The following is a 65,097-nucleotide window of genomic DNA, read 5'->3' as shown; positions in this document are numbered from 1 at the left end:
CCCAGTTGCCCCCTTGAGAAGGTGGGAGTGAGCTGCCTTCTAAAACCACTGCATTCGACTGGCCGTGGGTTGACCCACCATGTCCCCCGGGATGGAATTCCAGGGTTTTAACTCGGCAACGGTGAAGGAATGGCCATATCTATCCAAGTCAGGATGGTGAGTGGCTTGGGGGGGATTCGCAGAGGGTGGTGTTCCCATGAACTACTGTCCTTGCCCTTGTAGATGGAAGTGGTGAGTTTGGAAGATGTTGCCCGAGGATCTTTGGCGAATTTCTGCGGCGTGTCTTGTAGATGGTACACACTGCTGCTACTGAGCGTCGGTGGTGGAGGGAGTGGATATGGTGCTCATGATGCGGGCCAGGGTGGTATCAGGCTTCTTGAGTGCTGTATCACACTCCTGACTTGGGCCTTGTAGATGGTGGACAGGCTTAGTGGAGAGTCAGGAGGTGAGCTATTTACTGCAGTATTCCTATTCTCTGACCTGCTCTTGAAGCCGCTGTGGTCACCTGATGTTGTTTGTCCCACAATACCATGGGAGGGAGGTGGAGATCAGGTTAATAAAACAGAATATAATGTTACAGCAACAGAGAAGGTGCAGGGAAAGATCAGAGAGGACCATTCACAAATCTGATAACAGCAGAGAAGAATCTGTTCAACACTGAATGTTTTCACGAAGGAGTTACAGCTAAAAACCCTACAGCACAGCGAGAGGACATTGAGTCAGCATCAGCCCTCCGGCCCAGACCGACACCCTATCCCCACATTTACCACGGCTAACCCACCCAGCCTGCACATTGCAGGGCAATTCAACATGGCCAATCCACCCTAACCTGCACACCTTTGGACTGTGAGAGGAAAGCGGAGCACCCTGAGGAAACCCACGCAGGCATGAGTAGATCGTGCAAACTCCACACAGCCGCCCACAGAGGACGGAATTAAACTCGGGTTGTTGTGCTGTGAGGCAGCAGGGCTAACTGCTGAGCCGTCAAATTTCCCAGGGACTGCTCCCGCTGCAATAGTTTGGTCCACCTCTGCTTACGACTGCTAACACTGTTTCACTTCCCATGCAATTGCTTAAGACGTAGCACTTGACCTTTTGCTTCCTCTTTCTTCACTGTCCACAATATCAGAAGAAATAGAAACAAGAGTAGGCTGTTTGGCTTCTGGAATCTGCTACCCTATTCAATCGGATCACGGCTGATCCGACACTCCTGAAGTTTCTTGCCTTTTCCCCGCAAAGTTTGATTCCCCTAACTATCTATCTATCCAGCTGTTTCTTGCTCCATAAAAGACTTGAAAATTGAAAAAAAAACCGAACCTTTATATTCTCTCGTCGTTGCTGAACCTTTTCAGCCTAGGCTACGTCCTGGTGAATCTCCTCTGCACCCTCGCTCTCGTACAATCATATTCTTCTTTCTACTCCTACTTGACTTAACTGATACTATATGCAGCAGAATCTCCTTGCTGTTGTATTCAATACCTTGTGCAATGAAGCTAAATGCCTTCTTAAGCACCTTACCCTTCCGTCCTGCAAGAATCTATGGGCTTGGTCACCAAAGTCCTGTTGACCCTCTGTACTCCCTAGGATCATACACCCCGTTGGCTTGTTCGTTCTGCCAAAATGCATCATGTCACATTTTTCAGGAAGAAATTTCACTTACCACTGTTCAGTCTCTATGACTAGTCCATCCGTATTGTCCTGTAGACTGACAAATTTTGTCTTGGCGGCTTGGCTGATATATGTCATCCCTTCCTCCAGGCGGCGCTGTGACCGATATAGTGCTTATCTCCTCCTCGAAATGGCGCTGTGACTGGCCTCATTACCTCCCTTGGAACGGGCTGCAATTGGTCATGCCTTCCTCTAGATGACGCTGCAACTTACCTCCTCCCCTCCTCTCGACGGCGCTGTGACTGATATGTTCCTCTTCCCCCCCCCCCATCCCAGACGGCACTGTGACCTGTATGTACCTCATCCCCTCCTCTGGAAGACGCTGTAAGTGGTATATATCTCATTCCCGCCTTCAAATGGCGCTGTGACTTACCTCATCCCCTCCTCTAGATGGCGCAGTGTCCATGCCCCCATGCTGCCAGAAGGCAATGCCACCAAAGGAGCGTCACTTGCTCGGTCTTGTGGTCCTCCCATCCTGCTGGTGGCGCTGAGAAATAGAATTGACTGGCGGACCCAACCTGCAGCAGTACACTGGAATGGGCATCATGGGCAAATTTTAACTTTATGAAACAAAAATTAAAAATTAGATTCTGCAACATATTTGAAGAACATTTTTACACTGTAAGTGTGTAAAGAAATTACAGTTGACAGTTTTGAATGGATTATAAAATGTCAAGCCTAAAGGTTGGTTCCCATCCCAGGAGAATTTCATTCACAACTTCATGTTACACCAAGGCTTTCCTGGCCAATACAGTGCAACGTTCCCTCAGCGCAGACCCTCCAACATTGCAGTGCACCTTCAGCACTGACTCTCTGACAGGGTAGCACACCTTCAGCACTGGCCCTCCAACATTGCAGTGCACCTTCAGCACTGACCCTCTGACAGGGTAGCATACCTTCAGCACTGGCCCTCCAATAGTGACTGCACCCTCAGCACGGACTCACCAACAGTGCAGCGCTCTGACTGTGGCACTCCCTGAGCACTAACCCTCCGACAGTGCAGCTCTCCGTCAGTGCCAATCCTCTGGCAGTGTGGCACTCCCTTAGCACTAATCCTCCGACAGTGCAGCGCTCCCTCAGTGCTGATCGTCCGACAGTGTGGCACTCCCTTAGCACTAACCCACCAACAGTGCAGCGCTCCCTTAGTGCTAATCCTCTGACAGTGTGGCACTCCCTTAGCACTAACCCTCCGACAGTGCAGCGCTCCGTCAGTGCTGATCCTCTGACAGTGTGGCACTCCCTTAGCACTAAACCTCCGACAGTGCAGCGCTACCTCAGTGCTGATCCTCCGACAGTGTGGCACTCCCTTAGCACTACCCTCCGACAGTGCAGCGCTCCTTCAGTGCTGATCCTCTGACAGTGTGGCACTCCCTTAGCACTAAACCTCCGACAGTGCAGCGCTACCTCAGTGCTGATCCTTCCGACAGTGTGGCACTCCCTTAGCACTACCCCTTCGACAGTGCAGCTCTCCCTCAGTGCTGATCCTCTGACAGTGTGGCACTCCCTTAGCACTAACCCTCCGACAGTGCAGCACTCTGTCATCACTGACCCTCTGATAGTGTGGTGCTCTCTTAGTGCTGACCCTCCAAAAGTGCAGCGCTCCCTCAGCACTGACCCTCTGATAGTGTGGTGCTCCCTCAATGCTGACTCTCTGACAATGTGGCGCACCTTCAATGCTGATCCTCTGACAGTGCGGCACTCCCTCAGTGCTGATCCTCTGACAGTGCGGCACTCCCTCAGTGCTGATCCTCTGACAGTGCAGCACTCCCTCAGTGCTGACCCTCTGACAGTGCGGCACTCCCTCAGTACTGACCCTCTGACAGTGCAGCACCCCCTCAGTACTGATCCTCTGACAGTGCGGCACTCCCTCAGTGCTGATCCTCTGACAGTGCGGCACTCCCTCAGTGCTGACCCTCTGACAGTGCGGCACTCCCTTAGTGCTGACCCTCTGACAGTGCAGCACCCCCTCAGTACTGATCCTCTGACAGTGCGGCACTCCCTCAGTGCTGATCCTCTGACAGTGCGGCACTCCCTCAGTGCTGACCCTCTGACAGTGCGGCACTCCCTCAGTGCTGACCCTCCGACAGTGCAGCACCCCCTCAGTACTGATCCTCCGACAGTGCGGCACTCCCTCAGTACTGATCCTCTGACAGTGCGGCACTCCCTCAGTGCTGACCCTCCGACAGTGCGGCACTCCCTCAGTGCTGACCCTCTGACAGTGCGGCACTCCCTCAGTGCTGACCCTCTGACAGTGCGGCACTCCCTCAGTGCTGACCCTCTGACAGTGCGGCACTCCCTCAGTGCTGACCCTCTGACAGTGCAGCACTCCCTCAGTGCTGACCCTCTGACAGTGCGGCACTCCCTCAGTGCTGACCCTCTGACAGTGTGGCACTCCCTTAGCACTAACCCTCCGACAGTGCAGCACTCCCTCAGTGCTGACCCTCTGACAGTGCAGCACTCCCTCAGTGCTGATCCTCTGACAGTGCGGCACTCCCTCAGTGCTGACCCTCCGACAGTGCAGCACTCCCTCAGTACTGACCCTCTGACAGTGCAGCACTCCCTCAGTGCTGATCCTCTGACAGTGCGGCACTCCCTCAGTGCTGACCCTCTGACAGTGTGGCACTCCCTCAGCAGTGACATTCTGATTGTGTGGTGCTCTCTCAGTGCTGATTCTCTGACAGTGCAGCATCCCCTCAGCACTGAATCTCTGATATTGCGGTGCTCCCTCAGTGCTGAACCTCTGACAGTGCAGCCCCCCCCCCCACTCATCACTGACCCTCCGACAGTGCAGCACTCCCTCAGTGCTGATCCTCTGACAGTGTGGCACTCCCTTAGCACTAACCCTCGACAATGCAGCGCTCCCTCAGTGCTGATCCTCTGACAGTGTGGCACTCCCTTAGCACTAACCCTCGACAGTGCAGCGCTCCCTCAGTGCTGATCCTGTGACAGTGTGGCACTCCCTCATCACTGACCCTCCGACAGTGCAGCCCTCCCTCATCACTGACCCTCCCTCTGACAGTGCGGTGCTCCCTCAGTGCTGACGCTCTGACAGTGTGGCGCTCCCTCAGTGTTGACCCTCTGAAAATACAGTGCACACTCAGCACTGGCCCTCTGACAGTCTGACAATCCCTTAGCACTGACCGTCTGATGGAGCAGCACTCCCTCAGCACTGACCCTTCAATAATGCCCGCTCCCTCAGTACTGAATCCCCCCACCCCCCCCCCCGACAAAATAGTGCTTCTTCAGCATGCTTCCTCCACCATTGTGGTGCTTCCTGATCACTGACCCTTTGACAGCACCCGCTTCCTCAGCACCGACCCTCCAACAGTGGCCGCTCCCTCAGCGCTGACCCTGCAACAATGCTGTGCCTGGCATCTGTGTTGTGAGTTAGTGTAGTGACGGGATTCACATAGACACTGGACCTTGTCGGCCTGATGGGTTCCCTTCCAGTAGGACCTATCGACTGTGAAATCTTGACATCATCAAGATTGATCTTTCCAGGGTGAAGGCAAAGAGATCCTGAAAACTAAGTAAGTGATCCATGGCTTAAAATGGCATTTTTACTTCAGGTTCCAGAGGCAGGAGCTGCGAAGGGACCATCCTTTGAAACATGAGCAGTTGATAGGACGGACTGAGGTCTTTGAGGGGCAAGGCGGTGTTACAGGGTGAGGGCACTGACGTCGAGTTATTAAACTGGAAAGGGTATAAAAAACGATTTACAAGGACCTTTCCCAAAACTGGAAGATGAGAGGTTGGGACGATTTTCCCCTGGAATGTAGGAGGCTGAACTTCTACAAATTTAGAGGGAAATTGATAGCCAACGTCTTCTCCCCCGGGGTGGGGGAAATCCAAAACTTGAGGGCATAGGTTTAATATGAGAGGGCGGACATATTAATGGGACCTGAGGGGCAATGTTTATGCACAGTGGGTGGTGCATGTGTGGAACGAGCTGTCGGAGGAACTGGAGGCTGGTACAAACATATTTAAAAGGCATTTGGACAGGTACATGGATAGGAAAGGGTTTTAGAGGGTAATGGGCCAAATGCAGGCATATGGTACTCGTTCAGTTTAGGAAACCTGGTCGGCATGGACGGGTTGGGCTGAAGGGCCTGTTTCGGTGCTCTATGTTTCTATGACTGACCAATTAAGGGGCAGTGTTACAAAGATTGTGCACTCTTAAAGGGTCAGGGTGATGATGGCACTGTCTCTTTAAGGGGCAGGGAAATGTGAGGGCAGTGTTTGTTTAAGGGGTGCTAACAACATTCCAAAGTGATGGTCCTTTTGCTTTAAGGGGCATGAACAAATGAGGGCAGTGTCCCTCTAAGGGATGCTAACAGCATTCCAAAGTGATGATACTGTCTCTTTAAGGGACAGGTGCATGTGAATGCAGTGTCCCTTTAAGAGGTGCTAACAGCATTCCAAAATAGTAGTCCTGTCACTTTAAGAGACAGGAAAGTGTGAGGGCAGTGTCCCTTTAAGGTGGGCATTGTGTTTCAAAGTGATGGTACTGTCTCTTTAAGGGACAGGTGCATGTGAAGGCAGTGTCCCTTTAAGGTGGGCATAGTGTTCCAAAGTGATGGTCCTGTCACTTTAAGGGACAGGAATGTGTGAGGGCAGTGCCCCTTTAAGGTGGGTATAGTGTTCCAAAATAATGGCCCTGTTTCTAAGGGGCATAAATGTGTCACAGAGTGTGGACCGTGTCCCTTTAAGGTTGGTAGTATGTTCGAATGCGATGGTACTGTCTCTTTAAGGGACAGGAATGTGTGAGGGCAGTGTCCCTTTAAGAGAATGCTAACAGCATTCCAAAGTAATGGTCCTGTCTCTAAGGGGCATAAATGTTTAACAGAGCGAGGGCAGTGTCTCTTTAAGGGATACTAAGTGTTCTAAAGTGATGGGCCTGTTTCTTTAAGGGGCAGGGAAGTGCGAAAGCAGTGTTTCTGTAAGGTGGGCTATAGTGTTCCAAAGTGAAAGATCCTCTTGCTTTAAGGGGCAAGAAAGTGCCAGGACAGCATCCCTTTAAGGGTTTTTGTCACAGCGTGCACAGACTTTCTATGAAGTTGGGGGCAATGATGTAGGGCAGGGACATTGCGAGTTTAAATGGTGCTTTCCAGGCAATTGGCTGATCCTGCAGAACACAAGGGGCCCCCTGTCTTTTCCATCGCAGCCAACCAGCCCAGCTCCCAATGGGCGGGGATTGACTCCAGTTTCACAATCACAGGAAAGGAAGCAGAGAGGGAAGACAGTGGGCTGTTCGCTCATCTTTGACTGTCTGTCTGTCTATTTGTTTCACACACACACGCACACTCTGTCAACAAACATCATGAACAGTTCGAACAGCCAGGGACTAAGCAGTCTGGACTAAACCAGACTCTCACACCCAAAAAAAATCGGTGAGTACTCTGCTTCCCCAACTCCTTTTGAAAACAGAAAGCTGTCAGGATAAGTTTCCTGAGTTTTGAGCTGAACAGTTCTGCGACCCTGCCTTTTCTCTGGCACACCTCAGTGTTTCCTTTCTTCTGAAGACAGTTCACTGGTTTTGCTTGTAAGGCAACGTTGGTGAGCGACCCGACAAAGCAGGCTTTCAGCGGTTTGAAAACAAATTAGTTCAATGTTTTGAATCGTGGAATCCCTGCAGTGTGGAAACAGGCCCTTCGGCCCAACAGGTCCACACCGACCCTCAGAGCATCCCACCCAGACCCATCCCCCTGTAACCCACTTTAGCACGGCCCACCAACCCTAACCTGCACACCTTTAGACTGTGGGTGGAAACCAGAGCATCTGCACGCCGACAGAGGGAGAATGTGCAAACTCCACACGGACAGCCACCCCAGGGTGGAAGTCGGGTTCCTGGAGCTGTGAGCCACCGTGCTGCCCTGAATGTTTTGGTTTGGAAATGTTTAGTCCTGCAAGAGGGGTAAACTGCCTAGTGTCTGGATGAGGCTGGTGGGCGTGGTAAGGGCCAGGGGGTGTACGGGGGCATGGGTTATACAAACCAGAAGATCAGAGGGACCAACTTAGTTAGGGGCCCCAGACTCGAACCGTTTTCATTGACCCGGTTTCTGAATGGGGGGGGCAACGCTGATTGTGAAGTCTTTTCTCGTTGGAGGTGTTGGGGGCTAGGGTTTGAATTCAGGGAAGTTGACACCACAACAGATGGGCTGAAGGGCTGTCTCTGTGTTTTCAGACGCCAGCCGGTTTTTTTCCCTGGGTGAGTGCGGAAAGGGGCTCAGATTCATTTGTTCATTGGGTTGGGCCCACAATAGTCCCTCGTTCCACCCTAGACAATGTGGGTCAACTGTCTTCGTGAACCGCCACGGTCCCTGAATGTATGGAGAGTGCTGCTGGTGGCGGGGGGCGGTGGGGGAGGGTGGGGGGGTGGAGTTCCAGAGTTTAGACAATGAGGAACGGCCTGTGTATTTCCAAGTCTGTGAGTGGCTTGCAGGGGTGTGGTGTTTGCACGTACCCGCTGCCCTTGTCCTTCTAGATGCAAGGGGTTTGGAAGGTGCTGGCTCAGGAGATCCCCGGTGGTATGTTTTATAGATGGCACACCCGACTGCGACTGAATGTTGGTGGCGGAGGGAGCAGGACATGATGCCAATCAAGCGGGGTCTGCTTTGTCCTGGATGGTGTCGAGCTTCTCGAGTGTTGTCGGAGCTGCCCCCAACCAGGGCAAGTAGGGGGTGGGGGGGGGGCGGTATTCCATCCCATTCCTGGCCTGCGAGGAGGAAGACAGAATTTGGCTGAGAGTTAAACTGCACAGAAGCAGACCCTTTGGCCCAACTCATCTGTGCTGACCAGATATCCTAAAGTCCCATTTGCCCGCATTTGGTCCATATCTCTCTCTGAGCTCTTATAAAGGATTGAGGAGCAAAGAAATCAGAAGCCCTGATGATCCAAGTTGTGAAATCTCACTGACGGATTTTATTCGGAGTCCTACCCTGTAAGGAATTTTAATTTTATGGAGAAACCAGGTGAAAGGCCTGCTGGATGTAGTTCTACATCAGAGCTACATAAATAGAAGCAGGAACAGGCCACTTGGCCTCTCATACCTGCTCTGCTCTTTGATACTATCACGGCCGATCGCCCAGTTTGGCCCCCCCCGTTCCCTTCTTTCTCCCCTTCAGAACCGCATCAGGAAGGACATACTAGCCCTGGAGCGTGACCAGCGGAGATTCACACGGATGATCCCTGGAATGGTAGATTTAACGCATGATGAACAGCTAAGGATCCTGGGATTGTACTCATTAGCGTTTAGAAGGTTGAGGGGAGATCTAATAGAAACTTACAAGATAATGTATGGCTTAGAAAGGATGGACGGTGGGAAGTTGTTTCCATTAGACGGGGAGACTAGGACCCCTGGGCACAGCCTTAAAATTAGAGGGGATAAATTTAAAATGGAAATGAGATGACATTTCTTCAGCCAGAGATTGGTGGGCTTGTGGAATTCATTGCCGTAGAGTGCAGTGGAGGCCGGGACGTTGGATGCCTTCGAGGCAGAGATCGACAAATTCTTGATCTCACAAGGAATCAAGGGTGACAGGGAGAGTGCAGGGAAGTGGAATTGAAATGCCCATCGGCCATGATTTAAATGGCGGAGTGGACTCGATGGGCCAAATGGCCTTGCTTCCAAACTTATGTCTTATGGTCTCATGGTATCCGACTCCTTCCTGAAACCATCTGACGTTCCAGCCCCGACCACTTCCTGTGGCGGAGAATTCCACAGGGCTCCCTGCTCTCCTCATCTTAGTCCCACCCTTTAGACAGGGACTCCCATCGGGAACATCCTTCCTGCCTTAATCCTTGTCCAGTTCTGTTAGAAATTTGTAGATTTCTGTGAGATTCTCCCCTAAACTCCAGTGAATCTACACAGGGTCTCTTTGTACGTCAATCCTGTCATACCAGGAATCAGTCTGGCAAACCTTTGCTACCCCCTCCCCCCACCTTAGTAGCCTGAAGCCTCTTGGGGTAGTTTGCCAAATGGAAGGGGTAACATGTCCCGGGAATGTTCTGAATGGAATTTCTGTGTGGTCTATATAGTTGTTGGCCAAAGGAACTCTGGAGTGTGCCTCCTGCTGGTGGTAACTGACTGGGCGATGGAGCTGAGGAGGAGAAGGTTGCATGGCAACCGGGCTGATCTCCGTTGACCCCCACCCCCCTGATCCGGCTAAGCCCCAGTCCCTGGGAAGTGCGGCATCTCGCCCAGGAAGAGGATGTTGTCGGTGAAATTGCCGCAGCTTTTAAGCAATCACCAAGTCCCCAGGGTAAGTCCGATCTCTCTGAAATCCTCAGAGCTAAGGGATTCCAGTGGAAAACTCTCAGCAGCGCTGGCGGGATCCGCAGAGAGCGAGCGTGTGAGAGGAAGAGTTGACGTTTCCAGTTTCCAGCTCTGTATGACTCTTCAAGAGTTCAGTCAAAGTGGTGCGGCCACTGTGTGGATTAAAGAAAGCCCCAGCGTTGGGTAGCTTGTATGTCTGTGCACATATACCCCTAAGGGCTTGTTAAGTGCGTTAAGTGGCTATGACAACATTTCCCATTAGGCTTTGCTGGTGAAATGTCACAGTGTAGTTCCAGACGGTGGCCACTGGGGGGGCGGGATAGGTGTAGAGCAGGCTGCTCACTCCAGGTAGAGAGATGCTGGAGAATCCGAGATAACAAGGTGGAGAGCTGGATGAACACAGCAGGCCAAGCAGCATCTTAGGAGCAGGAAGGCTGACGTTTCGGGCCTAGACCCTTCATTTTCCTGATGAAGGGTCTAGGCCCGAAACGTCAGCCTTCCTGCTCCTCTGATGCTGCTTGGCCTGCTGTGTTCATCAAGCTCTGCACCTTGTTAACTCTGCTCACTAGGTAGATGGACAAGGCCCTAGGATTACTGTTGGCATAAGAGAAGGTTTTGGGCATGTGCCAGGGAGCTTCGTTGGAGGAGGAAGGAGTTCACTCCAACACGGTGCCAATTTTTATCCCTCGACCAGCGTGTGGCACTCTGGGTCGGTCTGCTGCAATCCGTGGGATCTTGCTGGGGGCCAGGCGGCTCCCACGATTCTCGCAGTGGGACGTCGACCAGGGCCATTGGTCACTGAGGGCTTCGGGAAGCTTTGAGGTGGCTTGGAAGGTGCTACCAAAATGCACGTTCACCGTCGCTCCGTTCCTGGCCTGTGCAGGTATTCCGGGAAGATGGGATTATCTCCGGCTACCGCCACCCGAGGAGCTCGGCCCTGGACTGCCTTCTCAGCAGCTTTCAGATGACAAATGAGACCGTGAACATTTGGACGCATTTTCTCCCAACATGGTAAGCTGCGATCTGCCTGGGCTGGGTGGCAAGGGAGCTGGGGTCCAGAGGGTGCTAGGACACCATTATTACAGTCAATTCCTTATAACGGTATCAACTGCAAGAAAGAGACCATTTGCAACCCCTCTGCTCTAGACTGGTATTTCTGCTGTACACCAGCCTCCTCCATTTCCCCTGCCCTGCCTCTGTCTCTGCTCCCCCCCCAGTGTCCGTCTGTCTCTCTCTCTCTCTCTCTCTCTCTGTCTCTGCCCCGACCCTCCTTCTGTCTCTGCTCCTCTCTGTCTCTCTCACTGTCTGCCCCCTGCTCTGTGAGTCTGTCTCTCTCTCTCTCTCTCCACCTGTCTCTGTCTCTCTCCCGCTCTCTACCCCTCTCTGTGTCTCTGTCTCTTTCTCTCTGCCCTGCTCTGTGTCTCTGTCTCTGTCTCTGTCTCTCTCTGCTTCTGTGCCCCTCTGTGTCTCTGACTCGCTGTCTTCCCCTCTGTGTCTCTGTCTCTCTCTCTCTCTCTCTGCCACTCTCTGTGTCTCTGTCTCTCTCTCTGTGCCCCGTTCTGTGACTCTGTCTCTGTCTCTGTCTCTCTCTCTCTGCCCCTAGTCTCCTCTCTCTCTCTGCCACCCTGGTGTCTCTCTCTCTCTCTCTGTGTGCGCCTCTGTCTCTTCTCTCTCTCTCTGCCCCCCTCGTCTCTCTCTCTCTCTCTCTGCCCTGTTCTGTGTCTCTGTCTCTCTCTCTCTGCCCCGTTCTGTGTCTCTGTCTCTCTCTCTCTCTCTCTCTCTCTCTGCCCCCGGTGTCTCTCTCTCTCTCTCTCTGTGCACCTCTGTCTCTTCTCTCTCTGTGCCCCCCTCATCTCTCTCTCTCTCTCTCTGCCCCCCCTCTGTGTCTCTGTCTTTCTCTCTCTCTCTGTGCCCCTCTGTCTCTTCTCTCCCTGCCCCCCTCTCCTGTATTGATTCAAAGCTTCTCTGCTTTATACCCCATGGCCACTCTCTCCGCAGAAGGACTTACATGTAGTTCTGAAGGGGAGAAAGCAGGGAACAGGGTCCTGAGTACGATGATCAGCTTTGAGAGAATTGAAAGACAGTTTAGGCTCAAAAGGGCCGAATGGCAAACTCCTGCTTTTTGCCGTGTTCCTATTGTCTCACTCACCTACTCTAGGGAAAGAAATAAATAAGTTTAATTTGGGAGGATGGGCCCTGGAAAAACAAATAAAGGCAAGATTTTATACAATGAAAAGTAGGGCCTTGGGTAGTGCTGTAGAACAGAGAGACCTAGGGATTCAGGTACATAATTCTTTGAATCTTGCCTGACTGGTAGACAGATGGGTTAAGACGATGTTTGGCACACTAGCCTTCATTGCTCAGACCTTTTGAGTGTATGAGTTATTATGTTAAGGTTGTACAGGGATGTTGTTGAGGCCTCTCCTGGAGTGCCGTGTGCAGTTCTTGTCTCCCAGTTATGGGAAGGATATTATTGAACTGGAGAGGGTTCGGCAAAAATTTACCAGGACGTTGCCGGAATGGAGGGTTTGAGTTATAAGGAGCGGCCGGATAGGCTGGGACACTTTTCCCTGGAGTGTAGGAGGTTGAGAGGTTTATAAAATAATGAGGGGTGTAAATAAGGTGAATGGCAGGCATCTTCTTTCCCTAGGGTGGGGTATTTTAAGACTAGGGGCATGTTTTTCAGGTGAGAGGTGAAAGATTTAAAAATGGTAGGAGCAGACCCACCTTCCCTTTCAAATCTTTCCCTTCTCACCTTAAACCTGTGCCCTCTATCTCCTACATTTGGAAAAGGACCTTGGCCATTCACTTTTTCTATGCCGTTCAGGATTTTATAACTTTCTATGAAGTTACCCCTCGGTCTCCGATACACCAGGGAAAAGATTCCTAGCCTCCCCTTACGGGGTTAAACCCTCCAATCTCGGTAACACCTTCGTAAATTCTTTGTTGTACCCTTTCCAGTTTAATAAAATCTATCCTTCAGTAGGGCGACCAGAATTGTATTCTGTGACTTGTGCCTGTTTTCACTTGAGTTTATCATAGAATCCCTACAGTGTGGAAACAGGCCCTTCGGACCAACAGGTCCACACTGACCTTTGGAACATCCCATCCAGACCCATCCCCCTATAACCCACACATCCCTGAACACTATGGACAATTTAGCATGGCCAATCCACCTCGCCTGCACATCTTTGGACTGTGGGAGGACACCGGAGCACCCGGAGGAAACCCACGCAGACACGGGGAGAATGTGCAAACTCCACACAGACAGTCACCCGAGGTTGGAATCGCCGCCCCATTTAGGGAGAATGAGGGTGGAGAGCTCATAGAAGCCTATAAAATCCTAGTGGGACTAGACAGGGTTAAAGGCAGGAAGGATATTCCTGATGATTGGGGTGGAAATGGGAGGAAAGAGTCCAGATCCGGGAACGGGGGGAGGTCACGGTTTAAAGGAGACAGGGTTGGACTGAGATGAAGAGAAATGTCTCAGAGTGGGGAGGTGGCCTGTGGAATTCTCTGCCATGGAAAGCGGTCGGGGCCGGAACATTGAATGTTTTCAAGAAGGAGTGAGATGTAGTTCTAAAAGGCTCACAGACCTCTGCTATTCACCCCATCCATGACCCCGTAATGTGATAAACCTCTATAAGATTCACTCTCCCAGGGAAGAATATGCTCCAGGCTCTCCTTATAACTCAAACCCTCCAGTTTCGGTAACATCCTCAAAAATCCTTCGTTGCACCCTTTCCAGTTTAATAACACCCTTCTTACAGCAGAACTGTACGCGGTATTCCAAATGAGCCTGTGGCAATGTCCTGTACAGAGCGCGCATCCCGACTCCCACACTCGAAGACGGAAACAAAGTCGTTGGAAAAGCCCAGCAGTTCTCAAAGCGTTGACCGACAACTACAAGTGCGTAAAATGCTTTCCTCACCTTTCAAGGAGCTGTGTAGAACAAGAGAGGGGAGTTTGTGGTAGGGCTGTGTATAACATTAGTTCAGGCTACTGTTGGACTGTTGAGTGCAGCTCCACACTGTAGGAAGACCGTGATCGCTCTGCAGGGAGGGTGCAGACGGGATTTCCCCAAGGCAGCATCTGTGAAGAAAAGACTAAAATCAGAGTTAATGTTTCAAGCCCGGTGATCCTTCCTTGGAACAGTTCTGGGTGTGAGAGGACCTGACAGAGGTGTACAGCCCCTCTGTGGGGCAGAGATAGAGAAAATCCCTTCCTCGGTCTGTAAATGGGGTGGGGGGGGGGCACTGGAGGAGCAGGAGACTTAGAGGGGACATTAGTGGGATGAGGACGTCGCTGGCTGGACAGCATTTATTGCCCATCTGTAATTGCCCAGAGGGCAGTTCCGAGTCAACCACATTGCTGTGAGTCTGGAGTCACATATAGACCAGACCAGGCAAAGGACATTCCCTGTAGGACATAAGTGAACTAGCTGGGTTTTTTTCCTGACAATTAACAATGGATTCATGGTCAGCATTAGACTCTTAATTCCAGATATTTTATTGAATTCAAATTCCATCATGTGCCGTGGCAGGATTCGAACCCAGGTCCCCAGAATGTTATCTGGGTTTCCTGGATTAACAGCTCAGCGATAATAACATTAGGCCATTATCATCAAGAGGTTGGTGGGAATCTGAACTACATTAGGAAAAAAAATTGAGCTGAGCACTTGAACCAAAAAAAAATTACAGCATACTGGGCTGTGAGCTGATGGGGGGATGGGATAGCATGGAGAGCTGCTTTGATCACTGGAGCGGATGTAGCGGGCCGAACGGCCTCTTTCCGTGCTGCGGGACCCTATGACACTAAACGTGATGAACTGGGGCCTTCTGTTAGGAGTCAGCCCCGGGTTGGGCCTGGAGTCACGTGTGGGTTCGGACCGGGTACGGATGGGTGTGTTTCCCTAATCCCTCAACCCATGCACGTTGTCACGAAAACCGGTGACTCCTCATCTCCAATCCCTGGATTTGGCCAATTTAGTGCGTTTGGATTGCGCTGGAATGCAGTTATATCTTGATTGTCACGTAACGGGGTGCATGGTGGGCTTTGAACCCAGTGCTTGTCGGGTTGGGACTATTGGTGGTGGGTTTCTGGATTACTGGCCCAGCAACGTTCCCTCGGCTTGAGGTTTAATGCTGTTGCTGCTTCCTTTCTGCCCCTAAGCTGAGGTACTGGTGATGTTGACTGTGCATAGTGCCTTTGGGAGATTAATGACAGTGGAAAGGATTGCTGTGTATCTGGCCCTCATGGTTGTCTTCCTGCCTTGCTGCAGGTATTTTCTATGGAGGTTCCTGGTCCTGTCGCACTCTATGGACTTCTATAACGAGGCTTACGCCTGGCCGCTGTTGGTCTACATGTTGGTCATCTGCCTGTACCCCTTCATTTCCAGCTGCGCCCACACCTTCAGCACCATGTCGGCTCACGTCCGACACATCTGCTACTTCCTTGACTACGGTGCCCTCAGCCTCTACAGCCTGGGTACGGTTGCTCTCCCTCGCCCCTGCTGTCGACCCAGCGTATCCCGGCCTCGGTGCGTGCCCGGACTCATCGTGGGGAGAACACTTGTCACTCAGTTTGGCGCTTCTGGCGTGTCGGGGGTGCTGTGACGGCTGGGGGGGGGGGGGGGGGGGGGGTGGAGCGGGGTGTGTGTTGTGCGCACATGGAGATAGACCACATGGAGATGCGCCAACCATAATCCCAAACTAAACTAGTCCCAGCTGCCTGCTCCTGGCCAATATCCCTCCAAACCTTTCCTACTCATGTACTCATCCAAAAGTCTTTTAAACGTTGTAACTGCACCCTTCCACCACTTCCTCTCGAAGTTCGTTCAACACACTTTGTGATTTTGTTTTCAAAAAGTTGTCTCCGATGTCCTTTTTAAATCTCTCTCCTCTCGTCTTAAAAGTATGCCCCCTGGTCTTGAAACGCCTCAACGCTAGGGAAAAGACACCCTGTCCATTTAAACCTGTATAAGGTCGCTGCTCAACATCCTACGCTGTAGCGAGAAAAGCCCCAGCCTCTCCATTTCCTGGCAATATCCTGCAAAATCTCTGCTGAACCCTCTCCAGTTTGGGAATGACCTCATGTAATGGGGCGGTGAGAACATTGCACAGTGCTCCAGGAGAGGCCCGACCGAGGTCCTCTCCAACCTCCACGGGACAATGAGAGAGAAACTCCTGCTTGTTTCCCTCTGTCCCCCCCCCCCAGCATCTCCCTCCCTTCTTCACCTTCTACTTTCCTTCCCCGTCTTCCCCCCCCGCCCCCCCGTTTTCTCCTCCCTCTCCCACTGCCTCCCTCTGATTCCATCTGTATCTGGCTTCCCTCTTGTTTACCGTCTGGTGGACAATGGGAGAAAAAGATGGAAGGGAGAGACAGATGGATGAGGAGGCTGGTTAGAGGAAGGATATTATGAAGCTAGGGAGGGTCCAGGATGTTGCCAGGATTGGAGGGGTTGAGTTATAAGGGGAGGTGGGATAGACTGGGACTTCTTTCACTGCAGTGTAGGAAGTTGAGAGGTGAGCTTATAGAGGTTTATAAAATCCTGAGGGGTATAGATAAGGTGAATGGCTGGTGTCTTTTTCCTAGAGTGGGGCAATTTCAAGACTGAGGGCATATTTTTAGGTGACAGGAGATAGATTGTCAAAAAGACATGAGGGACAATTTTGTTTTATGCAGAGAGTAGGTTGTGTGTGGAATGAACTTCCAGAGGAAGTCTTGTGGGTACAAAGTTGAGATGACATTCGGATGAGCTTGTGATTGGGAAGGGTTTGGAGGGTTCCGGGCCAGGAAGGTGGCAGGTGGAGCTAGGCTAGTTTTAGATTAAGGTCGGCACGAGGGTCGGTTTCCGTGCTGTACGACTCTGAGAGGGAGAGGGGGAGGCAGACAAAAGCGGGAAGAGAGAGAGATGGAGGGAGATGTGGACAGAGGGAGGAGGGTGAGATGGAAGGAGAGGGAAGAGCGAGATAGAGGAATAGAAGGTCAGGGAGGGGAGAGGGGACAGGAAGGCGTAGAATGTGCGATTGGGAGTGGGAGAGAGGCAGCCGGGTGTAAGTGGAGAGAGAGAGAGAGACAAAGAGGAGAAGAAGGAGGGGTGGAGATAAGGAGGCAGAGGTATAGAGAGCTCAGTGCTTGGGGCAGCAAAGCTGACAATGGTGGAGCGATGAAAAACCCAAGAGGGCTCAGTGAGAGGAGAGCAGAGAGCTCCTCCCCAAGATGCCTAGAGCCCGGAATGTGGCCTACGCGCTCGCGCTCTCTCTCTCTCTCTCTCTCTCTCTCTCTCTCTCTCTCTCTGTCTCCTATCCCACACCTCCCCAGTCCACTCGAGGTTTGCAAATGAGTGGTACCAGCCCGAGATCTAATGCTGTTGGGAGCTGTCAGGTCCCTTATGGTGCTGGGCAGGGTATGCCAGCTGGCCCTGTGTGGCTTTAAGTCAAATAAGCCTGACTGAGAGAGAGAGAGAGAGACAGAGGCATTGTATGTGGGGATAAAGAACTGATTCACCATTTTGTTATTGCGTGCAGAATTAATTTTCCAGTGGGCAAACTGCTCCCTTTGTCTTTATCCACAATGTAACCTTGCCAGCAAGCCTCTGGAAGAAGGAAGTGTGCGTTTAGCCTGTTTAAACAGAGGAACCATTGCTTATTTCGCTGGTGACTTGTGGAGGACGGAGAGCGGAATTTATCCCCGTGCCCTGTGGGAAGCCAGGCTGAGGAGACTAATGCTGTGGTGCCGGGTTGGAGGCCCAGAGCGCGGAAAGGCCCAGGCTTCGCTTCCGGCCTGTGCCGGGCCGCAGTTTAAAACCTTTCCGGGAAGTTGGGGGGTTGGGCGCGGTGGGGTGGTTTCGTCTGGATCCTGGGGAATTGTCCCAACACTGATCCCGGTTTCTCTGCTGCAGGGTGTGCCGTCTCATACAGGGCCTACGTCATGCCTGACCAGTGGATTAACACCACCCTCCACTGCTACTTCACCCATGTGGCTGTCTTCAACTCCTTGGTCTGCACCACACTCTCTTGTTACTCCAGGTAGGTATGACATGGGTGTGATGAGGCTCCAACCGGGCCCTAGGTGACGTGTCCCGACCAGGCCCCAGGCCAGGAGAGACAATCTCAAACCAGGCCTCGATAAACATTTTGGGACTAGGCCCCCAGTACCTCAGTGACAAGAGCTTAAAAAGGCCACGGATAACACATCGAACACCGGACCCCGGGAGAAACACACCCAGATGAGGCCCCAGGCCCTGGGAGACTCGACTGAACCAGGTCCCGTGATCTGAAAGGCACTTGCTGCCAGTCTTCAGGACTTGGGAGATGCACCAGGAACAGACCTCAGGGCCTGAGTGACACTCCCAGACTGGGCCTGGTCTTGTATAGGACATTGAAGCCCCTTCAGGAGGAGTGTGTGCTGCTCTGGTCGCCCTGTTATCGGAAGAATGTTACTAAACAGGAGAAGGTTCAGAAGAGGTTTACCAGGATGTGACATTTTTCACTGGAGTGTAGGAGATTATGGGCTGGCCTTATTGAGGATCATGAGGGGTGCAGATAGGCTGAATGGCAGGAGTGTTTTTCCTCAGCTGAGAGAGTTCAAAACTAGGGGACATATTTTTAAGGTGAGAGGAGAAAGATTTTAAAAAGGACATGTCTCGACACAGAGAGTTGTTCGTGTATGGAATGAACTTTCAGAGAAAGTGGTGGATGTAGGTACAGTAAAGGCATTTAAAAGACTCTAGCAATAAGTATGTGAATGGGAATGGTTTGGAGGAATTTGGGCCAAGCACAGGCAAGTGGGACTAGTTTAGTTTGGGATTGTGGTTGGTGTGGACTGAAGACTCTATTTCCATGCTGTCTGACTCTACGACAGTGACAGGCCCCAGGACCTGGGAGATGTGTCCAGACCAGGCCCCGTGATCTGAAGGACACTCCCCTATCGGGCTTTACGATCCAGGAGATGCACCAGGCCTCAGGGCCTGAGGGACACTCCCTGACGAGGGCCTGGATTTCGGGCCCCAGGAGAGCTCTAGGACCGGGCCCCACAGTTTGAAAGACAATCTCTCACCAGGCCTTAGGAGCCAGGAGAGGCTCTGGGATGAGGACCAGGCCCTGAGTGACACATGCCCAAACCAGACTTCAGGGCCTGAGTAAACGGACCTGGGTGACACAGGCCCCATGTCCTGAAAGAGGCCCCCTACTAGGCTCTAGGACCCAGGAGATGCACCTGGACCAGGTGTGCCTCTCAGACCGGGCTCTGGGATCAATGCCTGGAACAGGCCTCAAGGGCCCAGTGAGAGGCATCAGGACCCTCCAGGGCTTGGAGGAAGTAGATCCAGGGGCCACTCCGAGTGAACCGTGCAGTACCGCTTCGAGTAGGATTACAGTCTGGAGAGAGAGCTGTTTGGAAATCTACAGCCTCCAACGTCTTTCTGGTTGGGTGTTTTTGTATGCTTCCAGGTTCCTGGAGATCGAACAGCCTAAACTGAGCAAAGCACTGCGGATAACAGCATTTAGCTACCCGTTTCTGTTTGACAATATCCCACTATTCTACAGGGTAAGGAAACAGCTAACTAACTGGATGGGACTTAGAGGAATAAAGTATTCTTGTCCGAAAATAAAAATAAAGTATTCTTTTCCGAAAGCTTACAGCCCCCATCTTTGTGCGCGTGTGTTTAAGCATGTCTGACAGCCAATGTCAACGCCTGTTAAATGAAAGGCAGGCAGAAGTGGCTAGGAAGTCTCAACGACACACGCTGGGAGTCACAACTGTGCCTCTGCTGGCTGGGAGGGTGTAACTGCAGCGTGACATGTTTACATAAGATTTTCTATGTGGTTACACGGGGAATGGGGGAGGAGGGATAAATCCAGAGGGGAGCGGTTTTGCATGCAGGAAGGAGAGACCAGGGGTGGCGGTGGAAGAGGGGTGGCAGGGGAGGAATAGAGGGGCAGGGTGTGGGATGGATAGGGATGGGGAAAAAGAGGGTGCTGGGGGAGGGAGGGTAGGGGAGAGAGGTAGGGGTGGAGCAGGGTATGGAGGAGGGAGGAGCATGAGGGGGAGGGTCTAGACAGAGAGAGACGAGGAGTGTGAGAGGGGACAGAATGGAGGTGGGAGAGGGGAGGGACAGTGGGAGAGAGAGGGTAGGGGTGGAGTGGATGGGGGTATTTGAAACAGAAGGTTTGCCTTCACAAGGAAGTAAGAGAGAATGATGGAGATTTGCTAATTAATCCTGCTTCTCTCCCTCCCTGTCTCTCCATCTCCCCCACAGATCCTACTTTGTTGGGGTGAGGATTGTAGTCATAATGACGCTGTACCCACACATTACCATCACCTGGTCTTTGCCTTCCTCACATGCTTCCTGTTTGCTTCCCACCTCCCAGAGCGCCTGGCTCCTGGCTGCTTTGACTACATCGGTGAGTCTCGGGATAGTGTGGGGGCATGTCAGTGTGGGGGCATGCGTGTGTATGTGAGCATTTGTCAGGGAACACGTGTGTGTGTGGGGGGGGGGTTGTGTGTTGTGGGGGGTTGCAGGGAGGTGTGTTGCGGGGGGCACTTGTGTAGGGCTGGGTTGACAGGAAGAATGGCGCCCATGTGTGGAACTGGCCACTCTGCCAAGACTCTGTCCAAGCCAGGCCAGCAACTGATGACCTCTTTCTCTTTCTCCTCTCTCTCTCTCTCCCTCTCTCCCTTCTTTTTCTCTCTTCTTTCTTCTTTCTCTCTCTCTCTCTCACTCTCTCTTTCTGGTTCTGTCTCTCTGTATCTATCTCTTGCTCTGTCTTTCTCTTTCTTTCTCAATCTCTCTTTCCCTCTTGCTCCAACTCTTTCTCTCTTTCTCTCTCTGCCTGTCTCTCTTTCTCTCTCTCTCTCTTGCTTTCTTTCTCTCCCCCTCTCTCTCTTTCTCTCTCTCTCTTTCTGTCTCTCTCTTTCTTTCTCTCTCTCGCCCCCTTTCTTTCTCTCTCCCTCTGCCCCTTTCTTTCTCTCTCTCTCCTCTCTTCGCTCTCTTTCTCTTTCTCCCTCTCTCTTTCTCTCTCCTCTCTCTCCCTTCTTTCTCTCTCTTCTTTCTTCTTTATCTCTCTCTCTCACTCTTTCTCTGTCTTTCTCTTTCTCTTTCTCTCTCTTTCTTTCTCAATCTCTCTTTCTCAATCTCTTTCCTTCTCTCTCTCCTTCCCTCTTGCTCCAACTCATTCTCTCTTTCTCTCTCTGCCTGTCTCTCTCTCTCGCTTTCTTTCTCTCCCCACCTCTCTCTCTCTCTCTCTCTCTCTTGCTTTCTCTCCCCCTTTCTTTCTTTCTCTCTCTCTCTCTCTCTCATGCTTCCTTTCTATCGCCCCCCCCTCTCTCTCTTTCGCACACCTGCCTCATGGCTGTCTTTGTCTCTCTTCCTCCCCAGGTCACAGCCACCAGCTGTTCCACATCTGTGCCATCATGGGTACCCACTTCCAGCTGGAGGCTATTGTCCTGGATATGTCGTGCCGTCATGCCTGGCTGCTCGCTCACACACCCCTGCCGTCCCTGGGGGGCACCCTGGGGGTAGTGCTGGTCTCCGTGGTTCTGAACTGCCTGGTCATCGGGATCTTCGTCCTGCTGTTGCTCTGGGCCCCGCGTTCCTCCCCGTTTCTGCAGAGTCACGTTCCCGATCGATGCAAGCAGAAGCGGGAGTGACCCACCCACGACCCCATTGCACATGCCCCTCCCACCCTGCCGTCAGATGGGCAATGGCGGTTGAGTCCAAACAAGATGCCAGTCTCGCCCGTGCAAGAAACGGGGGACGGTGGGGGAAGACCTGACTCCCATTTGCGATCCCTTCTGACCCACCTTGCCCTTACCCCCTTCCCATCACGTACCACCCTCCCCTTGCATCCACCAGCTCAACCCCATCCGACATTCCTCTACTGCCATTGGTTGGTTCTGATCCCCGTCTGCTCGAGCTCATGCAGCCCCGTCCCTCCTTCCGCTGAACCTTGCCCTCCACTGGCGCTGCCCTCCCTCCTCCTACCCGATTACACTCCCGCACTCTTAGTCACGCAGCTACGTTGGCAAGAGTGGAACGCTTTCATGCCCTGGGTGAGGGCCTGTGGGCTGCACGGTGTGATGGAAGGGCCGGCATGGGTTTAAAGGGCTGAGTGGCCTCCACATTTGCCACTCCCTGGCCATTTATAGCTCCCTCTCCTGCCACAACCTTTAGCTGGTTTTAAAGCCCAGTTTCTCACTAACACGTTGAGACCATTGTCTGCCCTGTTTAACGTTACCAGGCTCCCCTCAGCAAGGTGTGCCACACAGGGATGGTATGCTTGGCATGTAATGTCACGTGGTGAGTGCCCATTGGTGTGTGTGAACAGAGGCACCCATATACCTTTTCTATCTGGGGTGCTCCCACTTAATAACACACAAATGCTGCCTCTGTATGTCTTTGGCATTAATGTGTTTAAACTGTGTGTCTAAAGATTTTACCTGAGCGTCTAAACTCGCTCGCTTTTGAAAGCGATGTTTGTATGGATTGCCTGACCAAGAGTCCCTCTGTTGTATTTGGTCTTTAGCCCTGCATTGTGCCAATCTACACATTGAGGGCTGACCGAACCAGGCATTATAGAATGACTGGGATGACACTGTGAAGAGGCAACGCTTCTATTCAGCACTTGGACTGCCTTCTCATACTCACCCACAAGAGCAGAGCGAGGCTACTGCTATCGATAGCCCCCTGTCGAAGAGGCTGGTTAGAGTACAGATTGAATCCAGGTGTCCACCAGAGGACGAGAAGTTGTAGTTTTAATGCAGTGAGTCACTGTGATCTGTGACTGTGTTTGCTGGAAAGGGAGCAGGCCGAACAGGAGCTTTCGAGACTGGGGAAGGTTCAGAGTGACACTTGCTCCTAGCCTAGAATGCATCTGGACCCTGTGTTAGGAGTCTGGTGTCAGTACCACTGCTCTCTCCCTGATTGTAATGATCGAACCTTTCCCGAGCCCCGGATCAGATGCAATCCGGATTTAATTATTCTACCTCCAGGATTCTCTGAGCGTCCAGTCACAGGTGTGCAGGTTTTCTTTCCCTCCAGATCTTTCATCGATGATCCTCCCTCCTTAAAATTTGCAGATGATTACACAGTGTTCAGCATCTGTCTCCATTCTGTGTCACATAGCATTGAAACAGACCGTTCGGTCCATGCTGAACATAATCCCAAACTGAACCAGTCCCAGCTGCCTGCCCCTGGCCCATATCCCTCTAAACCTTTCCTATTCACATACTCATCTGAGTGTCTCTTCAATGTAACTGTACCCACATCTGCCACTTCCTCTGGAAGTTCATTCCACACGAGATCCACCCTCTGTAATAAAATTGGCCTCTCCATGCCTCCTTAGATACTGTAGGCTTACATACCAGTGCACATAAAGGATCGGCTGGCCCAGAAACCAAGTGTTAGCTTTTATTAATAGAGGGATCGAGTTCCGGAACCAAGAGGTTATGCTGCAGCTGTACAAAACTCTGGTGCGGCCGCACTTGGAGTATTGTGTACAGTTCTGGTCACTGCATTATAAGAAGGATGTGGAAGCTTTGGAAAGGGTGCAGAGGAGATTTACTAGGATGTTGCCTGGTATGGAGGGAAGGTCTTACGAGGAAAGGCTGAGGGACTTGACGCTGTTTTCATTAGAGAGAAGAAGGTTGAGAGGTGACTTAATTGAAACATATAAAATAATCAGAGGGTTAGATAGGGTGGATAGGGAGAGCCTTTTTCCTAGGATGGTGACGGCGAGCATGAGGAGGCATAGCTTTAAATTGAGGGGTGAAAGATATAGGACAGATGTCAGAGGTAGTTTCTTTACTCAGAGAGTAGTAAGGGAATGGAACGCTTTGCCTGCAACGGTAGTAGATTCGCCAACTTTAGGTACATTTAAGTCGTCATTGGATAAGCATATGGACGTACATGGAATAGTGTAGGTTAGATGGGCTTCAGATCGGTATGACAGGTCGGCACAACATTGAGGGCCGAAGGGCCTGTACTGTGCTGTAATGTTCTATGTTCTATGTTCTAAGACGTGAATGGTCCACTTTCTCATGAGCAGGAGGTGTGTGTCACAGCCTTTGAACTTGTTATAATGTCTAGACCCATGGTAGGTATTTGCTGACTACACAAGGGAGCTAAAAGCAATGCAGACAGGTTCATCGAGTGGGTGAAAGTGTGGTAATTGGAGTGTCATGGCGGGGGCGGGACATGTTTTTCTTTTCCCCCCCACACAAAAGAAAGAAACTTCTTGAAATGATGAGAGGTTGCAGAGTTCCGAGCTGCAGAAGGGCAGCGCAGTGGTTAGCCCTGCAGCCTCACAGCGCCAGGGACCCGGGTTCGATTCCACCCTCGGGCGACCGTCTGTGTAGAGTTTGCACATTCTCCCCGTGTCTGCGTGGGTTTCCTCCGGGTGCTCCGGTTTCCTCCCGCAGTCCAAAGATGTGCAGGCTGGGTGGATCGGCCATGCTAAATTGCCCGTAGTGTTCAGGGGTGTGTGGGTTGGGTGGGTTATAGGGGGATGGATCTGGGTGGCATGCTCTGAGGTTCAGTGTGGACAATTTAGGGGGTCTATATCTTAAAAAAAGGATCTGCGTTTCCAAGTGAATGACATGCAGAATGTTAGCACACAGGTACAGGACATAATCAGGGAAGCTCATAAAATGTTGTGTTTTATTGTGAGGGGAATTCAATGTAAAAGTAATGAGGTTATGCTTCAGGTTATACAGAGCTTTGGTGAGACCCCATCTGGGGTACTGTGCACAGTAGTGGTCTTTTAATTTGAGAAAGTACGTAAATGTATTGAAGGCAGTTTGGGGAAGGTTCTCCTGGAAGAGGCAGGTTGTCTTATGAGGAGAGGTTAGATTAGATTCCATTCCCTACAGTGTGGAAACAGGCCCTTCGGCCCAACAAGTCCACACGGTCACTTGGAGCATCCCACCCAAACGCATCCCCCTATAACCCACACACCCCTGAACGCTACGGGCAATTTAGCATGGCCGATCCACCTAGCCTGCACATCTTTGGACTGTGGGAGGAAAGCGGAGAAACCCACACAGACACGGGGAGAATGTGCAAACTCCACACAGACAGTTGCCCGAGGCTGGAATCGAACCCGGGTCCCTGGCGCTGTGAGGCTGCAGTGCTAATCACTGAGCCACTGTGCCGCCCTAGATTCGATAAACTGGGCTTCTATCCTCTGAGGTTTCACCCTGTTACTGGAAGGATATTATTAATCTGGAGAGGGTCCAGAAAAGATTTTCCATGATGTTTCTGGGAGGAATGGAGGATCTGGGATGTAAAAATAGGCCAGGACATATTTTCACTGGAGCATAGGATGTTGAGGGATGACCTGAGGGAAGTTTATAAAATCGTGAGGGTGGAGAAGTTCAAAACTAGGGGGGCATATTTTTAAGAACAGAGGAGAAAGTTTTAAAAGGGACATGAGGGGCAACGTTTTTGAAATATAGAGAACGGTTTGTGTGCCGTATGAACTGTCAGAGGAAGTAGTGGATGTGGGTATGGTTGCAATGTTTAAAAGATTTGTGAATAGGAAGGGTTTGGAGGGATATGGGCCAAATGCAGGCAGGTGGGACTAGTTTAGCTTGATAAAATAGTTGACATGGACTGGTTGGACCGAAGGGTCTGTTTCTGCTCTGTATGACTGTGGCTGCTTGAGTTTAGCAGAGTTGGAGGCAACTTGAGGGAAATGTATAAGATCTTGAGGTGTCTTGACTGGGTTCAGATGAGCAGCATGTTACTGGTCGTGGGAGGGTGTAGATTTAGCGGGGGCCACTGTTTAAAAATCAGGCCTGCCACTAATTTGTAGGTTAGTGCATCCATACGCAGCATGATCTGGACAAGATCCAGGCTTGTGCTGACAGGTGAGGAGTAACATCTGTCCCACACAGTCCCCCCCACCCCCAACATCTACAACAAGAGAGAAACTAACCATAATCTCTTCAGTGGTATCACTGCCCAATTGTCAACATCCTGAGGCTAGTTGTCGACCAGAATAGACAGCTCACGTAAATACAGGGGCTACAAGAGCAGGTCAGATGCTGGGAATCCAGCATCGAGTGACTCACTTCCTGACTCTTCCTGAAACCTGTCCCACCATCGACAAGGCACAAGGCAGGAGTGGGATGGAATACTCCCCACTCGCTCTGGTTGGGGGCAGCTCCAACAACACCTGAGAAGCTCGATGTGACCAAGGACGAAGCAGCCCCTGCTTGATTGCCTCCGCATCCACGCCATGTGCCACCAACACTCGGTCGCAGCTGTGTGTACTGTCTAAAAGATGCGCTGTAGCGACTCATCAAGGATCCTTAGACGACACCTTCCAAACCCATGACCTTTACCGTCTAGAAGGACAAGGGCAGCAAATCTGTGGGAACACCATCCCCCTGCAAGTTCCCCTCCGAGCTACTCACTGTCCTGACTTGGAATGATCTCCGACAATCAATTTAAAATGATGGTCTTCACTCAAATAGAGTGGGATCAACTTATGAGTATTTCAAAACTTCTTCACCTCAATGCAGGAAGTCACTTGGGTTTTCTATGATGACTGGTCAGCTGTGCTCCCATCTGTGATTTTTCTGATTGGGCAACAGGTCCCAGATGCTTGTTTCGGCAATGAGGATTGGTCAAGGTGATAAAGCGGTCATCTGAATGGATGGCAAGCCATCCAATGATAACTGTCTCCTTTTCTCAGCAGCAATGAAGAATGTACTGATGTGTGGAATTAAACTTGTAACCCTGAGGAATGGTCTCTTTGTTTCTTTTGTAGTCGGTACCGCAAACTCTCCTTATAGTCCCATTTTCCTGACCTGGCAACATCCTTGTAAATTCCCTCTCTTGCAACGAGGGCACCAGTACTGCCTACAGTGTTCATGTTGTGCCTTAAATAATGGCAAGGAGCAAAAAAAAACAGCACAGGAACAGGCCCTTCAGCCCTCCAAGCCTGCACTGACCCATTGTGATGTAGACAGTCCCAACATAGACTCTCTGCTTTTATGCTTCACACCTAATTGATTTGACCTGCTCATCTCTATACTCTTGCTTCAATGTCCCTCACCTTCCAAATGACTCTGTGATCTTCCCTTACTTTGTACTTCCCTCTACCTGTTTGGCATTATCTGCATTGAATTCAGTTTGCCAGTTCATGCACATATGACACAAAAAGGTCCGTGAGCTCATGCTAAGCCCAGTACAGCCTCACTGCAAACTGCCTTCTGCGCCCCAAAACATCTGTTGGCCATTACAATTTCAAACACAAAATGAAATAGCTGGAGAAACTCGGTGGGTCTGGCAGCATCCATGGAGAGTGTTAACAATTTGGGTCCGGTGTCCTTTCAGAATTCATTGAAGCTCGGAAAGGGTAGGTGTATTTATGTTGGAGATTGGGTAGGGAAAGGGGAGAGGAGTAAATGGTGGGTGGAGAGGCAGCCCAGAGAGAGAGAGAGAGAAACAATTGGGCAGATAGTGGCTCAGTGGTTAGCACTGCAGCCTCACAGCACTGGGGACACGGGTTCGGTTCCAGCATCGGGCGACTGTCTGTGCGGAGTTTGCACATTCTCCCCGTGTCTGCGTGGGTTTCCTCTGGGTGCCCCAGTTTCCTTCCCACAGTCTAAAGATGTGCAGGCTAGGTGGATTGGCCATGCTAAATTGCCCATAGTGTTTTAGGGAGGTGTAGATTAGGGGGATGGGTCTGGGTGGGATGTTCTGAGGTTCGGTGTGGACTTGTTGGGCCAAAGGGCCTGTTTCCACACTGTAGGGATTCTAATTCTAATTCTAGTAAGGGGATTGGTAAAGAGCAGGCTGGGACAGTCGATAAGCTGCTAATAGAGTCCATTAGTGGATGACAATAGGTTGTTTGTAGTAGCAACCCATGTGATGACAAGGCTTGGTGAGTGTGTGGGGGGCGGGGTGCGTGGGTGCGATAATGGGAACTGCAGATGCTGGAGAATCCGAGGTAACAAAGTGTGGAGCTGGATGAACACAGCAGGCCCAGCAGCATCTGCTTCTAAGATGCTGCTTGGCCTGCTGTGTTCATTCTGCACCACACTTTGTTATCTTGGTGTGTTGGGGTAAAGATCGAAGAGAAGGTGCTCAAGACCTGCAACTTTTGAACTTGACATCGAGTCTCAGAAAGCTGCAGGGTGAACCGAGTGGAAAATGAGGTGCTATTCTTCCAGCTTGCGTTAAGCTTCACCGGAGCACTGCAGCAGGCCTGAGTCACTAATGTTGAAGTCTCAGCTAACAGGAAGTTCAGGCTCATTTTTGTGGGCAGAACGTAGGTGTTCTGCAAAGTGATTGCTGCACTTCGATGGGTCAAGATGTAGAGGCTACAGTGCCTGAGGAAGGCTGACAAGGAAGGTGAGGGGAGCATGTGTCTGGCGCTGACATCCCATTACAATTACACTATTACCAATGCAAATAGTTCCCAGCGTCTGAGCCATTGGCTGCGCAGTGCTTGGACTTTGCAAATGAAATTGCAAATCTGCTAACTCTTTTAGTGAAATTCACAAGTGTGGCCTGCAAGCGTTTCTTTTATTTATAAGGTGAAAGAAGATTTGTTAGAAAAATGTAATTTTTTTAAAAAAGTGTCAACGGTTGAGACAATTTACTGACGCGGGTGACGCCCATTCCAGTGGAATAGCATCTGAAAAGGCGCTGTTGCAGCGCCACCAGCAGGCGAAACGGCGAGCTGCAGTTCGGCCCGACACCGCCAGCTAGTGGCGAAGATGAGGATGTACGTTAGTCACTGCGCCACTCAGCGGCGAATTGAGGTCGTCGGTCTGAGAGATTGTGTGTCAGTGGAAGTGTGTAAGAGGGACCCTGAATGAGAGTGTGTGAGTAAGAGACAGTGTGGAAGAGAGAACCGGAGACAGTATGAGTGTGAGTTGGTGAGGGAGAGAGCGAGAGTGTGTGTATACAAAGGATGTGTCTGTGTGGCAAAGTATGTGTGAGTGAGATGAGAGAGATGGTTGTGTGCATGAGAAAGTGGGCGAGTGTGCACGAAAGTGTATCTATGAGTGAAGGAATGTATGACCGAGAACTGTGTGTACGAGGAACAGTGTGAAAATGTGTAAAAGTATGTTTGTGTGCGTGCGTGCAGGTTAATGTGTCCCAGAGTGAGAGTGATGATCATAGTCATTTACGATGGAAACAGAACATTCAGGCCAACCAGACCATGCCGTCCATAATCCCAAACTAAACCAGTCCCTCCTGTCTGCACTTGTCCCACATCCCTCCAAACATTTCTTATTCATGTAATTATCCATCTGTCTTTTAAACGCTATAACTGTAACCACTTTCTCTGGAAGTCCATTCTCGACAAAAAAAACTGTTTAAAAAAAGTCTCTCCATCTTTTTAAAATCTTTCGACCATCACTTTAAATATATGCCCCGTAGCCTTGAAATCCCCCGCCCAAGGGAACCGGCCATTCACCTTATCTATATCCCTCATGATTTTATAAAACTCTATAAGGTCACCCGTCAGCCTTCTCCACTCCAGCGAAAAAGCATCTCAGCCTATCTAGCATCTCGCTATAACTCAAACCCTCCATTCCCAGCAACGTCCTGGTAAATCTCTTCTGAACCCTTTCCAGCTTAATACTATCTTTCTTATAACATGGTGACCAGAAGCAGACACTGTACTCCAGAACAGGACTCACCAACAACAGCAGCAAAAACAGAAGCTGCTGGAAAAGCTCAGCAGGTCTGGCAGTGTCCATGATTAAAAAAAGAAATCAGAGTTAATGTTTCAAGTCCAGTGACCCTTCCTCAGAACCCCAGGACTCACCAACATCCTGAGCAACCGCAACATAATGCCCCAACTCCTGTACTCAAAACCCTTGAAAGCCTTCTTAATCAACATGTCTATATGTGACACAAATGTCAACGAATTATATCCCTGAGCCCAGAGGTCTCTGTTCTACAACACTACCCAAGGCCTTATTTTTAATCGTATAAATCTCGCCCTTGTTTGTTTTATCAAACTACAATATCTGACATTTTTCCAAATTAAAACTCTAGTTAGGCCCCATTTAAAATACTGTGTCCAATTTTGGGCCCCACACCTCAGGAAGGACGTACAGGCCCTGGAGCGTGTCCAGCAGAGATTCACACGGATGACCCCTGGGATGGTAGGTCTAATGTACGATGAACGGCTGAGGATCCTGGGATTGTACTCATTAGAGTTTAGAAGGTTGAGGGGAGATCTAATAGAAACTTACAAGATAAAGTATGGCTGAGAAAGGGTGGACGCTGGGAGGTTGTTTCCGTTAGGCGGGGAGACTAGAACCCATGGGCACAGCCTTAAAATTAGAGGGGGTAAATTTAAAACGGAAATGAGGAGACATTTCTTCAGCCAGAGAGGGGTGGGCCTGTGGAATTCATTGCCACGGAGTGCAGTGGAGGCCGGGACGTTAAATGTCTTCAAGGTAGAGATTGATAAGTTCTTGATCTTGCAAGGAATTAAGGGCTATGGGGAGAGTGCAGGGAAGTGGTGTTGAAATGCCCATCGGCCATGATTAAATGGTGGAGAGGACTCGATGGTCTGAATGGCCTTACTTCCACTCCTATGTCTTATGGTCTTATGGGCTAAACTCTGTCCACCACTCCTCAGCCCATTGACTTAATTACAATCTTGGATGACCTTCTTCACTGTCCACTATACCACCAATCTTGGTGTCATCTGCAAACTTACCAACCATGCCTTCGCTATTCTTACTTACATCAGTTATATAAATGACAAACAAAAGTGGACCCAATACTGATCCTGGTGGAACATCGCCGGTCACAGGCCTCCAACCCAAATAAAAACAAGCCTCAACTCCCACCCTCTGTCCCCTGCCATCAAGCCAATTTTGGATCCAATTGGCAAGCTCGACCAAATCCCATGTGGTCGAAATTTTACTAATTAGTCTAACACTAGAACCTTGTCAAAAACCTGACCAAAGTCCAGATTCCCCCCCGCAATGGTCGAGAACCCCCTCGACTGTGTCTCCCGCATTTCCCGCCTCTCATCTCTCACACCCCGCCCCCGCCACAACCGCCCAAAGAGGATCCCCCTCGTCCTCACATACCACCCTACCAACCTCCAGATACAATGCATCATCCTCCGACACTTCCACCATCTACAATCCGACCCCAACACTAAAAACATTTTCCCATCCCTACCCTTGTCTGCCTTCCGGAGAGACCACTCTCTCTGCAACTCCCTTGTCCGGTCCACATTCCCCTCCAACCCCACCACACCCGGCACCTTCCCCTGCAACCGCAGGAAGTGCTACACTTGCCCCCACACCTCTTCCCTCACCCCCATCCCAGGCCCCAAGATGACTTTCCACATCAAGCAGATGTTCACCTGCACATCTGCCAATGTGGTATACTGCATCCGCTGTACACGGTGTGGCTTCCTCTACATTGGGGAAACCAAGTGGAGGCTTGGGGACTGCTTTGCAGAACACCTCCGCTCGGTTTGCAGTAAACAACTGCACCTCCCAGTCGCGAACCATTTCAACTCTCCCTCCCATTCCTTAGACAACATGTCCATCCTGGGCCTCCTGCAGTGCCGCAATGATGCCACCCGAAGGTTGCAGGAACAGCAACTCATATTCCGCTTGGGAACCCTGCAGCCAAATGGTATCAATGTGGATTTCACCAGCTTCAAAATCTACCCCCCCCCCACTGCATCCCAAAACCAGCCCAGCTTGTCCCCGCCTCCCTAACCTGTTGTTCCTCTCACCGATTCCCTCCTCTCCCCTCAAGCTACACCTCCATTTCCTACCTACTAACCTCATCCCGCCCCCTTGACTTGTCCATCCTCCCCAGACTGACCTATCCCCTCCCTAGCTCCCCATCCATACTCTCCTCTCCACCTATCTTCTCCTCTATCCATCTTCAGTCCACCTCCCCTCTCTCCCTTTTTATTTCAGAACCCTCTCCCCCTCCCCTTTTCTGATGAAGGGTCTAGGCCCGAAACGTCAGCTTTTGTGCTCCTAAGATGCTGCTTGGCCTGCTGTGTTCATCCAGCTTCACACCTTGTTCTCAAAGTCCAAATAAACAATGTCTACTGCTCTATCTTCTTGTTTACTTGCTAAAGTTTGTGAGATATGATTTCCCTTGCACATAACCATGCTGACTATCCTTAATCGGTCCTTGCCTCTCCAAAAGCAAATAAATCCTATTCTTCAGAATCACTTCCAACAGTTTACCCCCCACCGAATTCAGAAACACTGGTCTTATTTTTTAAAAAATGCTCATTTTATTTTCAGCTTTTTACAGATCTTCGAAACAATTTTGCCATATATTACACGTTTATAATTCTTTTTAGAAGTATACAAAATGACCTCAAACTTTATCAAAGCCTTTGCCAGTTTACTTATAGAAATCAAGCCTTTGTGCGGATACTGCTGTTCTTTGATGGAAGCCGTGAGGCGCTGTCCTCCCTCTTAAAAAAAAAATCCCTCAGGCTATTTTCCCCATTCGGCCTGTTGCAGTAGTGACTGTCCGCCAGGAGAGGGTGGCATTGTACCACTTTAATCAAGGCAGATAATCAGGCAGCAAGGCTTGGGCGATAGTGGGAACTGCAGATGCTGGAGAATCCAAGATAATAAAATGTGAGGCTGGATGAACACAGCAGGCCCAGCAGCATCTCAGGAGCACAAAAGCTTGAATCAGAGTTAAAGTTTTGAGTCGAGTACAACCCAGGGCTGGAATCCCACCGTGTCAGATGTGAATTCAATTTAAAAAAAAATCTCTGGGCTCAACAAAAAATTCACTGGTTGTCTGAAAAGCCCTGCTAATGTCCTTTCGGGATGGAAATCTGCCTACATGTGACTCCAGGCCCACGGGGATTGTTCTTAACAGCCTCCTGGCCTATTGGGGAAGGGCAATTAATACTGACCCAGCTTGCGATGCCCGCATCCCACAAAGGAATTATAAATAAGGGACGAACCTCTGATGCTTCCTTCTTGCCCAAGAATAATTTATTTCATTTACACATGCATTTTGCAAAAGCGACTGCAGTTGCAGGGAAGAAAAAAAAGTGAAGCGGGTTCATTGTAACTCGGGGGAGAAAGTCTTGGTCGGTCCTTAATGTGTGCTTTGAGATTTAAGCCATGGCTATTCCAAGCTCGGATCTCAAAATTTTTTGTGAGAGGCTAGAGAAGGCACAGGGAAGACCTCAATATCTGCTGGGCGTCTTCTGGGCTCCAGACTGATTTCCACAGGGTTGTGGGTTCCATTGCAAATCCTGACTCCTCCTTGAACCCACCTGGATAGAATTCCACCTGGATCTTCACTGGCGTGCCCCCTTCTTTTTGATCCTCTTCTCCAGACCAGCAAATTCCAAGGAGGCATACAGAGGACCACCGGGAGTCTGGGGAAAGGTGTCAAGATGCAAAGCAGTTACAGCTCAGGTCTTATGATGCAGACTTGCAACTGAGTTTCAGGAACTAATAGACGACTCGGCCTATCGTTCCGCGACCAGTTCTGCCCGTGAGTTCACCAACAGTATTCCCTCAGCACTAACCCTCTGGCACTGCAGAGCTCTCTCAGCACTGGTCATTTGACTGTGCCTAGTCCCTCAGTTCTGTTTGACAGTGCCTGCTCCCTTAGCACTGACCCTCCAACAGTGCAGTCATCCTTAGCACTGACCATCCAATAGTGCCCATTCCCTCAGCACTGACCCTTCGGTTGTGTAGCCGTCCCTCAGCAATGCCCCTCCAACAGTGCTTACTTCCTCAGTGCTGACCATCCAACTGGGCCTGCTCCCTTAGCGCTGACTCTCCAGCAGTGTGACACTCCCTCAGCACTGACATTCCGCCAGTGTGGTGTTCCCTCGGTACTCCCTGACAGTGCCCGCTCCCTCAGTTCTGACTATCCGTCAGTGCCCATTCCCTCAGCACTGACCCTCTGACAATGTGGCACTGTGAGGAATGGAGGGGGAGGGGGAGTTCCAGTACAGACCCTCAGGCATAGCCCTGTGTAACTGCTGGAATCTGAATCCTCATTATAATCTCACTATTAACCAAATGTTTGATGGGGGAGTTTGGAAGTGAGAATGCTGTGTGTTTAGTATCAGTGCACAGTTAAAAAGGTGAAAGAGCAGCATTAAACGAGAGATGTGACAGAGAGACACAGGCATTTGGAAATACACCAGTAAAATTTGAGACAGGCATCTTTTCCTAACCATTAACCTTCACACCCCTTGTTTATCAGCTGGGGCTAAGGTTTGTGGCAATGTTTTCATTCCAGTTCTATGGAGCTGTGAGATTTACTCCTCAGAGTTGCTAGTTGCTCTGGATTGATCTGGTGTCATTGGGTGAAATTTCCAACAGATGGCGCCTTGAACTGAAAGTCCGAAATCATTGCAGAGACAGTAGGAACTGCCAATGCTGGGGAATCTGAGACAACAAGGTATGGAGCTGGATGAACACAGCAGGCCAAGCAGCATCAGAGGAGCAGGAAAGCTGACGCTTCGGGTCTAGACCTATCTTCAGAAAAAGACGTGAAACATTAGCTTCAGTGATAATGGGAACTGCAGATGCTGGAGAATCCAAGATAATAAAATGTGAGGCTGGATGGACACAGCAGGCCCAGCAGCATCTCAGGAGCATAAAAGCTGACGTTTCGGGCCTAGACCCTTCATCAGACCGAAACGTCAGCTTTTATGCTCCTGAGACACTGCTGGGCCTGCTGTGTTCATCCAGCCTCACATTTTATTATCTTGAAACATTAGCTTTCCTGCTCCTCTGATGCTGCTTGGCCTGTTGTGTTCATCCAGCTCCACACCATGTTGTCCCAAATCATTACATTCTTGTGAATTATGATGATGTTCTGAATCAACTCACCTGTGCTCCATCTGGATTTGCCCGCTTTGCTTCTGTTTGATGGTTTTTACCTGTGTATCAATGGTTAAGATGTGAAATGTAAATTAATTCTGGTCTGAGAAATGTGGGACTCAACAGAGACAAAGCATGCACCAATGATCTGTCAATGTACCAATACCCCAGTACACCCATGGTGTCTCCATGTCAATGACCTCACCGAATCAGTGGTAATTTCCCAATGTGCTCATAGAGTCATACAGTATGGAAACAGACCTTTTGGTCCAACCAATCCATGCTAACCAAAATCCCAAATTAAACTAGTCCCACCTGCCTGTGCTTGGCCCATATCCCTCTAAACATTTCTTATTTATTGTTCATTTAAGTATCTTTTAAATGGCGTACCAGTACTGTATCCATCACTGCCTCGGGAAGTTAATTCCACACACAAACCACTCTCTCTGTAATAAAAAAAATGCCCCTCATGCCTTTTTAAAATCGTTTTCATCTCACCATAACAATATGCCCCCTAGTCTTGAAATCCCCCACTCTAGGGAAAGGATACCGGCCATTCACCCTACATGATCTTATAAACCTCTACAAGGTCATCTCTCAAGCTCCTACATTCCAGTGAGAAGGCTCCCAGCCTGTCCAATCTCTCCTTATGATTCAGATCCTCCAATCCTGACAACATATCGGTAAGTCTCTTCTGAACCCTCTCCAGCTTAATAGCATCCTTCTTGTGGCAAGGAAACTAGAGCTAGACGCAAGTCCTCCAGAAGAGGCCTCACTTATGTCCTGTACAACCTCAACATGGTGTCTCAACTCCTACACTCAGAAGTCTGAGCCATAAAAGCAAACATGCTAAATGTCTTCTTAACCACCCCGTCCTTATGTGATACAAACTTCAAAGAATTATGCACCTGAACCCCTCTGTCTCCCTGTTCTACAACACAACCCAAGGTCTTACATTTTTGTTTGTTTTAGAAAAATGCAATACCTAGTAACAGCTCAAATTAAACTTCATCTGCGACTCCTCAGCCCATTGACCCAATTGATAAAGAACTCTATGTAATTTTAAATAATCTTCTTCTCTATCCACTAAACCACCAATCTTGCTGCCATCTGCAAACTTACCAACCATGCTTTGTATAGTCTCTTGTAAATCATTTATATAAATGACTAACAAAAATGGACCCAGCACTGATCCCAGTGGAACACCGCTGGTCACAAGCCTCCAGTCCAAAAAACAACTCTCCACCATTACTCTCCGCCTCCTACTGTTGAGCAAATTTTGTATCCAATTGGCAAGCTCACCCTGAATCCCAAGTGGTCTAACTTTACTAATTAGCCTACTGTGAAAGAATAATTGAAGTGTCAAGACTAATTAGATGTAGAATGTAGCTGAAGCTTAGCATCAGAGGTTGGAATGATGGGAAAATAGGTCAAGTAAGAGATATGTAACAAATCCCCCACCTTAAGGAAAAGACACCGGCCATTCACCTTATCATGGTCCTTCATGATTTAATAAAGCTCTACAAGATCATCTCTCAAGCTCTTACATTCCAGTGAGAGGGCTTCCAGCCTATCCAATCTCACCTTATGATTCAGATCCTCCAATCCTGACAACATCCTGGTAAATCTCTTCTGAACCCTCTCTAGCTTAATAACATCCTTCTTATAACAAGGAAACTAGAGCTAGACACAGTACTCCAGAAGAAGCCTCACTTATGTCCTGTACAACCTCAACAAATTGTTGCATATCTGCAGGAAGCTTAGAACCTGTTGTTCAATGTTGGCCCAAAGCTTAAAGATAAACTATGAGCAACCACAAGTTGTGGAACCATGATGTTTGACATGAAATATGACCTGCCTTAAGGGGATGTGATAAACTGTGTACATGCTTATCTGACTGCATCAGTTGTCTCAATCTTTCACAGTGCGTATAAGTATTGGCTTGTTTTTGTACTCATTGAAGACTACAGTCCTGGCCTTTTGTCAGTGTTAGCTCCCCGTGATATCACCTAATAAAGCCTCTTTACCTTGAAGCCTAACGCTCCAGTGTGCGACTATATTAATAGCTTCAACATCTACCATATGGAATCTTGTGAAAGGCTTTACTAAAATCCAAGTAAACAATATCTACTGCTCTGCCCTCATTAGTCTTCTTGGTTGCTTCCTCAAAAAAACTCAATCAAGTTTATCAGACATGATTTCCCTCACCCAAAACTATGGTGACTATCCTTAAATGCATATAACTCCTATTTTTCAGGATCACTTCCAGCAATTTACACACCAGCAAAGTCAGATTCACAGGTCTATATATTCCAGGTTTCTCCTCACATCTCTCCTTAAACAAAGGCACAATGTTACTTACTCTCTAGTCATTTGGCACCCCACCTGTACTTGTAGATGATACAAATATTTCTGCAAGAGTCCCTGAAATTTCATCAATAACTTCCCACAACTTCCTGGGATACTCTTGATCAGGTCCGAAAAATTTATCCACTTTTATATTTTCTAAGATCTCCAACACTTCTCCTGTAATATGAACTTGTTTCAACACATCAATATTTTTCCCCTGAGTTCCCTAGCCTCCACTTCTTGCAAAAACAGACGCGAAGTATTCACTTAATATTGCTTCCATCTTCTGAAGTGCAACAGAAAGATCGCCTCTTTGATCTTCAAGAGACACTACACAATAGAAATATCTCCTCAATACATCAACATCCCCTCAGTACACCAATATTCTCATATTCAGCAATATCCTCTGAATGCGGCGATCTAGTTTCAATGCTCCAACATTCTCTAAACACAGTAATATCTACCCACTACTCCAATATTCTTTCAATGCAGCAATATTCTTTCAACATTTTACTGTTCCCTCTAAACTCCAATATACCCTGAACTCTCAAATATTCCCGCAACACAGCAATGTTCCCGCAATATCCCGATATTCAGTCTATTCACCAACGTTCTCTTAATATTCAAATGGTCCCACATTACAGCAATATCTCCTCTGTACATCAATATTCCCACAATAGTCTAATATTTTATCAATGTAAAATATTCTTTCAATATAACACTTCCCTCAAAACTCCAATGTTCCCTCAGTTCTCCAATACTCCCACGATACCTCAATGTTCCCTCAATATTCTCTCAATACAACAATAATCTCATAAAGCTGTAACATTCCCTCAATACTTCAATGTTTCCTAAATACTCTATTGTTCCACAATATTCCAATATTTCCTCAAATTCAGTTTGCCAATACATGGAAGGGCATGATTTGCCCTTCCCTGAGTGGCTAAGCTCTACCATTCGGGTCTCACTACAAACCCAGGATTCACATATGCAGTGCTAGAGGCAATACTAATCAGATCACTTGGCATTGGGAATTTACAGTTGTCAAATAAACAAATAAATCTATATCATATGACTGTTGATCTTTCTCACTGAATAAGAACTAGGAGCAGGAGGAGGCCATTCAGTCAGTCTTCCAATGCTGCTCTGTCGTTTATGTATAATCATGGCTGATCCCTTCTTGGCCTCAACCCCACTCTCCTGTTTGCTTTCCATAAGCCTTTAAGCAGTTACAAATTAAAAGAAAAATGTTTACTCCTTTCTTAATTTATGCAGTGCCCCAACATGCACCGTATTCTCGGGCAGTGAATTCCACAGATTCACTACCCTTTCAGGGAAATAAATACTCCACATCTCTGTTTTAAATCTGCCACTTCTCAGCCTAAAGCTGTGATGCCTTGTTCCAAATTACACAAGGCTAAACGTCCTCTACACGTCCACTTTGTCCATCATATTTAGCATCTTGTATACCTCAATGAGATCTCCTCTCATACTTCTAACCTCCAGTGACTATAAGCCTAAACTACTCAATATCTCTTCATCTGACAAGTTTTTCATCTCAAGAATTAATTAAATTAGCAATGATTAATAAATATTAATTAAATATTCTTTTATTAATGGTATTACTAGATGAGAATAATGTTACCACTGTTGTTAATACATAAATATATAACATTGCTGCTGGTATTAATCAATAATTATAATGTTACTTATAATATTTACAAACAACTGCAATATTACTATTTGAAATGATAAATATAACACTAATGTTGGTATTTAAAATATATATGACATCACTGCTGGTTTTCACAAACAACTACACTGATACTGTTGGTATTTATAAATAAATATAGGATTGTTTCTTGTATTTATAAAGAAATATAACTTTACTGCTGTTATTAAAAAAATAAGTGCAATGTTACTGCTTCTATTTACTAATACATATTTTATTACTGCTGGTATTTATAATTAAATATAATATTACTATGAATAAACACACCATAACTGCTAGTCTTTATAGATAAAAAGAATATGATGCTGGTGTTTAGAAACAAATATAACATTACAGCTGATATTTATAATTAAACAAAATGTTACTACATATATTTATGAATAAATATGACATTATTGCTGGCATTAATAATTAAATGCAATGTTAATGCATGTACTTAAGAATAAATATAACATTATTGCTTGTACTTATAAGTAGATACAATGTTACTGAATATATTTACGACTAAATATAACATTACTGCTTGTATTTATAATTAAGTGCAATGTTACTGAATGCATTTATAACTAAATATGACATTATTGCTTGTCTGTATAATTAAATGCAATGTTATTGAATATGAATAAATATAACATTACTGCTGGTATTTACAGATACATATGATATTGCTGCTGTTATATATAAATAAACTTAATATTACTGCTTCTATTTATAAATATCACCTTACTGCTGATATACATAAATAAATGGAATGCTTCTTATTATGAATAAATATATTACTGCTGGTGTTTTTTTTATAAGAAAATGCAATATTAGTGTTTGTATTTGTGAATAAACACAATGTCACTGCTGAATGTTTTAAATAATATAAAGCTACTGTTGAGTTTTACAATTAAGTATAAATTTCTGCTGATACTTATGTGAAAACATAATAAAAATAAACACAATGTTACTGATGGAATAAATAATAAATATGTTCCTACAGCTCGCACTTATAAATAAATTTAATGATTTTGCTATAAATAACTATATTTCAGCCGGTACTAATGCGAAAATAGACATAATGCCACTGCTATCGTTAATGGCTAATGATTTAAGGGGCCAACGCATGAGAGACTTCACAAAACAGCCTATCAGTGGGAAATGCACTCCCCATTGAATGTTCAAACGTCCCCAAGATTTCAACTCCACTCACCGGAATGTCGCTGACCCTTTCCTCCGTTTTGCGACATCTCCGTCAGGCGAAAACTGCGAGGGGGGCAAAAACAGGGCAAGATTTATTCATGTAGGTCCGCACTCGGGTAGCGGAAAGAGCCGAACGGGGTCTCAGAGTCAATCTGGGAAGGAACTTGGTGTTGGGGTTTAAGACGCCGACTCTAGGTTGTGAACTTTGCAAATGGATCAGATACTCACTTTTCACGGTGGGATCTCCTGCCTTTTCCTGCAGGAGTAAAGCAAAAAACAAAACTTGGAATTAGTAACGGAGAGCAAGTGGGAAGTGAACAGGTCCCCTATAAGCAGTGGTTCTCACCTGATCTTCGCCTTCTGCAAATCCAAATGATCAAGAGCATCAGCACGAGAGCCACTACAACTGAGGCTGCTGTAACGTAAGGAAACGCCTGGCTGCACCATCCTGAAGGCATAAGAGAACGCTTTAGTCATCAAATCATTGTACTCCCGGAATACTTGAGTCAATCTTGACCCCTTCCGACCCAGGGTGGGGGCGACTGAAGTGGGGACGGGGTCTGCTGAAATGCAGTATAAATCAACCATGTGTAACCAACACAGCGGTGAGATGGGGATTGGGTGAATGACCGTCTTTGTCACTTCAGATCCGGACTTGTCCGTAATTGCAAAACAAGAACAGTTATGAGTAAACAGAATATTAGACGGATGAAGGACGGAATGAGGCCATTCTCCTCGTCGTGCTCCGCTAGCTTCTTGGCAGGGAAACCTCCTCTCACCTCTCCTCCCTCATTCAATTTCTCCTCTTCCCTCTTAATCCTCTCCGCTCTGGGGAGAAAGATCCCAGCTTCTCCTTACCTTTCTTTCTGCCACCCCCCACACTCTCTCTCTCTACATGAACCAAAGTGACTCATAGCCCTCTTCCCATCCCTGGCCTCCTTTTGGAAAATCCCACAACCTATCCTTGCTCCTTCCCGAAAACCAGGACCTCAGAACTCCGCGAGCATTGATCTTAAACATCCAGATAGATGGAGGCACAGGTAGTGTTGAGGGAGGGGGGAGGCTGCTGAAGGATTTGGACAAGCTAGGGGAGTGGGTAAGAAATGGCAAATGGAATATAAAGTGGGAAAGTGTGAGGTTATGCACTTTGATCAGAAGAATAGAGGCATAGGCTTTTTTTTAAATGATGAAAGGCTTTGGAAATCTGAAGCACAAAGAGATGTGGGAGGTCGAGTTCAGGATTTTCTTAAGGTTAACATACAGGTTTAGTTGGTGTTTAGGAAGGCAAGTGCAATTCCAGCTTCCATTTCGAGAGAGCTAGAATGCAAGAGCACAGATGCACTGCTAAGCCTGTGTGGTCAGATCATATTTGGAATACTATGAGCAGTGTTGGGCCCCCTATCTAAGAAAGGGTGAGCTGATGTTGGAAGCAGTCCATGGGAGGTTTGCAAGAATGATCCCAGGGATGAGGAGCTTGTCAAATGACGGGAAGTTGAGGACTCTAGGTCGGTACTCGGCCTTTAGGATAATCCGGTGGGATTGATCTGATTGAAAATTACAGAATACTGAGAAACCTGGATAGAGTGGATCTGGAGAAGATGTCTACGCTAGTAGGAGAAACTAGGAATTGAGCACAGCCCCAGAGTGAAGAGATTCCCCTTTAGAACTGAGATGAAAAGGAATTTCTTCAGTCAGAAGTTGAAGAAACTGTGGAACTCATTGCTGCAGAGGGTTGTGGAGACCAAATTATTGACTGTATTTAACGCAGAGATAGATAGGTTCTTGAGCGATAATGGGACCAAGATATGCTTAAGAAGCATATCAGGCATGATCGAATGACAGAGCAGACCCAATGGGATGAATGCCTAATTTATCTAATTTTATTAGGTCTTGTAGTGTGTGTGTATGTGTGTGCGTGTGTGTGTGTGCGTGCGTGCGTGTGTACTTGTTTCTTTGAATAGGTCATTTTTAATTACTTCCACTAAAGATTTAGAGGACAGTAGAGCCTTAATAGAGCACAAAGAGGCCTCTCAGCCCATTGAGACCAAACTAGTTGCCCACAAGAGCATCTTATACCGTTCCCTAGACTTCTACCATGCACCACTACCATCCCAAACTGCCCATAAAGTCCTACCAACTACCTCCTTTTAGATACTGCCTCGAGAACCCACCAATTGAACATTCAATTGAACAATTGACCTCCATACTCCAGGTGCAGACCCTAACCACTGGCTACAGAAAATGACCCCAATTACTTCTTTTATGAATCATCTTATGTTCCCCTATGAAATCTGGCCTTGTCTTCTCCAGGGAAAGCTGCCTCAGCTTCCCTGGTCTACCCTTGGATTTGAGGTTCCTCATCTCCATGTCCTTCTCTCTCTCTGAAATCTTCACATCCTTTCTCACTGGGAGAACACAGAATTGGGAACAACACCAGTTAGATAAAGCCGGACAAAAGATTCTTGCCAACGGTTGTCTCAGTGCATACTCTCTGCTCTAACACTAGCCCTGACCATAGCCCTAAACTAAGCCTATTCTGAACCCTAATCCTAACCCTAATTTTAACCCTAACCCTATTCATACCCTACCCGAATTTTACTCCTAATCTTAACCCTAAACATAACCCTGATCCTAACCCTGACCCTGACTGTAAATCTAACCTTAGTCCTAACTCTAAACATAATCCTAATCCCAACCTAAATAAACCCCAGTCCCAGTCCTAATCCTATCTTTAACCCTAATCCTAACCCTGCTCCTAGCCTTACACAAATCCTAAACACGGCCCTAAACCTAACTCTACCCTAATCCTAATAATAACCCTAATCCTAATTCTACCCTAGTCTTATACCTAACCCTACCTTAAGACTAATCCTAACATTAACACAAATCCTAATGGCAACTCTAGCCCTTACGCTGAAGCTAACCCTAACCCTAATCCTAACACTAAACCTACCTTTAATTCCAACCCTAAAGCTAACCCTAACCCCAACACTAACTCTAACACTAAACCTACCTTTAAATCAAACCCTAAACCTACCCTAAACCTGAGCCCTAAGGCTACCTCTAACCCCAATCCTAATTTACCCTACCCTAACCTTAATCCTAACGCTAACCCTAATGATAATGCTAACCCCTAACCCTAACCCTAACGTTAATCCCGTTTATACAGATGAAGCCTGTTCCAATCAGCATCTCCTCCAAGCTTCAAATCTCTGGGCACAGAAGAGACCCTCTGAGTTAAGTGATTGTGAAGTGTCACTTTTCTAGCCGTCCATTTTCAGCGAGACTTCAAACTCAGAGGGTTACCTGACACAGGAGATTTAAACTGTGACTCAAAACTAGAACTAACTTCTTCAGGGTATTGCAGACGGAGAAAGGGAGAGTTCAGGAGAATTGTATGAGGGAAGTGACTGGGCTGAACGCATTTAGCTGGCAAGTTCATCCCTCCCAACCATTCCCAAATCGCAGGCAATTTTACTCCTTGGCAGTTTCTTGCTCCCAAGACCTGACAGTGTAAGCCTTTCTAAGATCTTTCAAGGGTGGGAGCTGATTCCAACCCAAGTTATTGCCAAGGGAAATCAAATTGTGAATTAAGGGCTCAGGATTGCAGGGCTGTGGGGAGTGGTCTTCAAAGAGCTGGCACTAATGTGATGGTCTGAATGGCCTCTCTCTCAATACGCATTGGTCTCCGATTCAAAGATGTTATGCAGACATGGTCGATAACCTGAGGAACTATCCACAGGCACAAGTCCCCATCAGCACCAATCAGCAATATTAAATTACCTTAATACTTAAATGGACTGCTCTCACTATTTGATATGCTCACTCACTCCCACTCCCACTAATTCGTTCATATTATCATGCACTCACTCGCCCACTAACTCTCACAGTTTAATTCTCACACACTTGCTAACCCACACTAACTCAAACACAGTCACTAACTCTCACACACTCAGCTCACTATCTCATGCATTCAGTAATTCGCATGCATGCACTATCTCACACTCAACAAACTCTCTCGCATTCACGAGCACACTTACTGACTCACGCATTCAATAACTCGCACACTCCCTATCTCACACATACACACACTTATTATGCAGATATTTATACATATTTACACATATACATGCATATAGAGAAATACATATGTACACTTTTATCCACAGAGACACATAAACACACAAATATTTATATATGCACGTGTATATACACACAAGCACAGAAATATATAAGCAGAAGCATATAAACGCATACAAACGAATATATATGGATTCTATACAGACATAAACACATGGATATACGCATATACTGAAATATAGATACATGCACACACATATATACATAATCAGACAACTAAAACAAACATGCACAGCACAGTTCTGAAGAAGGGTCAAAACAGGCTCGAAGCTTTAACTGTATTTCTTTCTCTACAAATGCTGTCAGACCTGTTGAGTTTCTCTTGCACTTTCTATTTGCTCTGCATACACGGGGGAGGTGATGGCCGAGTGATGTTACTGCTGGACTGTCATTCCAGACACTCAGTCAATCTTCTGGGGATCTGGGTTCGAATTTTACTAGGATAGCTGGTGGAATTTGAATTCAATAAATATCTGGAATTAAGAGTCTAATGATGACTGTGAATCCATTGTCGATTTTTGGAAAAAAACCCGTCTGGTTCACTGATGTCCTTGATGTTAGAAAACTGCCATTCTTACCTAGTCTCACCTAGATGTGACTCCAGATCCACAGCAATGTGTTCGATTCTTAACTGTCCTCTTGGCAATTAGGGACGGGTGGTAAATGCTGCCTGGACAGTGACCCGCTCATCATGAATAAAGAAATTATCCCACACATAACACATATATACGCAGATCCATATACTCAGGCCTGAATATATACTCAAGACAGTGACGCATACACACCCCTAATATACACATTAACGTACTTACAAGCAAATCCATGTACGCTCAAGCATCCATACACTCAGACATAAAAACACAGACATGTCCTCACAGCTATACATTCACGTGTATATGGATAGATCCATATGCCTATAGGTAATGGCATAAACTCAGAGATATCGACAATTGCACACAGCCAATATGGACACAAACACATTTACGTGCAAATACACACACACACACACACACACACACACACACACACACACAGAGTCATATACGCACTGTTTTCCTCAGAGACACGTACTCACACTGATATATGAACATGTTCATTTTCACGCACACTCTAATCCATAAACCCATCTATATTCCTTTGCTTGATGGAAGTATTTCATTGGTGGACTGCCAGTTTTTAGAAACTGGGGGTCTATAACCCCCCCAACAATGTGCGCCTCGATAACTCACCTTCCCTTGATGCTGCCTGTTGGGCAAAGAACACACTCTTTGTCCTGATTTCTTCTCCCAGTTGAACAACACAAGAACAGAGAGCACCGCTCGTCCACTGTTCACTTGTCACTGTGACCTGACTCGTGATGTTCCAGGTGCCGTCTGGCTCCTTCTTCCCCACATCGCTCGCCCCCTCGGTGACCTCACCAGAAATATTCCAGAAAATGACAATCTGGTTGGAAGAGACGCCGCTGACTAGACACACCAAGGGGACGGTGCCATTCTGGGCAGGCACAGACAGCGGGACGAAGACTAAGACAGAGGTCTTCTCGGTGGAACTCTCTGGACAGAGATTGGGACACGGTTAAGGAAAAACGATCGGAAGATGAAAATTTTATGAACGGTTAGGGTTGATTTTGGTGTTTCTCTTACCTCCGACAAGCAGTTTTGGTCCATTTTGGAGTGGAGCATAGCCATCCCTATCAGCACAGTAGTAGGTCCCAGAGTCATCCACCTGGACATTGCGGATTTCCAGTACCAGCAGGCGCTCGCTGCGACCTTTTTTTGAAACAAATTTACAGGCGGGCTCCTCACAGCTGGTGCTGTTGATTGCCACCGGGGCTTCACCGACAGTCTGTTTGTACCAGAAATAGCTAGTAACCAGCTCCACTAGGTAGCTGAGATGGCACTCCAATTCGACCGTCTCTCCGACTTTTGCCGTCTTGGCGAGGGGCCCCTGAGACACAGTGAGCTGGGAATCTGTAACTGAAGAGACAAAAATAGCATTTAAAGCGATTATTGAGAGATGGGATTGGAGACCCTTTGATCGCTGTCCCGAGAGCCGCACAGTCATTGTCTGCAATGACTCCAGTGATCAATTCCCACACTATTGACTACGTTATTCTTATAATTTGGGAGACTTCAGATACGTATCCTCACTGGATATGGTCGAAATTCCTTCTTTATGTAGGGGGGGGGGTTGGGTTTGGGGGTAGGGGAGGAGAGACTCCCACTTTCCGCCCGATTCCGGGCGACGTTTTGAAATTCCACCCCCCCCCCTCCCCGCCTCACACTCACCATGAAGAGCCAACAGTTGGACGAGGAGCATCAGGAAGAGGCTATCCTTGGGCATTTTTCGGGATAATTTTCCCTCCGCTCCCCCCTGCTCTGGTTTGTGTGTGTGTGTGCGCGCAGGCAGGTCAGCATCGCCCCTTCTGCGACCGGTTGAGGCGCGGCTATAGTGGAAAGTGTGACACAGTTGTGGGCGAGCTGCGCCACTCGGCCAGAGCGCGGTCTGTGCGTCACCGAGGTCAGAGAGGCGAATACCTATAAATAAAAGCGTGGCCGCTCGCAGGGCGCCGGTGGCACTGAATGAACTTGGGCATAGAGCAATGCAAGGCTTAGCTCGAACCTGCAAAGGGGTATTGTCACCTCCGAATTGTCTTGTTGAATTGATGCAATCCTTGTAGACGTGTTGGGAACACGCCAAGTGCTGTCGGGGAGAAAAATTCAGTATTACGGGGTTAGGAACATAAAGATACTGTTATGGAATCAGTTTCAACATAGAGATAATAGGAACATACAAGTAATGTTGGAGAGTTTCAGTATTATAGAGATACTAGGAACACTCAAGTACTGTTAGGGAGAGAGTTTCAGTATTTTTGGGATGTTTGGAGGACTCACAGTCCTGTTAGGGAGAGAGTTTCAGTATTTTTGGGATGTTTGGAGGACTCACAGTACTGTTAGGGAGAGAGTTTCAGTATTTTTGGAATGTTTGGGACACTCACAGTCCTGTTAGGGAGAGAGTTTCAGTATTTTTGGGATGTTTGGAGCACTCACAGTCCCGTTAGGGAGAGAGTTTCAGAGATAATGGGAACTGCAGATGCTGGAGAATTCCAAGATAATAAAATGTGAGGCTGGATGAACACAGCAGGCCAAACAGCATCTCAGGAGCACAAAAGCTGACGTTTCGGGCCTAGACCCTTCATCAGAGTTTGGGATGTTTGGAGCACTCACAGTACTGTTAGGGAGAGAGTTTCAGTGTTTTTGGAATGTTTGGAGCACTCACAGTACTGTTAGGGAGAGAGTTTCAGTGTTTTTGGAATGTTTGGAGCACTCACAGTACTGTTAGGGAGAGAGTTTCAGTATTTTTGGAATGTTTGGAGCACTCACAGTACTGTTCGGGAGAGAGTTTCAGCATTTCTGGGATGTTAGGAACACTCAAAGCACTATTAGAGAGTTACTTTCAGTACTGTAGGGAAGTTTGGAACACGCCAAGTGCTCTTAGACAGAGGCGATTTCCAGAGACTGAAACAAAGAAATTGCTGCAGAAACTCAGCGGCTCGGGCAGCGTACCGGGGAGAGAAAGCAGAGTTAACATTTCGGGTCCAGTGAAACTTCCATTTCTGCACGGATGCGAAGCAGACCTGGTTCAGTGAGGATTGTATTCGCCAGAGTTTAGAAAGATGGGGTGGGAATCTCATAGAAACCTCTCAAACTCTGACAGGACTGGAGAGGGTTAAAAGCAGGAAGGATGTTCCCGAATGACTGGTGCAGGGGCATGTTGGAACCCAGGACCGGGGTAGTCGTGGTAAGAGAAAAAGAAATGCCTTGCTTCAGATTCCCAGCATCCGCAGTCTCTGTTTCTCTCTCCCTCTCCTCCTGCCAGAAAGTAGGGAGCGTGTGGAATTCTCTGCCACAGAAAGCGGTCGGGGCCGGAACATTAAATCCTTTTAGGTAGAAGCTAGATATAATTCTCTGGTCTAAAAGGGACAAGATGGATTAGGGAGAGAGAAAGGGCAAGGTGTTGGATTGAGTCGGGTGATCAGCATGGCTGAACGGGCTCGAGGGGCCGAATGGCCGACTTCCGCTCCCGTTTCCAAATCGACCCAACAACACTGGAGGAACGGCCGATATATTTCCAAGTGAGAATGTTGTGGGGAACTTACAGGGGATGGGACCTGCTGGCTTTCTCCTTGTAGGTAGTGGTGAATGCCAGGAGCAGTGTAATACAGTGTGACCATATGTGGCTGCAATTGATTCAATGTAGAGTCTGAATCCTTACGCAACCTACTTAACACAGGGTGGAAAATGATGGCCTAACTGCGTGTGTGGAGGGATATGAGTTTCAGTGATTAACCTGTGATTGTCTGCAATGCCAGAGACGCGGAGAATTCAAACAAGGCTTTGGAGAATTTGTGGAAAGGCCCCTTCTCCACCGTTTAAGCTGCCAAATCAAAGAGCTGGAGATTCTGGAGACCTGAAATTAAGACAAAAAAGCGCTAGAGGAACTCAGCAGATCTGACAGCATCCGTGGGTAGAGAGAGAGAGAGAGACAGAGAGCGAGAGAGACATCTTTTAAAACTGTCTCCTGTTATGACCCGGCATAACACAGTGTGGGACTGGAGGAGTACAGCAGGCCAGGCAGCATCAGAGGGACAGGAAAACTGACGTTTCGGGTCGGGACCCTTCCTTACTGTAAACTCTCGTACATTCTCCCACCCGGCTGAGTCTAGGGTCTTAAACGGGGCTGACGATGCTCTCACTGTGTCTAGAAATGGTGGTTTGGCCCGAGACGGAAAAAAAGTCGTTACAATTAATGGCTCATGCCCCTCTCTTTGTATTTTAACCGAAGTGCGTTGGGTGAAACTGACTGGAAAATTCGCTGCGCAGTTCTGTCTCGTTGGAGAAGATGCACAGCCTCGCTTCATGTTTATAACATTTGCAGCAGCAGAGAACGGTCCACTCAGCCTTTGCTTTCTGTTGTGTTTCTGCTCCCCAAAAACTGCCCCGAAATTCTGCTATCCCCTCTCCTTGTATTCCTCTCTCCCTCCCGTGTTTATCCAGCTTCAAAGCATCTTTTCCGTTTGCCTCCACCGCTCCCTGTGGGAGCGAGTGCCCACTTCACCCCCAATTCCTCGGAGAGCGAATCCCCCATTCTCTCCCCACTCCCTGTGAGAGCAAGTCCCCCATTCTCCCTCAAACCCTGTGAGAACAAGTCCCCCATTCTCCCCCCACTCCCTGTGAGAGCAAGTCCCCCATTCTCCCTCAAACCCTGTGAGAACAAGTCCCCCATTCTCCCCCCACTCCCCTTTGGAGTGAATTTCCCATTCTCCAATCCCCACTCCCTGTGGGAGAGAGCGCCCCATTCTCCACCCATTCTCGGTGGAAGCGTGTCTCACGCACTCCCCTCACTCCTGCGGGAACGAGCCCCCACCCCCTCCCCCACTTTTCCCCAACTCCTAGTGGGAGTGGGTTCCCCATTCTCCTCACTCCTCTAAATGATTGATTAAGTATTGACTGTCTCATATTGATACGCTTGTGATCTTTCCCCCATTCCCTACAGGGAATAGCTCTACACCCACCCGATTGAACCCATTTCAGAGTTCCAAAGACCTCGCTGCCTCCTCAGGTCTTGTATGTGCTGCTGAAAAACAGGCCCGGCTGGTCCATCTTTTCTGGATCTAATTTAATCGTTCAGCGTATCCAAGGTCAATATCTATTGAACATTTCCCAGCTTGCCTCTCATGGCCTGTGTGTCATCGACAATTAGGGAGAGAGGTTCAGTCTTACAGGGAGGTTAGGAACACTCGAAGTAATGTTTGTGAGAGAGTTTCAGTATGGGATGGTGGAGATTTACGAGGATGTTGCCAAGTCTGGGAAAGTGAAGGGATGACGGGACATGGCAGACATCGTAACTGGAAGGGGCTGAGAGGAGACTTTCCGGATGGAGCAGACGTGAATCAGTTTACCTGCTCAGAAAGGTCAGTGACTGAGGGAGTTAAAGCCTTTGGAAGAAGAATGGCGCTACGCGCGGTGGGGGCGGGGTGGGGGGGATATCGAGGGCAAGCTGGGGTGGGAGGAGGAAATGGTGGAGTGAGCAGAAGGGGACATTTCATTTCACTCAGATAGTGGCCCAATGTTTGGAACGCAATGGTTGGAGAGTGGGAGAGGCAGAAACCCTGGAATCATTTATAGGGGACTTGGACTCTTAGTCTCTGAAGCTCGTGGGTCTCCAGGCCATGTGGTTTCTTTCTGTGCCATTAGCGTTCGGTGATTCCAAGCCGGCTGGTGACCAGGTTCCAATATGACTGCCCTTCAGTCATATTCCCTACAAACAACACCTCCCTGTTTGGATTACGCTTGATATTTCCCACAGAAAGTCTGGGTAACTGGGGTAATTGTAACACAAAATTAAGGCGTGGCTTGTTGGGAGGTATGGGTGTTGCTTGACGCTTATTCAGGAGCAGTGGCCCTGACCAAAACTGGCCACGTCTCTCCATGTGTTCAGGGTTGGTGTTCAGGCCCTGTATGGAGATCCACGCTCTGCTGTGGGAGGTAGTTAGCTCACTAGAAGCGGGAGCACATTTTGGCTACTAGGCCTCTCGAGTCTGCTCTGCCATTCAATGTCAGCTCCAATTTCTTGCCTTTCACCCACCCCCCCACTCTTGCACCCCGGAACCTTTTCTAATTAGAGACTTTCCTACCTCAGCCTTGAATGTACTGAATGGTCCAACCTCCACAGCCCCCATGTGGTAAAGAATTCCACAGATTCACTCTGATTTGAGTGAAGAAACTACCCCCCCCCCCTCACCATCTCTGTCTTCAATGGGCGACCACTCATTCTGACATTGTTCCCGCTGATTCTAGTCTCTCCCAGTTTGTAAACAACTGAGGCAGGGCCATCTTTCTGCCCCAGAGGCTGCAGGGGGTGGAGAGAGGGGGCTTGTCTTGGGGCATTTTCCTATAAACCCAAACAGGACTGCTTTCTCTCTGCTTTTTATACCGTCCTCTCCATTCGTTTCAGCGAGGTGCGTTGTTCTGCGGTGACTTCATATAGCGCCACAATAAGGGAGTGTCTCTGATGAGACAATTCGTGAGAGGAATTTTACCCCAGTGTGTTCGTAACACATGTACATTTATGTGTGAATTTACATGTGTTAGTGTGTGTGACAGAGTGAGTGTGAGTGTGTGTCTGTGTATATGTATCTGTGTTTGTTTGTGAGGGAGTGTGTGTCTGTTATTGTGTATATCTGTGTGCGTGTGAGAGAGCGTGTGAGTATCTGTGTGTGAATGTGTGTTTGTGTGTGTATCAGTTTTTGTGTTTGTGTGTGTGTGTATATCTTGGTGTGAGAGACTGTGTAAATGTCTGTGTGTGTTTTGTGCGTGTCTGTGTGTCTGTGTATGTACCTGTGTGCTTGTCTGTGTGTATTTGTGTGTGTGTGTGTGTGTGTGTGTGTGTGTGTGTGTGTGTGTGTGGGTGGGTGGGTGGGTGAGTGTATGTGAGTGTGTGTTTGTGAGAGAGTGTATGTATCTCCGTGTGTGTCTGTGTATGTACCTGTGTGCTTGTCTGTGTGTATTTGTGTGTGTGTGCGTGTGTGTGTGTGTGTGTGTGTGTGTGTGGGTGAGTGTTTGTGAGTGTGTGTTTGTGAGACAGTGTATGTATCTCCGTGTGTGTCTGTGTATGAGTGTATGTGAGCATGTGTGTGTGTCTGTGCATGTGTGTGAGTACGTATGTGTGTGTGTTTGTCCGAATATGTGTTTGTATGTGTCTGAGTTGGGGTTGGGACGCGGATAATACAGATTTCTTTAGCTCCTCAGTGCCAGTGAAGCACTGAGCCTAGCGTAATAACCAGAGCTGACGATGACCCTACATTTGCTGAGCAGCTCTCGCCCTGTCATTCTGGAAATGGTGATTTGACTTGAGAGGCACAGGCAGTTCCAATCAATGGCTCGTGTGTCAATCTCTTCGCGTTGCAACCGAGGCGTGTTAGCCACAAATGACTGGAAAATTCAGTGCGCGGTTCTGTTTCTTGGTAGTAGCTGCATAGCCTCCTCAGTTTATAGATTTTTGCAGCAGCGGTATATAGGCCAGTGGGCTGTGGGCACATGGGCGATGGGCCAAGTGGCCTCTTTCTGGGCCGTTATATAGTCTGTCCATTAACTCTAAATGCGATCTCCTCCCGGATACCAGATACCAACATGACTGAACTTCAATAATAACCCGCGACAAATAACACATCTATATTTGGATCATGTTTAATTTCTCCAGAGAAGGACATGGGTAATTGTAGCAAAAAACAAAGAAGAATTTTATCTCAGTCTGTCCGGAACCCGTGTGGGCGTGCGCGCGCGCATCAGTGTGTGGGTGTCTGTGAGTGTGTGTGAATGTTTTTGTCTGTGAATGTCTGCGTGTGTGTGTACCTCTCAGAATATGTCTGTGCGTGTGTGTGTATCTGTCCCTGTGTTTGAACGTCGTGTGTGTGTCTGTGTATCTCTTTGTGTGTAAGAGAGTATGTGAATGTGTGTGTGTGTATGCGTGTGTGTGTATGAGTGTGAGTATGTGTGTGCGTGAGTGTGTGTGTGTGAGTGCGTGTGTGTGTGTGTGAGAGTGTGTGTGTGTGTGAGAGTGCGTGTATGTGTGAGTGAGTGTGTGAGTGTGTGTGTGTGAGTGTGTGTGTGTGAGAGTGAGTGTGTGCGTGAGAGAGTGTGTGTGCATGTGTGTGTGAGTGTGTGTGTGCGTGAGAGAGAGAGAGAGAGTGTGTGTGTGTGTGTGTGTGTGTGTGTGTGTGTGTATGTGTGTATGTGAGTGTGTGTGTATGTGTGTGTGTGTTTGTTGGTGTTGTGTTGGCGGATAATAAAGGTTCCTTCAGGTCGTCATTGCCAGTGAAGTGCCGGAGGGTTTACTTGTGTTTGGCAGGCCTGCATTCCGATCTCAACCGTAGAACTTCTGCGGGACCTTTGCCCTACGAAGGAGCTCAAGTACGTTTTACCACGGGCTACCCATCAGAGTATTTCAGCTGAAGGTCAGTGAGGGATAATTTTATTAGAATCTGGCGCGAACACACAGCACCAATTACCCTTCCCTTAAAACAAGAGTTTGATAATCTACTTTATTTCTTCCCTGGGACGTTGGCGTTTTTAGCTGGGCACAACATTTATTGCCCGTCGCTAACTGGCCCTTGAGAAGGTGTTGGTGAGCTGCCTTCTTGAACCTCTGCGGCCCCTTTGTGGTGTAGGGAGCACCCCACATAATTCATCCAGGGAGAACGTTCCAGGATTTTGACCCAGCCACTGTGAACGAACGGCTGATACGAGGCTGACTATGGCCCTACAGGTGGTGAGCAGGTCTCATTTTGTCATCCTAGAAACGGTGAGTCGACTTGAGAGGGGCAGGCAGCTCTAACCACTGTCTCGTGTTTCTCTGCGGGCCATTTGCCCCTTCTGCTCCCTGCTGTGTGTTCCTTCTCCATACGAACCGCTTCCAAACTCCTGCGACTTCCTTCTCCTCGTACTCATCTCTCGCTCCTCAGTTCAGCTTTAATGCATCACAGACGATGGTCTTTAATGCACCAGCCACTCCCTATGGGAACGAATCCCTCATTCTGCCCCACTCCCCTTGAGGGCGAGTCCCCCATTCTCCTCCACTCTCCAAGCCAGCAAGTCCACCATTCCTTCCCAACCCCCGTGGCAACTAATCTCCCATTCTCATCAGCTCCTCTTTGGGGAGATGTTTCTTATGAATTTATGATGAGAATTTTGAGTAACTTTTATTGATGACCCCTGCTTCTGGCCCGTAGACCCCTCTCCATCTGTTCGACTGAATCCTTTCAGATTTGTATGGATCTGGGCGGGAATTTGCAGGTGATGTGTATCTATGCACCTGCTCAATCGATGGAAGTGTTCTTGCCTTTCGAAGATGCTGTCTAAGGAGCTGTGATGAGTGGCTGCAGTGCATTTTGTAAACAGTGCAGAGAGGTGCGCGTGTGTGAGGGGGCTGTGAGGGAGACGTATGGGCGACAGATGTTTGTGGGTAGAGGGTGGGGAGGGATGTGTGTGTTGGGGGAGGATAGAGGAGTGGAGAGTGTGGGAGAGAGGACGGGGGAGAGGTGTGTATACAGGGGGAGAGGTATGTGTGGAGAGACATGTGTGCGGGCGGGGGGGGGGGAATGAGGGTGGGGGAGGGATGTGTGAGGGAAAGGCATGTGATTGTAGAGGAAGAGGATGGGGAAAGGTTTTTGTGTTGGTCGGGGAGAGGTTTGTGCTTGGGTGGTGGGACAGGGGAGAGGTGTGGATATGGGGCAGAGAGTAAGGGAGTGGAGTGTGTGTGGAGGAGAGTCTTGCATATATGTGGAAGGGTGTGGGTGAGGTGTGTGTGTGGGGGTGTTGTGGTGGAAAGTACAGGCGTGTATATGGGGAGACGGTGAGGGGAGAGGGTGTGTACGGGTAGACGGTGGGATAGATGTATGTGTGAGAGAGGGAGATGCGTGTGTTGGGAGGGTGTGGGGGATAGGTTTGTGTGTGGGAGAGGAAGTGGGGAGGGACGTGTGTTGTGGAGGGTGGTGTGAGTGGGCTGAGCTGTGGGGGACAAGTTTGTGAGTATGGGGCAGAACATGGGGACAAGGTTTCTGTGTGTGGGGAGGATCTGGGGGAGAGGTTTGTGGGTATAAGGTGGAGGGGTGGGAGAAGGTCCGTTGGAGGGTGGGGTGGGGGCACTTGCATGAGTGTGGGGAGAGAGGTTGGGGACAGGTTTGTGCAGGAGAGAGATTGGTTTGTGAGTGTGTGGCGGGTGGGAGGTGGGGAGCGGTGGTGGTGAAGATGTTGACGGGAGAGCTGTCCGTGTGGGTCGCTTGGGAGGAGCACTGTAAGTGAGGTCATGGAACACCAGCCTCTCCTGTGCCCGAGCTCGATAGGCCGTGGGTGGTCTGTGGTTTTCACACTCCAATGCAGAGCGCGATGTTACACGCTCTCAGCCCAGAGAACAGCAAATGTGCTGCTGGTCACAGCCTCGCTATTTTCCACCTGCGGCCGAAGGAGGACAGAATCTCAGTTCAATGATTCCATCGACACCATCCTCACAAACAGCTCGTCACTCACCTCTCCAACTGTCCGCCCCCTTTCCATCTAAGCTAGCCTCAAACAACGTCGCCAGCACCTCCGCGGTCCCTGCTCACCCCCTCCGGGGAGCACTGTGCTCACTTTAAGGTCAATAAATCAACGCTGCAGGTTATTGGATCAGCTCACTCCTGAACTTATTCATTGCAGCACCCTCGCTTGCTTCCCAACCTCTCCTCTTCCCCCATCCTTCCTCTTCCCACGCCCTCCCAGTCTGTCCCAACCCGGAACCCCTAACTCTCCTCTCCCCTCATCTCTTCCTATGACTCCTTCCATTCTCTACTTAGCTCAGCCCAATCGTTTTAGTTCTCTCCCCACCCCCTCCGGATCTCTCCCCAACCACTGTCATCCTTTTCTCTCCTCATCTCACTTCCGACTCTACACCCCCATCTCCTCCCTATCTCTTCCCAATCAACCCGTTCCCCTTTCCTCCTGTCCTCATCGCAACCCAAATATCTCCCTCTCTCTCCCTAACACCTCCCTCGACGTCCACATCTCTCCCCAACCCCTTTCCCTCTATTCCTCACCCCGTTCCCTACCCTCCCTAAACCCTGGCGGTCACTCCCAATACACATCCCTCCCTTTATCTCCCATCCCCTCGCTCTCATATCTAACCTGAAGTCCCCTCCCTTTCCCTTCCCCATCCCAAGGCTCCTTCTTCCCCCTATGTTCTCATCTGTCCACCCCCCCTGCCATTTCTCTCCCTACCCCCACCCTTCGCTCTCCCTCCCGGCCCCTCAGCAAAGCGGCATAATTTGCTCAATGAGGCAATGAGGTGGAGGGTTAAGAATGGTTTAAGCGAGTTGCCGTTTTAAAGCGATTTTGCCTCGTTTGGGAAAGTGAATCCTAGTCTTTGCATGCCTCTGAAGCCCCCACCCCAGCTCTTCCCCATAATCCAAGATGCTGTCGTTTGTGCATTAGCTCGAAAGCACACCCAACGTATTTTACACGCAGATTTGATGTGTTCTTTGCAAATTCTGAAGTTATCATAGGCTGGTGCTGAGCTTTTGTCATGGGTTAGAGGCAATTGCATGCAGGAGGTCAAAGCCTCCCTGCCAGTTCCTCTTCTTAAAGTTGAACAAAGAATTGTGGATGCTGAAAATCATAAACTACAATGTCTGGCAGCATCTAAAGTGAGAAAGCATAGTTTCCATTTCTGGCCTCGTAAACCTTCTTCAGGTTAGAGTGACGCAATGCTGCCCTCTTCTGGCAAACGTATGCTACTGCAATCGGCCCAGTGAACTGAGAACATACACAACGCAGCGCAGTACGGGCCCTTCGGCCCACGATGTTGTGCCGAACTTTTACCCAAATCCTAAGGTCTGTCTAACCTTCACCTTTACTTAATACTATCACCCATATACCTATCTAATAGCCGCTTAAATGCCTCCAATGAGGCCGACCCCACTACCCTCGCCGGCAATGCATTCCACGCCTCTACTACTCTCTGAGTAAAGAACCTATCTCTCATGTCTCCCTCGTATCTACCTCCACTCACTTTAAAACTATGCCCCTCGTAATAGTTACCTCCATCCTAGGAAAACGTCTCTGGCTGCCCACTCTATTTATACCTCTGATCATTTTGTACACCTCTATCAAGTCACCTCTCATCCTCTGTCGTTTTAAAGAGAAAAGCCCTGGCTCTCTCAATCTTTCCTCGTCAGACCTTCCCTCCATTCCAGGCAACATCCTGGTAAATCTCCTCTGCACCTTTCCCAGCGCTTCCACATTTTTCCTGTAATGAGGGGACCAGAACTGGACACAATACTCCAGATGTGTCCAAACCAGGGTTTTGTCAGCTGGAGCACAACTTCACGGCTCTTGAACTCAATCCCTCTATTAATGAAAACTAACACACCATACGCCTTCTTAACAATTCTATCCACCTGGGTGGCAGATTTCGGGGAACTGAGGATATGAATCCCAAGATACCTCCGCTCCTCCAGACTGCCAAGAATCTTACTGTTAACCCTATACTCTACTTTCAAATTTGTCCTTCCAAAATGAATCACCTCATACTTTTCAGGGTTAAACCCCAGTTGCCACTTCTCAGCCCAGTTCTGCACCCTATCAATGTCCCTTTGTAACCTAGAACAGCCTACTGCACTGTCCACAACTCGACCCACCTTCATTTTGCCCGCGATCTTACGAATCCACGCTTCCACTCCTTCATTCAAATCATTTACAAAAATCACAAATAGAAGAGGACCCAGAACAGATCCTGTGGTACACTACTTGTAACTGAGCACCATGTTGAAAAGTTTCTGACCACTACCACCCTTTGTCTTTTAAGGGTCAGCCAATTCTGAATCCCACTGTCACATTTAACTATATCCCATGCCTCCTTAACTTCTGCATGAGCCTACCATGGGAAACCTTATCAAACACCTTACTTAAATCGATGTATACCACATCCACTGCTCTACCTTCATCCATGTGTTTGATCACCTCTTCAAAGAATTCAATAAGGTTTGTGAGGCATGATCTACCCCTCACAAATTATTGCTGATATTCACAAATCAGACCGTGCCTTTCCAAGTGATCATAAATCCTAACTCTCAGAGCCCTTTCCAATAATTTGCCCACCACTGACATCAGACTAACTGGTCTGTAATTTCCAGGCTTATCCCTATTTCCTTTTTTGAACATTTGACTCTCTCCAAACTTCTGGCACTTTACCCGTGGTCAGCTCAGGATGAAAAGATCATTGCCAAAGGCCTGCAATCTCTTCCCTTGCTTCCCACAAAATCCTTGGATAAATCGCACCAGGCCTGGGGGACCTGTCTATCTTCAAGCTCCTCAAAATTCCTTGTGCATCTTCCTTACTAACATCGACCTCCTCTAGCCTGCCAGCCTGTTTCACACTGTCTTCCTCTACAACTAGGTCCCTCTCAGTCGTGAATACCGAAGAAAAGCATTCATTAAGGGTCTCTCCTATGTCATTAGGTTCTGTGCGCAAACTCCCTTTACAATCCTTGATCAGCCCTACCCTTTCTCTGGTCTTTCTTTAATTCATGTATGTGTAAAAAGCCTTGGAGTTTCCTTGATCCGATCTGGCAAGGTTTTCTCATGCCCCCTTATAGCTCTCCGAAGCCCTTTCTTTCAGCTCTTTCCTCGATAACTTGTATCCTTCTAGAGCCTTTTCTGTTCCTTGTTTCCTAAACATTACGTAAGCGTCCTTCTTCCTCTGATGAACATTCTAAAACTGATGGAGAGAGTGAGAGAGTGAGCATGCGAGAGAGAGAAGGGTGAGACAGAGACAGAGGGTAAGACACATGAGCAAAGACAGAGTGATCGAAGAGCACAATGGGCAATCAAATCCTATATCCCATGCTGGAGGTGATGGCCCAGTGATATTATCGCCAGCCTATCAATGCAGGAATCCAGGTAATGCTCCAGGGATGTGGGTTCAAATTGCACCAGAGCAGATGTGGAATTTGGATTTAACAAAATGTTGGAGTAACGTCTAATGATGACCATGAAACTAGTGCCAATGTTGGAGAGGCAAAAAACCATTTGGGTCACTAAAATCCTTGGGAGAAGGAAATATGCTGCCTTTACCTGGTCTAGACTATGCGTGATTCCTAATTCACAATACCATAGTTGACTCTTAACTGCCCTCTGGCCAATTAGGGAGAGGCCATTAATGTTTGCTTAGCTAGTGGTGCTCACAGTCTGTGAATCAATTTAATAAAATACATAGGTGCCATCTAAACATCATGAGGCACCCGCAGCTCATAAGTGGCTGGAATGTACAGTTTATTGAGGCCTATGGTGCTGATGGAGTTTGCAAGGTCTATATTGCTGGGACAAGTCTCAAGACAGGGAGGGGTATACGGGTGGGAGGAGGTGACAGAGCTGAAGGGTAGGGGCTAGAGGAGATTGCAGAGATAGTGAGCGGTATGGGACGGGAGGAGGTGACAGAGATGGGATGAGGTTAAAGCAGATTGTGGAGGAGGAGACTGGGGCTACATGAGCTGACAGAGATAGGGAGGGCCTGGGACTGGAGGAGGTTAATGAGGGAGGGCTGAGGGATTGGAAGAGGTTACAGAGTTAGGGGAGATTTTTGAAACGGGACATCGGAGAGTGAAAATTGTATGCCTTCATGCTGGTGCGAAGATTTGGGGTCAAACTTGATTCAGATTTTGAAAACAGTCTCAGGTTTCTTTAAATGGCTTCCAGAGAGAAAGGCATACAGTAAGCAATGTTAAACTAAAACAGTAGTTTGCCTGGGAATTGTGCCGTGCTCCCACATTAGGTCTGGTCTCCTGGCAATATTATTGCTGACCTAGGTTTCTCTAGACAGAGTTAGCACACTTTCATTCTGACTAGGGAAAGTGGGAGAAATAGAGGGATAGGGTGTGAAAGACACAAACAGAGAGAGAGAGTGGGAGAAAAAAAGAGAACCAGACATTATGGGCTAGTGAGACCAGAGGACGAAATCCGAATAACCACCAGTCACTTCATTTGAGTAGCCACTTCCTGAAATGAAATGAAAAGTCTTCTACATCCATCTCATCGAAAGTTTGGACATATTTAAACAGATTCCCACAAGGCCTGGGTATGATGGGATTGCTACCATTACTGTCTGCATCACTACATCTACTCTTTACCCAGACATTTAAAATCGACATTGAGCTTTCAGTTCTAACCTCTGAAGTTCAACAACTGTCTTTCTCCCTTTCTTCGCTCTGTTTCTCCTTAACATCTGCTCGGGCCTTCCTCTCTTTCCTTTCCCTCTGCTTTGAACCATAATTCAGACTGTTTCATTTCCTTTTCATGTTCAAGCAGCTTCATTTCCAATTACACTTTAGCCATTTCCCAATATTCTGATGGCATTCCTGGAACTGTAAATGCTGCGTGATTGTTCGAATTGTTTCCCCTATCCTTACAGACACAGGCAACCCTAACTCTAGCTCGTTTGCCAATTCGGAAATCTTTGCCTTGCTCACTTTCTGTTAAACTTCCGAAGTGACCTCCTCCACTACCAGAAAACTCTTAGTGACTGAAAGAGCCATTATTACACAAGGTGCACCTTGTTTAATGCAGCTGAATTGAACACTCAAAATAAAAAAAGTAGAAACACTAACACATACCACTCACTGCCTTTGGGTTCAACAATCCTAAACCCAACCTGGAATTGAAGATTTTGATCCTGACAAGAAGCTTCAATTTGTTACCAGACTAGCCCCTCTCAAAATATATTTAGAAGATAGTCTAGAACCAAACCTTTCCTTATTTTTTTAAAGGCAAGTGCAAAATGTTGCGCTCCAAATGCAATTCAACTGGTTAAAATACTGAACTTTAAGCAAAACACACTTTGTTCTTATGTTCCCATTCAAATACAACAAAAGAAAAAAAGAAAAAGTAAATAACTTATCTCTATTGAACACTTAACAGAATAATAGATCATTTCACCACGAAACAGTAACTTCCAAAATAATAATATCCCATAAGCAGACATCTGACAAGAGGCAAGTTCAAAAGAAATATCATCTCATATTCAACGCCAACAGCAGGAGGACTAAACATCAAGAGAAAACTCTTGCGATAGAGAGTATTAAGGAGAGATTTACTGCAGCTGCCCCCCAGCTTCAAGATACAACCAATGCTGTGGAAAGTATAAAACCAAAAATCCTGGTTCTGTAGGAGCTTGTCACTCTCATTCAGGCTGCTTCTATGTTCCAGCTTAAATAAAAAACCCATGGGCTCACAAGCTGATAACTTTATTGGATTGAAATAGACAGCCTCTGCAGGACAAAATAAATCTCTTAAAGCAGAGTGCCATCACACTGCTCTGGAGAAAGACCTTTTATTTCTCGTTGCCTATAAAACTCATCATAACCTTTAGCTTTGAGTCTGCTGGTTTCACAGCTAGCTTTTAGCTACTGTATGTTTGGTCTGCCCCTCCTGCTAGGCACATTGATTAATTGAAAGGTCAATGCAAGCAGATATTTCATCATGCTTTTGAAACGGCTTCTGAACTTGGACTGAGTTGTCATGTAAATAAATGTATTTATACAGTTACTTAAATTGGACAGCATGAATCCAACTTGCCCGAAGGTGTAAAATGAATCATGATCTAAGCGGTCTGAGATATCAAAGATGCGTAAAACATACATCAGCCACAAAAGTATGAAGCTCCCTGATACAGCTAAAAGTAAAATCGCAGACTTCCTTCTGCTGCCCGTTTCTGGGTCACTTAGATTTTCTCCTGTGGTTTGACCTTTTAGGGCCTTGTGGATTTGACTGGTGGTCAAAATGTGTTGAACAGTCAAAACATTGAACAAAAGAATTAAAGCAAACTGTAGAAATGGGCTTATAACTGCAACAAATGAATCAAATCCTACCCATGCAGTCTTAGTATAATAGCTTGACTTCACATTACAGAACTAGGAGACGTTGTTTATGATTTTCTCAGGCTCATATACAAAGCAGTAAGGGATGTTTTTTAGACAGAGCAACACAGAGCATGTTGCAAGAACCATGGCTGCTGTTTTTACAGTGCAATATGTACTTTTCATCCTTAAAGAACAAATGGCAACAAATCTATCAAAGGTAAAAGTGACAGTATACCAGACAGACCAGTCTCTTGCTGCGTATATGAGGATATAGTGAATGTGGCACACAGGGGTGATGTCCAGGAAACTAATTGAAAATAATATCAATTGAATTGCCTTAGTATTACTTCAGTAATAATGACAGAGCGATCTGCTACTGCCATAGCCACCATAAAGCAAGAGGTGCAATTAGAGAGACCACATGTTCCCGGGACAGGATCACAATCGATACCAAATTAACTGCAAAAAAAAAAAGAAACAGATGGGAGAAATGTCTGAGAATTAGGCATCAAGCATTTCCAGTATTTGTGCCTAGACAGTTAAGGATGCAATATATCATTTGAAACCAGTGGACTGGCATCAATTCTGATGTTAAAGCATTTCAACGATGACCACAGTTTCCGTCCACTATGCTCACTCAGCAATTTATCAAAGCTGCAGCAGTTACCCAGCATTGAGCAAGAAATGGATAAGAAGGCACAATAAAATTTGGAGTGCCTGGGACTCATTCACTGCTCAAATTAGGAGATCCTCACTCTTGACTTGTACCACTTCTGAAGAAAGGAGTTCCTCTCCCAGGGGCAGAGAATTTCCCAGAGCTACCAGACCTCTTGCAGAATAGGGTCACTTCTGTAGATCAAAATGTACCATCTGGATTTAGACTATTTCTGAAAATAAGACAGGCATCTAGACTGAAAGATACCTCTGGATAGGAGACCCACATGTTGGTTTTGACTAGGTAGTGTTGCAAATATCCAGAGATGTCCAGCCAAAGGCAAGTGTGGAAAGCCCTTGAACACAGAAAGTTCCATTGGATACGAGATGTTTTATAATCCTGTCTACTTGCACGAAGATATCGAAGCAGGGATCATTTCTCTGGTTCAAGAAGCTTTCATAGTCGCACAAAGGAATTTGGAGCACCACCTCAAGGCAGAAGGTCTCTCAATATACCAAAACACGCCTAGATATAGGCAACTGCCCACACCACACACAAATATTGCATCCCACACATCTCAGAAGTCAGAACCCTTCTCATGTCAGGGGGCAATCAATGACACAATCCCATCGCAAAATCTTGAGAGCTGCCTGAGATAAGAAACATTGGACTGGACTCAGAATGTTAACCAGGTTAGAGTAATAGCAGACTTGAATAGGCCCCAGGATGGGAAATCCTCATGGGCCCAGTTCTATTTTTGTAATAGTGCACCAGCGCCTGACAAGTATCTCTGGTCTTGTTTGGAGATGTCCAGCACTCAATCTATTGCCTATTACAGCGATACTGGCTTCCACGCAGATTAGGACATTGCCTGAGATAAACCTATAAATTTCTAACAGGATGAAACAAGACAAATGCAGGATGGGTGTTCTTGATGGTTGGGGAGGCCAGACCAGAGGTCACAGTCTAATGGTATTGAGTAGGATTGAAATGAGGAGAAACGTCAGAGTTGTAAGCCTGTGGAAATCTCTGCCACAGAAAACATTTGAAGCCAAGGCAGTGAATGTTTTCAAGAAGGAGATAGATATTGTTCAAAATGGATAAAAGTGTATTGGGGAAGAAAGTGGGAACAGGATCTGAGTTGAAGGTTTAACCATGATCACATTGAGGGGCCGAGCAAGCTCAAAGGACCAAATGAGCAAGCCCTGCTACTATTTTCTACGCTTCTTTACATCGTCCCAATAACATCCAATACTTTGATAATTCATCAAACCTGTGACCGACAGTCTTACTTTGAGTTGAGGCAAGTGAGCAAAGTTGCAGATGTTATCTAGAACAACAAGTAATGCATTGATTTTCCTGAATCATATCTCGTTTTAACCAGGATCAGTAATAAAGTTGGCAACATTCTCCCTCACAAAAGCCAGAAACTTTCCCAAAACAAATTGATACAACTTCAATGCTAATAGTCACTTACCAGGGACACCGACCATTGCACGGACGGCCCAGTATGTTTTTGCAATTGATTGCCTGAGAATCTGCATTTTCCCTGTGAATAAACCTGCCCTTCTCTGCTGAAAGAAATCTGTGTATGATGTGAACTCTGACATGTTCATTTCCCAGAGTTTTTATACACAGCGAGATCTTGCAGGGAAATAATATTTATAACATTTCTTTTCCATTTGGTTTGTTACACTGCAAAAATTAAACATGGATTACAACAGCCGAGGTAATTCGATGTAGATAGATTATAATTCGCTCTGAGGTGAATTTGGAAAACCTCAAAAGTATGAGCATACTTAACTGATTAAGATAATTAAACTGGCAGTAATTCAGTTGAGTATGTCACCTGATTCTGGGGGATTGGTTAGATCTGATGGCTTGGCAACTGGTTTGTCATACAGAGTGTTGCTAATTCAATTCACACAGCAACTGAAGTTACTGGATGTGAGATTGCTCGCTGAGCTGGAAGGTTCATTTTCAGATGTTTCGTCACCATTCTAGGTAACATCATCAGTGAGCCTCCGACGAAGGTTCATCAATAATGGAGAAATAACTATTATAATTACACAGCTAAGATTAACAAGAGCAGAACAAAGAAACAATTTATCTTCTATTATTCGACAAGCTACTTCTCCCATTCAAAACCCCCAAATCACACATAATCATTTTTGATTATAACAAATAAACACAAAAGAGTTTAGAAAATCATTTATGCATTATGTGGGCATCGTTGGCAGGCCAGCATTTATTGCCTGTTCCTATTCGCTCTCGATATGGTGATGATGAGCTGTAGTCTTGAACCGCTGTAGCCCACCTGCTGTGTGCTGACACATAATGCTCTTAGGGAGGGAATTCCAGGATTTGAGCCAGTGACAGTAAAGGAACAGTGATATATTTCCAAGCCAGGATGGTGAGTGGCTTGGAGGAGAACTTGAAAGTAGTTGTGCTCCTGTGCCATGCATATTTAAGGCACATATATTGTTTAGAAACAAATAAGCTAAGGTGAACAAGGTTCAGACAATCAGTCACTTTTGATTGTCTGAACCTTGTTCACCCTATCTTATTTGTTTCTAAAATGTGACTTTAGCTTTGACTGTGGGTCAAGTGCTGGAAAGTGGAAAGAGTAGAGATAGGTTGGCACAGAGTTGATGTGCTGAATGGGATCTTTAATGCTGTATGTCTCTATGACTGTGACTTGCTGTTTTTGCAATCAGGAGGAGTCAGGTGTTATCTTGTTTTAGAATTATTTCTATTTTTTCTGATAACTTTTTTGTTTATGATTGAGGAGGGATAAATGGATGCTT

General features: G+C 47.7%; 2 protein-coding genes across 6 annotated transcripts; one reads left to right on the top strand and one right to left on the bottom strand.

The window, feature by feature from the left end:
- Positions 1 to 6,867: 6,867 nt before the first annotated feature.
- On the top strand, positions 6,868 to 24,308 carry paqr6 (progestin and adipoQ receptor family member VI). 5 transcript variants are annotated; one of them, XM_048525502.2, is made up of 8 exons: positions 6,868 to 7,058; positions 9,706 to 9,929; positions 10,827 to 10,954; positions 15,225 to 15,430; positions 17,847 to 17,973; positions 19,396 to 19,492; positions 20,205 to 20,349; positions 21,324 to 24,308. In XM_048525502.2, exons 2-8 carry the CDS (start codon positions 9,879 to 9,881, stop codon positions 21,593 to 21,595), a joined length of 1,026 nt encoding a protein of 341 aa, XP_048381459.1. In that variant the 5' UTR covers positions 6,868 to 7,058; positions 9,706 to 9,878; the 3' UTR covers positions 21,596 to 24,308. The 5 variants fall into 5 exon arrangements, with proteins under 5 accessions (XP_048381459.1, XP_048381463.1, XP_048381462.1 ...); XM_048525506.2 differs by lacking the exon at positions 9,706 to 9,929; XM_048525505.2 differs by lacking the exons at positions 6,868 to 7,058; positions 9,706 to 9,929 and adding an exon at positions 13,764 to 13,852 and having other exon boundaries at positions 10,841 to 10,954.
- Positions 24,309 to 32,245: 7,937 nt separating this feature from the next.
- On the bottom strand, positions 32,246 to 46,598 carry LOC125449843 (Ig heavy chain Mem5-like). The gene is made up of 8 exons (XM_048525782.2): positions 46,478 to 46,598; positions 45,833 to 46,165; positions 45,419 to 45,742; positions 40,396 to 40,497; positions 40,278 to 40,305; positions 40,060 to 40,112; positions 34,793 to 34,842; positions 32,246 to 33,318 (listed from the first exon to the last, which is right to left on the bottom strand). Exons 1-8 carry the CDS (start codon positions 46,530 to 46,532, stop codon positions 33,238 to 33,240), a joined length of 1,026 nt encoding a protein of 341 aa, XP_048381739.1. The 5' UTR covers positions 46,533 to 46,598; the 3' UTR covers positions 32,246 to 33,237.
- Positions 46,599 to 65,097: the final 18,499 nt, after the last annotated feature.

The sequence above is a fragment of the Stegostoma tigrinum genome, chromosome 47 (genome assembly GCF_030684315.1).
Source record: "Stegostoma tigrinum isolate sSteTig4 chromosome 47, sSteTig4.hap1, whole genome shotgun sequence".
In the NCBI taxonomy this organism is placed as follows: Eukaryota; Metazoa; Chordata; class Chondrichthyes; order Orectolobiformes; family Stegostomatidae; genus Stegostoma; species Stegostoma tigrinum.
This window is presented reverse-complemented; position numbering and strand designations above follow the sequence as displayed.

Bases quoted from the DNA above. Each gene is read 5' to 3' on its own strand.
- paqr6 (XM_048525502.2), top strand. From the start codon at position 9,879: ATGTTGTCGGTGAAATTGCCGCAGCTTTTAAGCAATCACCAAGTCCCC. The intron at 19,493-20,204 runs GTAAGGAAACAG...TCTCCCCCACAG, and splicing joins ATATCCCACTATTCTACAGG to ATCCTACTTTGTTGGGGTGA. The intron at 20,350-21,323 runs GTGAGTCTCGGG...CTTCCTCCCCAG, and splicing joins TGGCTGCTTTGACTACATCG to GTCACAGCCACCAGCTGTTC.
- LOC125449843 (XM_048525782.2), bottom strand. From the start codon at position 46,532: ATGCCCAAGGATAGCCTCTTCCTGATGCTCCTCGTCCAACTGTTGGCT. The intron at 40,113-40,277 runs GTGAGTATCTGA...CCCCCCTCGCAG, and splicing joins AGGAGATCCCACCGTGAAAA to TTTTCGCCTGACGGAGATGT. The intron at 34,843-40,059 runs GTGAGTGGAGTT...ATTGATACACAG, and splicing joins AAAGGGTCAGCGACATTCCG to GTAAAAACCATCAAACAGAA.